The 60948-nt window shown below is 47.9% G+C and overlaps 1 protein-coding gene across 1 annotated transcript; it reads left to right on the plus strand.

Annotated features, from left to right (window-relative positions):
* The first annotated feature begins 47802 nt into the window (after positions 1 to 47802).
* Positions 47803 to 53754, plus strand: LOC149401476 (uncharacterized). Its single transcript, XM_089610737.1, has 5 exons — positions 47803 to 48618; positions 48715 to 51158; positions 51243 to 52491; positions 52621 to 53165; positions 53307 to 53754. Exons 1-5 carry the CDS (start codon positions 47803 to 47805, stop codon positions 53752 to 53754), a joined length of 5502 nt encoding a protein of 1833 aa, XP_089466863.1.
* The last annotated feature ends 7194 nt before the right edge of the window (positions 53755 to 60948 follow it).

Raw genomic sequence — 60948 nt, forward strand, 5'->3', positions numbered from 1 at the left:
CTCGTGCCGACTCTTCACATGTCTCCTCGAGATGAATTCATTCCTCGATTCGAGCTACGAATCCGCGAGTCGACCGATGCTCCTCGCGCCGACTCGTCACGAAACTCCTCGTGCAGGCTCCACGTGAGTCCTCGAGTCGAGTTCGAGTCCACGAGTTGACTGATACTCCTCGTGCCGACTCTTCACATGTCTCCTCGAGATGAATTCATTCCTCGGGCAGGCTCTACGAGAGCCCTCGAGTTGAGTCCCGAGTCCACAAGCCAACCAACCACTCCTCGTGCAGGCACTACGAGAGCCCTCGAGTTGAGTCCCGAGTCCACAAGCCAACCAACCACTCCTCGTGCTGGCTCTACGAGAGCCCTCGAGTCGAGTCACAAGTCCACATGTCAACTAACTACTCCTCGTGCAGGCTCTACATGAGTCCTCGAGTTGAATCTTGAGTTCGCGCTCGCCGCCCAGCTCGTGGGCCGATAGGCAACGAGTTACAAATGGGTTCAAGGTCTGCGTCCGCTGGGCGTATCCGGTCTAGCCAGCGTCCACGGGAAACCTCGCCACACAAATGTGGCATCGCGCTCGCCGCCCAGCTCGTGGGCCGATAGGCAACGAGTTACAAATGGGTTCAAGGTCTGCGTCCGCTGGGCGTATCTAGTCTAGCCAGCGTCCACGGGAAACGTCGCTACACAAATGTGGCATCGTGCTCGCCGCCCAGCTCGTGGGCCGAGAGGCAACGAGTTACAAATGGGTTCAAGGTCTGCGTCCGCTGGGCGTATCTGGTCTAGCCAGCGTCCACGGGAAACCTCGCTACACAAATGTGGCATCGCGCTCGCCGCCCAGCTCGTGAGCCGATAGGCAACGAGTTACGAATGGGTTCAAGGTCTGCGTCCGCTGGGCGTATCTGGTCTAGCCAGCGTCCACGGGAAACCTCGCCACACAAATGTGGCATCGCGCTCGCCGCCCAGCTCGTGGGCCGATAGGCAACGAGTTACAAATGGGTTCAAGGTCTGCGTCCGTTGGGCGTATCTGGTCTAGCCAGCGTCCACGGGAAACCTCGCTACACAAATGTGGCATCGCGCTCGCCGCCCAGCTCGTGGACCGATAGGCAACGAGTTACAAATGGGTTCAAGGTCTGCGTCCGCTGGGCGTATCTGGTCTAGCCAGCGTCCACGGGAAACCTCGCTACACAAATTTGGCATCGCGCTCGCCGCCCAGCTCGTGAGCCGATAGGCAACGAGTTACGAATGGGTTCAAGGTCTGCGTCCGCTGGGCGTATCTGGTCTAGCCAGCGTCCACGGGAAACCTCGCGACACAAATGTGGCATCGCGCTCGCCGCCTAGCTCGTGAGCCGATAGGCAACGAGTTATGAATGCGTTCAAGGTCTGCGTCCGCTGGGCGTAACCGGTCTAGCCAGCGTCCACGGGAAACCTCGCCACACAAATGTGGCATCGCGCTCGCCGCCCAGCTCGTGGGCCGATAGGCAACGAGTTACAAATGGGTTCAAGGTCTGCGTCCGCTGGGCGTATCTAGTCTAGCCAGCGTCCACGGGAAACGTCGCTACACAAATGTGGCATCGCGCTCGCCGCCCAGCTCGTGGGCCGAGAGGCAACGAGTTACAAATGGGTTCAAGGTCTGCGTCCGCTGGGCGTATCTGGTCTAGCCAGCGTCCACGAGAAACCTCGCCACACAAATGTGGCATCGCGCTCGCCGCCCAGCTCGTGGGCCGATAGGCAACGAGTTACAAATGGGTTCAAGGTCTGCGTCCGCTAGGCATATCTGGTCTAGCCAGCGTCCACGGGAAACCTCGCTACACAAATGTGGCATCGCGCTCGCCGCCCAGCTCGTGAGCCGATAGGCAACGAGTTACGAATGGGTTCAAGGTCTGCGTCCGCTGGGCGTATCTGGTCTAGCCAGCGTCCACGGGAAACCTCGCCACACAAATGTGGCATCGCGCTCGCCGCCCAGCTCGTGGGCCGATAGGCAACGAGTTACAAATGGGTTCAAGGTCTGCGTCCGCTGGGCGTATCTGGTCTAGCTAGCGTCCACGGGAAACCTCGCTACACAAATGTGGAATCGCGCTCGCCGCCCAGCTCGGGGACCGATAGGCAACGAGTTACAAATGGGTTCAAGGTCTGCGTCCGCTGGGCGTATCTGGTCTAGCCAGCGTCCACGGGAAACCTCGCTACACAAATTTGGCATCGCGCTCGCCGCCCAGCTCGTGAGCCGATAGGCAACGAGTTACGAATGGGTTCAAGGTCTGCGTCCGCTGGGCGTATCTGGTCTAGCCAGCGTCCACGGGAAACCTCGCCACACAAATGTGGCATCGCGCTCGCCGCCCAGCACGTGGGCTGATAGGCAACGAGTTACAACTGGGTTCAAGGTCTGCGTCCGCTGGGCGTATCTGGTCTAGCCAGCGTCCACGGGAAACCTCGCTACACAAATGTGGCATCGCGCTCGCCGCCCAGCTCGTGAGCCGATAGGCAACGAGTTATGAATGGGTTCAAGGTCTGCGTCCGCTGGGCATATCTGGTCTAACCAGCGTCCACGGGAAACCTCGCCACACAAATGTGGCATCGCGCTCGCCGCCCAGCTCGTGAGCCGATAGGCAACGAGTTACGAATGGGTTCAAGGTCTGCGTCCGCTGGGCATATCTGGTCTAGCCAGCGTCCACGGGAAACCTCGCCACACAAATGTGGCATCGCGCTCGCCGCCCAGCTCGTGAGCAGATAGGCAACGAGTTACGAATGGGTTCAAGGTCTACGTCCGCTGGGCGTATCTGGTCTAGCCAGCGTCCATGGGAAACCTCGCCACACAAATGTGGTATCGCGCTCGCCGCCCAGCTCGTGGGCCGATAGGCAACGAGTTACAAATGGGTTCAAGGTCTGCGTCCGCTGGGCGTATCTGGTCTAGCCAGCGTCCACGGGAAACCTCGCTACACAAATGTGGCATCGCGCTCGCCGCCCAGCTCGTGAGCCGACAGGCAACGAGTTACGAATGGGTTCAAGGTCTGCGTCCGCTAGGCGTATCTGGTCTAGCCAGCGTCCACGGGAAACCTCGCTACACAAATGTCGCATCGCGCTCGCCGCCCAGCTCGTGAGCCGATAGGCAACGAGTTAAGAATGGGTTCAAGGTCTGCGTCCGCTGGGCGTATCCGGTCTAGCCAGCGTCCACAGGAAACCTCGCCTCACAAATGTGGCATCACGCACGCCGCCCAGCTCGTGGGCCGATAGGCAACGAGTTACAAATGGGTTCAAGGTCTGCGTCCGCTGGGCGTATCTAGTCTAGCCAGCGTCCACGGGAAACCTCGCCACACAAATGTGGCATCGCGCTCGCCGGCCAGCTCGTGGGCCGATAGCAGGCAACGAGTTACAAATGGGTTAAAGGTCTACGTCCGTTTGGCGTATCTGGTCTAGCCAGCGTCCAAGGGAAACCTCGCTACACAAATGTGGCATCGCGCTCGCCGCCCAGCTCGTGAGCCGATGGGCAACGAGTTATGAATGGGTTCAAGGTCTGCGTCCGCTGGGCGTATCTGGTCTAGCCAGCATCCACGGGAAACCTCGCCACACAAATGTGGCATCACGCTCGCCGCCCAGCTCGTGGGCCGATAGGCAACGAGTTACAAATAGGTTCAAGGTCTGCGTCCGCTGGGCATATCTGGTCTAGCCAGCGTCCACGGGAAACCTCGCCAAACAAATGTGGCATCGCGCTCGCCGCCCAGTTCGAGAGCCGATAGGCAACGAGTTATGAATGGGTTCAAGGTCTGCGTCAGCTGGGCGTATCTGGTCTAGCCAGCGTCCACGGGAAACCTCGCCACACAAATGTGGCATCAGCGCTCGCCGCCCAGCTCGTGGGCCGATAGGCAACGAGTTACAAATGGGTTCAAGGTCTGCGTCCGCTAGGCGTATCTGGTCTAGCCAGCGTCCACGGGAAACCTCGCCACACAAGTGTGGCATCGCGCTCGCTGCCCAGCTCGTGGGCCGATAGGCAACGAGTTACAAATGGGTTCAAGGTCTGCGTCCGCTGGGCGTATCTGGTCTAGCCAGCGTCCACGGGAAACCTGGCCACACAAATGTGGCATCACGCTCGCCGCCCAGCTCGTGACCCGATAGGCAACGAGTTTTAAATGGGTTCAAAGGCTTGCGTCCGCCAGGGCGTATCTGGTCTAGCCAGCGTCCACGGAAAACCCGGTCACGCAATGTGACACCGAGGCCCCCCGAGGCCCAAGCCGTGCTAATCGATCATGTCTTCATTGGTAGGTCGAGAAAACAAGCCGCACACAACAAAGACGTGCAAATCGATTACGCCTTCGTTGGTAAGTCGAGGAAATGAGCCACACGGAACAAAAGCCGTCCCTCGTGATGCATAAAGGCCGTCCCTCGTGACGCACAAAGCCATCCCTCGTGACGCACCGATGCCATCCCTCGCGATGCATTGAAAGCCCTTCTACAATGCGACCACAAACTCGAGAGTGTTTGTCCTGGGTCCGCACATCAACGCAAGCACTGAGTTTCCGCTCGACCTACGCTCGACCAGAAACTCGGGGGGCTAATGTTGTCGGCCCGTCTCAGACCGACGAGGAAAAAGACATCACTTCGACCCGCGCGACCGGCGCGAGGCCTTTGACGGCGGAGCCTTGCCTCAGCCATTGGCCGGCCCAAACCAATGGCCGGCCCAAGTTCCAGTCGGCCAATGGCCGGCCATTTTCTCAGCCGGCCCAAGGGTCTCACTCGGCCATTGGCCGAGGCAAAGTTTCAATCGGCCAATGGCCGACCCAAGGGTCTCACTCGGCCATTGGCCGAGGCAAAGCTTCAGCCGGCCAATGGCCAGCCTAGTTCACTCGGCCATTGGCCGAGGCAAAGCTTCAGTCGGCCAATGGCCGACCCAACATGCTCACTCGGCCATTGGCCGGTCCAACCCTTCAGCCGGCCAATGGCCGACCCAACCTTGCTCACTCGGCCAAGGGGTCTTCAAACCACCCCTTGGCTGCCTATAAATACAAGGGTCCCTCCCTTGACCCAGGTTATCCATTCTTGAGTACTGAAACACTGTCGAACTCATACCTCGCTCGTTTCTCTCAAGTCTCGGCCTCTAAACACCCCTAAAACCTCTATACTCCACCTCAATCCCACTAATGTTGAGTGTCGGAGAGGTAAACAGGGGCACCCCCCCTGTTTCCCCTTTGTAGTTCACAATCTCTTGTTTGCTTTTCAGGTATCAAGACAAGGTGAGCTTCACCCACAGCTAAGGGACGACTTGGGATACCAAGTCCGACACGCTCGAGCCGGAGTGAGACCACTTGGTCCGGCCTTGGGTCTAACCACTCTGGGCTCCTAAATAGTTGTCCGAAAACGAGCGACAACACTTTTAGAAGCCTTTTTTGGACAATATGGGCGCCTACCCTATAGAGAAATAGGAGAGATTATTTTGTGCATAAATGTATCAAGATACTTGCCAAAAGAAAAAGAGGAAACAAATTTGCATATGGGATGCATAGGGGAATCGACGAAGTGAGAAAAAGGCAAGCCAAGGAACATAAAAGGAAACAAATCCAAGCCTCTAGGAGGCAGCCTTGGGCGCCCAAATGGAATGGGAAATAAGGGATTTTTGCTCATGAATATGTGATATTCTATAGAAGAGGAAACTACCTTACTGAAGGTAAAACCTCTCCTATAAATAGGAGCCCCATTCTTCACTTTTCATTCATCCAAGTTTAAGAGATTTGAGAGACTCTCTCTCTAGAACTTTGGCCGAACTCCTCTCTCTCTCTCTCTAGTTTATTTTCGATTTTTGTCTTGGCACCTAGGTCCTCATTTGACCTAGAGTTTAGCTCTGCGACTTCAAGACTCGTTCTTAAGTCGTAGTGTTTAAAAGTGCCCACTCACTAATTCCTTTTCTCTCGAGTGATTTAGTGATAGAAACTTTCGTGGTTGCTCGAGGTGCCGAGGAAAGAAAGAGAGACGTGCTGCGAGGGGAGACGAGCGTTGCAACTTTCTAAGAGCTTCTCAAAGATCAAGCTTCAAGAAAGGTTAGTAAACTTCTTAGCTTATAATAGTTTTTAATTACGTGTACTTGCTCTTTTGTCTAGGTTAGTAAAAACCGTTTTTACTTGTAAAAGAAAATTTTAAAATTCCGCCGCTTACCGAAGCGTTAATTATTTTCTTAAACCCTAGATCGATTCCAACACCTTGGTGGAGAAGCGTACTCAACGAAGTAGACGGGGCACGAGGGGTCCTCGGCGGCGTCTTAGAACCTCGGAGATCGCGTGCGCGCCTAGCGTGTTAGACGCGCGAGGGGAACTCTAGTCGAGAACCCTAAGGGCGTGCTTGAGCGCCGGGGGGCGTTCGGTCAGAGGGAGCGACGTCCGGGAAGTTCCCGTGAGTGCTTCGGGACCTCTGAGAACGAGGGAGATTAGAGAGAATGTTTCAGGCCAAATATGGCATCAAGAGAAGCAGAGAAGAGTGAGAAATCGAGCGTATCGATAGGAGATAAAGATATGGCTTCCCCCTCAGTGAGAGGGGGTTTATATAGGTGTTTGGGGACCCTAAGGGGGTCCTTTGGCGTCCATGTGGGACTAGGAACGCGCCCCTTTTCAAGAGGAGGCGCACAAAGGAGCAGCGGCGCACCATACGCGGGGCGCGGCGCACAACCCGCGGCGTGCGGTCTGCGCCGCTCAGCGCGCGGCGCGGCCTTGGTTGGGCGCTGCGCGCGACCCGCGGCGCACGGGCAGCGCTGCTCAATGCGCGGCGCGCGCTGGGCTTCGTATTTGCGGGCTTTTAACGATCGTCTCACTTCCGGGCCCGTTGAGCTATTGTGGGCTTGGTATTTCGGGTTTATGACACAAATGTTTGTTCGACGGATAGGACTCGAGTCGATGCTCGACTCGAGGAGCGAAGCTCGACTCGAGGAGACCGACTCGAGGCTCGACTCGAGGAGCGAGGCTCGACTCGAGGAGACCGACTCGAGGCTCGACCCAAGGAGCGAAGCTCGACTCGAGGAGACCGACTCAAGGCTCAACTCGAGGAGCGAGGCTCGACTCGAGGAACCGACTCAAGTCTTAACTCGAGGGGCTAAGCTCGACTCAAGGAGTCAGGAGTTTGGACGAGGGTTTGGAGGCTTGCCGCTTTTCAGGACCTCCGGCCTGACCATCGGCCCTTTGAGCGACGTGCCTCCCCGGTGTCTCGGGTTTTCCGAAAACGACCGACAACAGAGATTTCAGCAACTTATTTCGACAAAACAATACGCACAACTCGCAAGCAACACGAAAGGCCCGCAACTTCGGAGGAGCTAAAGAATGAAGAAGGTCAGGAGAACTGAACAAGTTCAAGACCTTAAAAGTAACTCAAGGTGAAGACATGACGAGGCGTACCACGGCACGCGAGCCCGGCTGGTCCCATGACCCGGGCAACCATGCCTCGACCAGCCATGCACCTAGCCGGTCCCCGTGCATCACCGGTCATGGCTCGCGACTGGCCCTCAAGCCGCCAGCCATGCCTCTAGCACATGTTGTCAATGGTGCCCACAAGAAGAGTTGTAATCTTTATATTATACATTTGATGTAATAAAGTCTCATGAAGACTCTTGCTTGTAATTGCTTATTCTTTAATAAAAGTTGAAACGTTCATTCATTCTCCCGTATCTGTTTGAAGCTTTATGATAAAACATTAGTCTTTAGTCCATAAACAAACCAAACAACTTATGAAGAGACAAATGTAGATTTGCATGAACAAACTCTTCGTAGTTTGCTTAAAACGATATATTCGCAATATTAGGGTCAAAGGACTATTGACCTCAGTATGATTGTTAGAAGAATCTACGATGTCTGGTTATGAGGCATTGAGAGTTGGAGACTCTATAGTTCTTCTATGTATCTTCATAAGGTACTGAATTGACCAGTGCACTTCTAGACACAAGATAAGAACAAACCATTTAACCTCTTATGTCTCGAAGTCACTACGTATGAATTGAATCGTGCTTACCTTAATCCTGAAATGAGACATGCCATTTCACACCTTAGTATTCTCATTTGAGAAAGTCAGAGCTCGGACTCACTATGTGATACCGAACAAGGCCTATTGGTGAAATACTAAGTTGTGAGAATGTCATGAGTAACATTGTGAAGTTCTCATAGATATGGAATTCACGTACAAGATTGCTGAAATGCAATGTATATCACCTCATGCTTTGTTCCATGGAGTGTGAATAAATGAACTGGCCAGTGTCCAAATTGAGTCTTGACTCTTTTGGATGAAACAATGTGACTTGTTAGCTCCTCGTCAATACATTGTTTCTAACTTATTCACAAGCGACAAAGGAGTTGAGGAAATAACAGCTAGAAGGGTAAAATGGTAATTTTGTAAATCCCGACTAGCTGATGATATTCATGAAGGGTAAATACTGATAATATTCCGTGGATCCGCTCATTACAATTAGGTTGAATTCTTGAGTAGAAAATAAATTCATTTGAACCGAGAGATTTTCAGTGTCAACTCTTTAGTGGAGTCAGTTGACATTAAGCTAAACTTGGAAAAGGTTTGTGAACTTTTGAGTCCAAGTGTTTAGCTCAAGCTTTGTTCATTTGGATCCATGAGATCACTGTCACGAATCACATCGAGTAGGAATAGTTAAACTAGAAGCTAAGCCAAAACAAAAACGAGACGAGTTTTTTCGAAAATTGTCAAAAGGGTATTTTTGTCCTTTTGGACATAGGACGAAATGAATGTCAATAAATTTTTTTGACAAGGTCATTTGATGACAAATGAAACTTAAAACACTCAGCCATTAATAGTTTATTGGGCCTTGAGGATTAATTTCATTTCATAGAATTTTACTTGAAAATTCTTAATGGGCTTTTCTTATGTTGTCATGAACAAATGAAGAAACATCTAGAAGCTCCTTCTAGAAGCTCAAATTTCGTCCAAGCCAAGGAAAATAAGGCTGAATTTCGTTCATGCCATAGTGGGAAAGAGAGTTTATTTTGTGCATTGATGTATGAAGATACTTGCCAAAAGAAAAAGAGGAAACAAATTTCCTTAAGAAGGAAAGTGCATTTTTGGCCAACTAAGAGGAAATCAAATGAGGAAACAAATCCTAAGTCTTCATGAGGCATGTTGGACGTGCAAGGCAATAAGAAAAGAGGAAACTACCTTTTGAAGGTAATCCTCCTCCTATAAATAGGAGCCTCATTCCTCACATTTCATTCATCCAAGTTTAAGAGATTTGAGAGACTCTCTCTCTAGAACTTTGGCCGAACTCCTCTCTCTCTCTAGTTTATTTTCGATTTTGTTTTGGCACCTAGGTCCTCATTTGACCTAGAGTTTAGCTCTGCGATTTCAAGACTCATTCTTAAGTCGTAGTGTTTAAAAGTGCCCACTCACTAATTCCTTTTCTCTCGAGTGATTTAGTGATAGAAACTTTCGTGGTTGCTCGAGGTGCCGAGGAAAGAAAGAGGGACGTGCTGCGAGGGGAGACGAGCGTTGCAACTTTCTAAGAACTTCTCAAAGATCAAGCTTCAAGAAAGGTTAGTAAACTTCGTAGCTCATAATAGTTTTTAATTACGTGTACTTGCTCTTTTGTCTAGGTTAGTAAAAAACCGTTTTTACTTGTAAAAGAAAATTTTTAAAATTTTGCCGCTTACCGAAGCGTTAATTATTTTCTTAAACCCTAGATCGATTCCAACAAATGGTATCAGAGCTATGGTCAAAGATTAGCATGTACATGTATTTAAAAATACGAGCTTGAAAATCGTTTTCGAAAGTTTACTAATTTTGTGACAAGTTAGAATTGTTTTCTTAGATTTTTTTTAATTTATTGCTCTTGCCTTTAAATTAAATTTCATGTTGAGTTTGGGATGTTTTTAAAACACATTAGAATCAGTTCTAAAAGTTTTTAATTTTTTATATTGAAAAACGTGTTTTAAAGGTTTGAGAAATTTCGAGTAAAATTTTGTGACTAGTTATCTTGTCTTACTAGTTTCTTATTTTTACTTGAATCGTTTTATGCTTGTTGTTATTTCTTTTATGCCTTGTTATTACCTTGCTAATAAAAGACAAATAAAAGCTTTAACAACCTTCATAAAACATTCCGTTACACTCGATTCTTTTTCGCACCTAAAAAGGACCAAGCTTTAATTATTTCTTTTTCTTCGAGCAGGAGTAAACTCGCATTAAAAGTGGCATAACTCTCTGCTCAGAAATCAAAATTTAATGATTCTTGAATCAAATTAAATCTCTGTCTGTCCTCTGTTCAATGCCACCGGTTTCAGGTCAAAAGGACATTGGAGCCGGCAGTTATGGCGATTTTACTCCGAGGTGCGCGGCTGTTCCGAAACTCCAGTTTTTTATAATTCCGGATTTTCAGCCCCACTACCATGAGTTATAGAACTCTAATGAGAAAATTTTCCTGAGCAAAATTGTTTTTTTATAAGATTATAAACATGATGTGTAAGATTAAAAAGTTTTGATTTTTGAAAGATTAATTGAAATTGAGTTTTTACAAAACTAGTTTGAATTTTGAAAAACCGTTTTCACTTTCAAACTTGAAAAATATTTTGTCATCCAAATCAAATAAATTTTCAAAATGTTTTCAAAACTATATCTATATCACATATGTTCAAAATCTATATGCTCTTGAAAATTTGAGTGGGAGGTCTCCTTGTAGACAAGCCGAAAAATAAAAAGATGTGTAATCTCAAACTTTCAAGTGTTCGAGTGAGATGAAGTTCACACTTCCCTCATGCACTTTCCCGAAATATAAAATAGGAAAAGATCGAGTATGTACCTTGTGCCTTTATGCACTAATACTGCTCTGAACATGATGATCTAGGATTCTCTTCTAGTTGTCAGCTCTGTCGCTCTCTAACTAGGAAATCTGTTTCCGAACTTATAAGAGTCGATAAACCAACTCCAAAAACTAAGTGGGAGGGTTATACTTGTTGTTTGTAACCCACGATCTCCAACACTAATGAAAAGTGCAAGTGTCGCCAGACTAAGAGTCACCCTCGTGGCCCTCTCGTAAATGAGAGTACTCAAGGGCGCTTTGCAGTGATCATTGCTCAATGAGCTAAATCCGAAAGTGAGACAATGAGACAAGGCCTCCCCTCGGCGGATTGTTTTTCAAAGTCAATCTTTTGGACTAAGTGGTTGGTTACACACTTAGACTCAATCCCTAGTAATCCTCCCTCGAGGCCCTGCGAAAGGATGTGAGTAATCAAACCAATTTACAAGGTGGCTAGTCAAAATTTGGTGTATTGACATCTTGGCTAAGCATTAATGATGTGTCATTTACTTATAAATGGAGATTTTTTGCGGCCTTCCCTCGAAGGAGTAAATTATCGTTTGGTTTATAACACCTTTGGATTTTATAAAGTCTTAAACAAACTTAAATCCTAAACCAAAGACTAATCATAAACTTTTATAGGGAATATGTCTCCCAACTCTCTCTATTTCATCCTTTCCTCGAACAAACTCGAAAATGAAAACTACATAGACTCGAAACTTAACCTCGACACATCCTTGCCATTAACAAGCACAAATGGGTACTCACACCCCGTGTCCTCCTCTGACGAATGATGATTCGACTCAAGAGGACAATGACGCCTTAGCGGCCTGGCTTCGATCCGATGAGATTGTGAGGTGCTATATCTTGGCATCTATGAACAATATGCTGAAAGAGCAACATCGTAACATCGAGACTACCGCCGAAATGCTCTACAATCTCCTTGAGATGTTTGGAGGGCAAGGGCGTCAAACAAGGCAACAAGCAGTCCGACAGTTTATGAACTGTCACATGAAGGCTAGGACTCCTGTTGGAGACTTCATGATACTGATCATTAGTTTTCTAAATAAAATGGAAATCCTAGGATCTGAGATTGATGAGAAGAGTGTCATAGATATGATCTTAGAAACTCTCCCCGCATCTCTTGATTCCTCCAAGATGAACTACTCCATAAACAAGCTAGAGTACACTGTTACCAAGCTTATGAAGGAACTTCACACTGCTGTAGGTCTCACTAAGAGAAAGAGGAATCAAGGAGAGGCACATGCTACTGAGCAAAAAGCCTCCGCCTCCGGAACTAAGAACAGACCTTACAAAGCCGATAAAAAGAACTGTCCTGCCTATCTCAAAGCAAAGGAACATCGTATTGTACTAGTTACCGAAGCATGCTTAGTAGCTGATAATGTATCAACGTGGATTCTTGACTCCGCTGCTACTAACCATATTTGTTGTTCCTTGAATGGTTTCAAGAAAACCAAAAGCTTAGAGGAAGGCGAGTTCTGTTTCAAATGGGGTGATGGGAGCCTGGGGTCTGCGAAGGCTGTGGGATCTGTGACGCTGTCTTTTGAAGACCGTACTTTAAACTTGAATAATGTTTATTTCGTTCCTTCCTTTGGAAAGAACTTAATATATGTTGCTCGTCTTCGTGAGCAAGATTATTGTTTAAAGTTCATTAAGAATGGAATTCGTATTTCGTTTCCTGATAATTCTTTTGTCACTGATGCATGTATGAAGAATGCTCTTTTCTACATCTATCCCACTCAACCTTCTCTTTTAGACACCGAAATGGATAATGATCTAATTAGGGAGCCAAAGAGGATCAAACTTTCTGAATCCTCCGATCTAACAAAATCAACACACCTATGGCACTTAAGACTTGGTCATATCAGTCTAGATAGGAGTAAGAGACTTGTGAGGGATGGTCCACTCCAAGCCTCTGCAATAGGTTCACTACCTACTTGTGAATCCTGCATAGAAAGAAAAATGACTAAGCGACCTTTCTCCGATAAGGGTCGAAGAGCCACTGAGTTGCTGGAACTGATACATTCTGATGTATGTGGTCCGCTCAGCCAACAGGCACGTGGGGGATATGAATACTTCGTTACCTTCACCGATGATTACTCGCGATATGGTTTTGTCTATTTGCTCAAACACAAATCCGAGACCTTTAACGTATTTAAGGTCTTTAGGGCTTTAGTGGAAAAGCAAACTGGCAAAGTGATCAAAACCCTTCGATCTGATCGAGGTGGTGAGTATATGTCTGGAGAGTCTGATGACTTTCTTAAAGAAGAAGGTATCGCTTCTCAGCTTACCGCATGTTGTCGGCCCGTCTAGGGCCAACGGGAACAAAGGCATCTCTTCGACCCACATGGCTGGTACGAGGTCTTGGGCGGCGAAACCCTGACTCAGCCAGGGGCCGGCCCAAACCAATGGCCAAGTCAAATGCCTTGCCCAGCCATGGGCCGAGTGAATGGCTCAATGGCTCACTCGGCCATTGGGCAGTTCACTCGGCCAATGGCCGAGTGAACCCTCCAGCCACCAAGGCAGTTCACTCGGCCATTGGCCGAGTGAACCCTCCAGCAGTTCACTCGGCCAATGGCCGAGTGAACCTTCAAGCCGCCCAAGCAGTTCACTCGGCCATTGGCCGAGTGAACCTTCCAGCAGTTCACTCGGCCAATGGCCGAGTGAACCCTTCACCCGGCCATGCAGTTCACTCGGCCAATGGCCGAGTGAACCTTCCAGGAGTTCACTTGGCCAATGGCCGAGTGAACCCTTCAGTCGGCCATGCAGTTCACTCGGCCAAGGCCGAGTGAACCTTCCAGCAGTTCACTCGGCCAATGGCCGAGTGAACCCTTCAACCGGCCATGCAGTTCACTCGGCCATTGGCCGAGTGAACCTTCATCCGGCCAAGACTCCTCACTCGGCCATTGGCCGACCCAACCCTTCAGCCGGCCAATGGCCGACCCAAGCTTGCTCACTCGGCCAAGGGGTCTTCAAACCACCCCTTGGCTGCCTATAAATACAGGGGCCGCTCCCCTAGTCCAGGTAATCCAATTTTGAGTCCCGAAACGCTGTCGAACTCGTACTTCACTCGTTTCGCTCATCTTTGGCCTCTCACCACCCCTAAAACCTCTATACTCCACCTCAATCCCACTAATGTTGAGCGTCGGAGAGGTAAACAGGGGCACCCCCCCTGTTTCCCCTTTGTGGTTCACAATCTCTTTCTTGCTTTTCAGGTATCGAGACAAGGTGAGCTTCACCCACAGCTAAGGGACGACTTGGGATACCAAGTCCGACACGCTCGAGCCGGAGTGAGACCACTTGGTCCGGCCTTGGGTCTGACCACTCTGGGCTCCTAAATAGTTGTCCGAAAATCAGCGACAACATTTTGGCTCTAGAAGGAGGGGATCTCTAGACCTTGGCGACACATCCCCTCTGCCAGTCTTCTTCTCACTTCTTCGACTCTCGAGAGATGAGTCATGGCCCCGCCACCGCCGTGGGCGCCCGAGCAACGAGCTCGAGGTGCGGCCTCCGAAGCCTCGTGCGTCGTCTTGGAGGGCAACCTCGTGATAACGAGAGCTAGCCCCGAGACCCGACGAATGACCCCGAGGCCGCAGTTCGAGAGGACATGGCTCGAAGGCTCGCCGAACTCCTAGACCGCCCCGGCGTCACCGGCGCGCTCATCGCCGACCTCCTCGACTCCAACAATGTCGACGACATCAACCACGAGACCAACCTCGACCACGCTATTCACGAAAGTGGACATACGCGCACGCCTCCAAGGGGACACCCTCGGGCGGCCGCGTCGAAACGTCAACTTTCTGATGAGCACGCGCACGCGCCCTCGAGGGGACACCCTCAGGCGACCACGTCAAGGCGTCAAAGCTCGCGCAATACCCGAGGACGCTCAGTCTCGAGGTCCCGAATGGGACGCTCCAAGCTCACCATCCGCGTCCAAAACCCTTGTGAAGGTGACGACATCGATGGTCGCGGCCTCCGCCAAAGGCGTCGCCTGAGTGACACGCCCTCAACAAGGGTGATAGGGACGGCCTCCGGAGACTTAAGAGACCGCCTCAGCTCTCAAAGAGAAGATCACGAGTTCGACTTGAGAGAAAAACTCGACGCTCAACGCGAAACCGCGATTGTCTTGGGGCAGCGACCACCCAACATTGATCGAGCACCCAGCCAGAAGCGCGCAGCCGCGCTTACGCTACCGGCCGTTGGTCCCGAGTCACGAAGGAAAAGGCGCCGGAAGGGTCAACTCCCTAATGACCACCCTTCTCCAGCCCCGAAGCGATCCTTCGTCCCGCTCAACACAACGCCCGACCGGATCCTGAGCTTACGTCGCGATGAGCTGGGAAGCCCCGCTCCACTCACAAAGGACCCCGCAAAGCGAGATCGAAGTAGGTTCTGCGAATACCACAAAGATCACGGGCACGTGACGATCGAATGCAACCAGCTTAAGAAGCGAATTGATTCCCTAATTCGAGGTGGGGACTTCAAGGAATTCGTCGCGTCTGCTAGCAAACCATGATTGTCGCGACTTCGACCTTTAAATTCACGCCCGAACTCGATCGGCTTCGTGATCACTTTTATTTCGAAAATGTAATTTCATTTTGTCAAAGAAGGCCAAGTGCCATGACAAACTGTAACGACCCCCTTATTGCAATAAAGAGTTATTTCACACATGAAAAAATGTAACGCACACTATTGTATACCTCTAACACGAGACTTTCTTGGCCTTTGTCTCACAAACGCAAGAAACTCGGGGGGCTAACAGGGATCAATGCTCAATCAAAAACAACTCAACAACAACTCAAAAACAAAAATAATAATAAAGTCTCAAGGGGCCGATGGTTAGGCCGGGGGTCCCAAAGAAAGACTCCACATGTCTCCTCGAGATGAGTTCATTCCTCGAGTCGAGCTCCGAGTCCGCGAGTCGACCGATACTCCTCGCGCCGACTCTCCACGAAACTCCTCGTGCAGGCTCTACGTGAGTCCTCGAGTCGAGTTCAAGTTCACGAGTCGATGAGCTACTCCTCGTGCCGACTCCACATGTCTCCTCGAGATGAGTTCATTCCTCGAGTCGAGCTCCGAGCCCGCGAGTCGACCGATACTCCTCGCGTCGACTCTTCACGAAACTCCTCGTGCAGGCTCTACGTGAGTCCTCGAGTCGAGTTCGAGTCCACGAGTCGACAAGCTACTCCTCGAGACGAGTTCACTCCCCGAGTCGAGTTCGAGTCCACGACTCGACAAGCTACTCCTCGTGCCAACTCCACATGTCTCCTCGAGATGAGTTCATTCCTCGAGTCGAGTTTGAGTCCACGAGTCGACAAGCTACTCCTCGTGCCAACTCCACATGTCTCCTTGACATGAGTTCATTCCTCGAGTCGAGTTCGAGTCCACGAGTCGACAAGCTACTCCTCGTGCCGACTCCACATGTCTACTCGAGATGAGTTCGTTCCTCGAGTCGAGTTCGAATCCACGAGTCGACCGATACTCCTCGCGCCGACTCTCCACGAAACTCCTCGTGCAGGCTCTACGTGAGTCCTCGAGTCGAGTTCAAGTCCACGAGTCGACGAGCTACTCCTCGTGTCGACTCCACATGTCTCCTCGAGATGAGTTCGTTCCTCGAGTCGAGTTCGAATCCACGAGTCGACCGATACTCCTCGCTCCGACTCTCCACGAAACTCCTCGTGCAGGCTCTACGTGAGTCCTCGAGTCGAGTTCAAGTCCACGAGTCGACGAGCTACTCCTCGTGCCGACTCCACATGTCTCCTCGAGATGAGTTCATTCCTCGAGTCGAGCTCCGAGCCCGCGAGTCGACCGATACTCCTCGCGCTGACTCTTCACGAAACTCCTCGTGCAGGCTCTACGTGAGTCCTCGAGTCGAGTTCGAGTCCACGAGTCGACAAGCTACTCCTCGAGACGAGTTCACTCCTCGAGTCGAGTTCGAGTCGACGAGTCGACAAGCTACTCCTCGTGCCAACTCCACATGTCTCCTCGAGATGAATTCATTCCTCGAGTCGAGTTCGAGTCCACGAGTCGACAAGCTACTCCTCGTGCCAACTCCACATGTCTCCTCGAGAATAGTTCATTCCTCGAGTCGAGTTCGAGTCCACGAGTCGACAAGCTACTCCTCGTGCCGACTCCACATGTCTCCTCGAGATGAGTTCGTTCCTCGAGTCGAGTTCGAATCCACGAGTCGACCGATACTCCTCGCGCCGACTCTCCACGAAACTCCTCGTGCAGGCTCTACATAAGCCATCAAGCCGAGTTCGAGTCCACGAGTCGACTGATACTCCTCGTGCTGACTCTTCACACATCTCCTCGAGACGAGCTCATTCCCCGAGTCGAGCTCCGAGTCTGCTAGTCGACCGATACTCCTCGCACCGACTCTTCACGAAACTCCTCGTGCAGGCTCTACGTGAGTCCTCAAGTCGAGTTCGAGTCCGTAAGCCAACAACCCACTCCTCGTGCAGGCTCTACATGAGCCCTCGAATTATGTCCCGAGTCCACAAGTCAACTAACTACTCCTCGTGCAGGCTCTACATGAGCCCTCGAAATGTGTCCCGAGTCCACAAGTCAACTAACTACTCCTCGTGCAGGTTCTACGTGAGTCCTCGAGTTGAGTCCCGAGTCCGCGCTCGCCGCCCGGCTCGTGGGCCGATAGGCAACGAGTTACAAATGGGTTCAAGGCTTGCGTCCGCTGGGCGTATCTTGTCTAGCCAGCGTCCACGGAACACAAATGTGGCATCGCGCTCGCCGCCCAGCTCGTGGGCCGATAGGCAACGAGTTACAAATGGGTTCAAGGCTTGCGTCCGCTGGGCGTATCTGGTCTAGCCAGCGTCCATGGAAAACCTCGCCACACAAATGTGGCATCGCGCTCGCCGCCCAGCTCGTGAGCCGATAGGCAACGAGTTACAAACGGGTTCAAGGCTTGCGTCCGCTGGGCGTATCTGGTCTAGCCAGCACCCACGGGAAACCTCGCCACACAAATGTGGCATCGCGCTCGCCGCCCAGCTCGTGAGCCGATAGGCAATGAGTTACAAATGGGTTCAAGGCTTGCGTCCGCTGGGCGTATCTGGTCTAGCCAGCATCCGCGGAAAAGCTCGCCACACAAATGTGGCATCGCGCTCGTCGCCCAGCTCGTGGGCCGATAGGCAACGAGTTACAAATGGGTTCAAGGCTTGCGTCTGATGGGCGTATCTGGTATAGCCAGCGTCCACGGGAAACCTCGCCACACAAATGTGGCATCGCGCTCGCCGCCTAGCTCGTGAGCCGATAGGCAACGAGTTACAAATGGGTTCAAGGCTCGCGTCCGCTTGGCGTATCTGGTCTAGCCAGCGTCCACGGAAAACCTGGCCACACAAATGTGGCATCGCGGTCACCGCCCAGCTCGTGGGCCGATAGGCAACGAGTTACAAATGGGTTCAAGGCTTGCGTCCGCTGGGCGTATCTGGTCTAGCCAGCGTCCACGGGAAACCTAGCCACACAAATGTGGCATCGCGTTCGCCGCCCAGCTCGTGAGCCGATAGGCAACGAGTTACAAATGGGTTCAAGGCTTGCGTCCGCCAGGACGTATCTGGTCAGGCGAGCGTCCGCGGAAAACCCGGTCACGCAAACGTGACACCGAGGCCCACCGCGCACAACGAAGACATGCAAGTCGATTATGCCTTCGTCGGTAAGTCGAGAAAATAAGCCACGCGCAACAAAAGCCGTCCCTCGCGACGCACAAGAGCCGTCCCTCGCGACGCACGAAAGCCGTCCCTCGTGACGCACAAAAGCCGCCCCTCGTGGCGCATAAAAGCCATCCCTCGTGACGCGCAAAGGCCGTCCCTCGCGACGTGCAAGGGCCGTTCCTCGTGACGCAGACCCGAGAGCATTCATCCCGCATCCGCATAAAAGCGTAGATTTTGAGCTTCCACTCGACCTACGCTCGACCGAAAACTCGGGGGGCTAATGTTGTCGGCCCGTCTAGGGCCAACGGGAACAAAGGCATCTCTTCGACCCACGTGGCTGGTACGAGGTCTTGGGCGGCGAAACCCTGACTCAGCCAGGGGCCGGCCCAAACCAATGGGCAAGTCAAATGCCTTGCCCAGCCATGGGCCGAGTCAATGGCTCACCCGGCCGTTGGCTGGGTCAATGGCTCACTCGGCCATTTGGCAGTTCACTCGGCCAATGGCCGAGTGAACCCTCCAGCCACCAAGGCAGTTCACTCGGCCATTGGCCGAGTGAACCCTCCAGCAGTTCACTCGGCCAATGGCCGAGTGAACCTTCCAGCCGCCCAAGCAGTTCACTCGGCCATTGGCCGAGTGAACCTTCCAGTAGTCCACTCGGCCAATGGCTGAGTGAACCCTTCACCCGGCCATGCAGTTCACTCGGCCAATGGCCGAGTGAACCCTCCAGCAGTTCACTCGGCCAATGGCCGAGTGAACCTTCCAGCCGCCCAAGCAGTTCACTCGGCCATTGGCCGAGTGAACCTTCCAGTAGTCCACTCGGCCAATGGCTGAGTGAACCCTTCACCCGGCCATGCAGTTCACTCGGCCAATGGCCGAGTGAACCTTCCAGCAGTTCACTCGGCCAATGGCCGAGTGAACCCTACAGTCGGCCATGCAGTTCACTCGGCCAATGGCCGAGTGAACCTTCCAGCAGTTCACTCGGCCAATGGCCGAGTGAACCCTTCAGCCGGCCATGCAGTTCACTCGACCATTGGCCGAGTGAACCTTCCAGCAGTTCACTCGGCCATTAGCCGAGTGAACCTTCATCCGGCCAAGACTCCTCACTCGGCCATTGGCTGACCCAACCCTTCAGCCGGCCAGTGGCCGACCCAAGCTTGCTCACTCGGCCAAGGGGTCTTCAAACCACCCATTGGCTACCTATAAATACAGGGGCCGCTCCCCTAGTCTAGGTAATCCAATTTTGAGTCCCGAAACGCTGTCGAACTCGTACTTCACTCGTTTCACTCATCTTTGGCCTCTCACCACCCCTAAAACCTCTATACTCCACCTCAATCCCACTAATGTTGAGCGTCGGAGAGGTAAACAGGCGCACCCCCTGTTTCCCCTTTGTAGTTCACAATCTCTTTCTTGCTTTTCAGGTATCGAGACAAGGTGAGCTTCACCCACAGCTAAGGGACGACTTGGGATACCAAGTCCGACACGCTCGAGCCGGAGTGAGACCACTTGGTCCGACCTTGGGTCTAACCACTCTGGGCTCCTAAATAGTTGTCCGAAAATCAGCGACAACACCGCACCTGGCACACCTCAACAAAACAGAGTGTCAGAGAAAAGGAACCGAACTCTTATGGAGATGGTTAGATTAATGATGAGTTTCTCATCACTCCCTCCTTCTTTTGGGGATATGCCCTCGAAACAGCCGCTTATATTCTAAACCATGTTCCGTCCAAGACGGTTCCTGGTACTCCCTATGAACGATGGACTGGTCGTAAAGTAAGTTTGGGCCACATCCGAATTTGGGGTTGCCCTGCACACGTGCTAAGGTAAAAAACTAGCAAATTGGCTAGTAGGTCAGAATTGTGCTTGTTTGTGGGATATCCAAAGGAAACCAAGGGTTTCATCTTCTATAGTCCCGAGGACGATAAGACTTTCGTTAGCACGAATGCTCGTTTCCTTGAGGAGGACTTTATGAAAGATGCAAAACCTAGAAGCAAAATTGTGCTTGAAGAAAAGTTGGGTGAGGAAGCTTCTACCTCATCTGTAAGAACTGTTCTTACCCCAACTAAAACACAACCTAACTCATCAGAATCTCGTCAAGTAGTACTTCGACATAGTGGGAGGGCTACTCAAAAGCCTGACAGGTACATGTCTTATGGAGACTCTCTTGTAGCCGTCTCTGACATGGATGATCCTGTTTCCTATAGCCAAGCGATGGCTTGTTCTGAATCAAACCTTTGGCTTGACGCCATGAAAGTTGAAATGCACTCGATGTATATCAACAAAGTCTCGAAACTTGTAGACCTTCCTGAAGGGATTAAACCCGTAGGGTGTAAGTGGATATACAAGAAGAAAAGGGGTCCTGATGGGAACGTCGAGATGTTCAAAGCACGACTAGTGGCAAAGGGTTATACCCAACAAGAAGGTATTGACTATGAAGAAACCTTCTTGCCAGTCGCGATGCTTAAATCCATCCGCATACTCCTATCCATAGCTGCAGCTCTCGACTATGAGATCTGGCAAATGGATGTCAAGACAGCCTTCCTGAATGGCAATCTTGACGAGCGCATTTACATGGCTCAACCAGACGGTTTCGTGGAAGAAGGTCAAGAGACCAAGGTTTGTGAGTTACTTAAGCCCATTTATGGACTAAAGCAAGCATCTAGGTCATGGAATATTAGATTCGATGAAACTGTAAAGAGCTTCGGCTTTGAACAATCAATAGATGAGCCTTGTGTTTACAAGTTAATACACGAAGGCAAAGTTGTGTTTCTGGTGCTATATGTCGATGATATACTACTCATTGGTAATGACGTGGGTAAGTTATCTGAGGTTAAGGTCTGGCTGGCAAAGCAATTCGATATGAAGAATCTAGGAGAAGCCGCGTACATTCTAGGGATCCAAATCTTTCGAGATAGGAAAAACCGGACCCTGTCGCTCTCTCAAGCATCTTATATTGATAAGGTGATGGATCGCTTCTCGATGCAAGACTCCAAGAAGGGTCAAACACCCTTTAGGCATGGAGTTTCACTCTCTAAGGACCAGTCTCCCAAGACTGCAGAAGAGATTGAAGACATGAGGAAAATTCCTTACGCCTCTGCCGTAGGAAACCTTATGTATGCTATGCTTTGCACTAGACCTGACATCTGTTTCGTCGTTGGCGTAGTTAGCCGTTTCCAATCCAACCCTGGACCCGAGCACTGGATTGCTGTTAAGCATGTTCTTAAGTATCTTCGAAGAACTAGGAACTTGATGCTTACATACTCAGGTACTAACCTGACTATGACGGGATATACCGACTCCGATTTTCAAGCGGATAAGGATTCCAGGAAATCCACTTCAGGATCTGTGTTCATCTTTAATGGTGGAGATATTGTGTGGAGAAGTATTAAGCAATCTTGCATTGCTAACTCCACAATGGAAGCATAATATGTGGCTGCTTGTGAAGCATCCAAAGAGGCTGTATGGCTTAGAAAATTCCTTAAGTATTTGGAAGTTGTTCCAAACGTCGACGAGCCCATGACTCTTTATTGTGATAATAGTGGGGCTGTCGCTAACTCGAAGGAACCTCGAAGCCATAAGCGCTCTAAGCATATTGAGAGGAAATACCATTTGATTCGAGAGATCGTGCAGCGCGGAGACGTGGAAGTCAAGAAGATCTCAACGGTGGACAACCTAGCAGATCCATTCACAAAGGCCCTAGCGAACAAGGTCTTCGACCAACATCGAGATGGATTAGGCATGAAAGACTACACACATCTTCTTTGAGTCAAGTGGGAGTTTGTTGTCAATGGTGCCCACAAGAAGAATTGTAATCTTTATATTATACATTTGATGTAATAAAGTCTCATGAAGACTCTTGCTTGTAATTGCTTATTCTTTAATAAAAGTTGAAACGTTCATTCATTCTCCAGTGTCTGTTTGAAGCTTTATGATAAAACATTAGTCTTTAGTCGATAAACAAACCAAACAACTTATGAAGAGACAAATGTAGATTTGCATGAACAAACTCTTCGTAGTTTGCTTAAAACGATATATTCGCAATCTTAGGGTCAAAGGACTATTGACCTCAGTATCATTGTTAGAAGAATCTATGATGTCTGGTTATGAGGCATTGAGAGTTGGAGGCTCTATAGTTCTTCTAGGTATCTTCAGAAGGTACTGAATTGACCAGTGCACTTCTAGAGACAAGATAAGAACAAACCATTTAACCTCTTATGTCTCGATGTCATTACGTATGAATTGCATCGTGCTTACCTTAATCCTGAAATGAGACATGCCATTTCAGACCTTAGTATTCTCATTTGAGAAAGTCAGAGCTCGGACTCACTATGTGATTCCGAACAAGGCCTATTGGTGAAATACTAAGTTGTGAGAATGTCATGACTAACTTTGTGAAGTTCTCATAGATATGGAATTCATGTACAAGATTGCTGAAATGCAATGTATATCACCTCATGCTTTGTTCCTTGGAGTGTGAATAAATGGACTGGCCAGTGTCCAAATTGAGTCTTGACTCTTTTGGATAAAACAATGTGACTTGTTAGCTCCTCGTCAATACATTGTTTCTAACTTATTCACAAGCGACAAAGGAGTTGAGGAAATAACAGCTAGAAGGGTAAAATGGCAATTTTGTAAATCCCGACTAGCTGATGATATTCATGAAGGGTAAACACTGATAATATTATGTGGATCTGCTCATTACAATTAAGTTGAATTCTTGAGTAGAAAATAAATTCATTTGAACCGAGAGATTTTCAGTGTCAACTCTTTAGTGGATTCAGTTGACATTAAGCTAAACTTGGAAAAGGTTTGTGAACTTTTGAGTCCAAGTATTTAGCTCAAGCTTTGTTCATTTGGATCCATGAGGTCACTGTCACGAATCACACCGAGTAGGAATAGTTAAACTAGAAGTTAAGCCAAAACAAAAACGAGACGAGTTTTTTCGAAAATTGTCAAAAGGGTATTTTTGTCCTTTCGGACATAGGACGAAATGAATGTCAATAAATTTTTTTGACAAGGTCATTTGATGACAAATGAAACTTAAAACACTCAGCCATTAATAGTTTATTGGGCCTTGAGGATTAATTTCATTTCATAGAATTTTACTTGAAAATTCTTAATGGGCTTTTCTTATGTTGTCATGAACAAATGAAGAAACATCTAGAAGCTCCTTCTAGAAGCTCAAATTTCATCCAACCCAAGGAAAATAAGGCTGAATTTCGTTCATGCCGTAGAGGGAAAGAGAGTTTATTTTGTGCATTGATGTATGAAGATACTTGCCAAAAGAAAAAGAGGAAACAAATTTCCTTAAGAAGGAAAGTGCATTTTCGGCTAACTAAGAGGAAATCAAATGAGGAAACAAATCCTAAGCCTTCATGAGGCATGTTGGACGTGCAAGGCAATAGGAAAAGAGGAAACTACCTTTTGAAGGTAATCCTCCTCCTATAAATAGGAGCCTCATTCCTCACATTTCATTCATCCAAGTTTAAGAGATTTGAGAGACTCTCTCTCTAGAACTTTGGCCGATCTCCTCTCTCTCTCTCTAGTTTATTTTCGATTTTGTTTTGGCACCTAGGTCCTCATTTGACCTAGAGTTTAGCTCTGCGACTTCAAGACTCGTTCTTAAGTCGTAGTGTTTAAAAGTGCCCACTCACTAATTCCTTTTCTCTCGAGTGATTTACTGATAGAAACTTTCGCGGTTGCTCGAGGTGCCGAAGAAAGAAAGAGGGACGTGCTGCGAGGGGAGACGAGCGTTACAAATTTCTAAGAGCTTTTCAAAGATCAAGCTTCAAGAAAGGTTAGTAAACTTCTTAGCTCATAATAGTTTTTAATTACGTGTACTTGCTCTTTTGTCTAGGTTAGTAAAAACTGGTTTTACTTGTAAAAGAAAATTTTTAATTTTCCGCCGCTTACCGAAGCGTTAATTATTTTCTTAAACCCTAGATCGATTCCAACAGCACACTGGTCGGCCCACCTGCCTTGGCCGACCATCTCTCGGCCGGTCCTCCCGCCTTGGACAGCCACCCACCTTGGCCAACCATCTCTCAGCTGGTCCACCTGCCTTGGCCGGCCACCTCCCGACCGATCCTCCTATCTTGGCCGGCCACCTCCGTCTATGCCTCATGCACGCTGGCCATGCCTCTCTTTGCCGAAAATACCTCAGGCAGCCAGCCATGACACCTATACTCTAGCCACACCTTGGGAGGCTCTATTGCCTTGACCGGCCACCTGCACCACCGGTCATGCCTTGACTGGTCACTTGCCATGATCGGTCATTCGTCTGGCCTATCCTCAAGACTCACTGGCCATGTACACGGTCGGTCCTCGTGCCTCGCCGGCCTCTTCAACGGTGTTACAGAATATTGCTTTTATTAGAGGATATCACGTAGTGATTATACATAATATTATGTAGTTAATGTAGAATGTTAGGTAGTTATAGCTTTACTTGTACGTTACACAATTGTACGTCTATATATAGTCATACCATGAATAAAGAAAACACAACCTTTTCCTCTCCAAAATCTCTCTTATTACATGGTATCAGATCTTCTAAAAAAATTAGCCTTCCACAAATCCGAAATCAGCCATTACAAATTCCAGTTTATCAATCCCAGTTTTGGATTCAAAATTCATCATTACTCATCAGAATATTTATTCAAAAATATCTTATTTTCTTTCAATTATAGGGTTATAAAATCTCGTCTCAAATTCCATGAATTTTGTCAATATCTTAACCTCACCACTCATCTAAAATGATCAAGCATCGAATTCTGACCGAGTCTATGCCAATCGCCATCCATCACTCCTCCGCACCGGATCTCCCAAAGCGCGTGAAGCCCACGCGCAACCGTGCTCCACGCGTGTGAAGTCCACGCGCCGTCTTCCGCTGCCCATTTTCCTGTTTTTTCGCCTCCATCCACCTCATCCTCCTTTGCTTGGTTGTTCCAGACTGTTTCGGGCATCATTGGTAGAAGTTTTGCCGTGTTTTCCTCACTCTATTCTATCGATGACTCACTGTCTATGTCCCAATCTAATGGTTGATTCAAAAGCCGTCACTATACCGGAGGTGGTGCCGGTACTCTCGAAGATTACAGACCACAAGTTGAGTGGTTCGTACTATCTCGATTGGAGTAAAACCATCTGTTTGCTCCTCCAGAGTATTGACAAGGATGATTATTTGACCGAGATGGCTCCGATTGGTGTGTCAAAGCAGGCTTTGCGAGGATGCTCGTCTTTTCCTCCAAATTCGGAACTCCATTAATAGTGAGGTAATTGGTCTTGTTAATCACTGCGAGTTCGTCACAGAATTAATGGATTATTTTGAATTCCTTTATTCTGGGAAAGAAAATCTCTCTCACAAGTTCGATGTGTGCGAAGCCTTCTATAGGACTGAGAAACAAGACCAATCGATCACGTCTTACTTTATGGAGTTTAAGAAGACTTATGAAGAACTCAACATGTTGTTTCCCTTCAGCACTAATGTTGCACTCAACATGTTGAAACTGCAAGGTCTCAGATCATCTCCGGCTCTGACATTTCCTCTCTCCAAGAGGTCTTTAGCCGCATTCTTCACACGGAGGAAAATCCACCTCCTGTGAGCGGAGCATTACTCTCTCTTAACTCGTATGGCTCAAACCATACTACTAATTACAAACTTGGAGGTCCTAGGAGTTCTGATTCTCGTCCTAAAGATACTGCCATGATCACTTGTAACTATTGCAAGAAGCTGGGTCACACCATACAAGAGTGAAGAAAGCTTCAGTACAAAAATCAAAAGAACTAATCGGCTCATGTCGCATCCTCCTCCAATGACTCAGTTCGTGTACTTGCTGATGAGTATGCCAAATTTTTCGAGTACCAGGAATCACTAAGGATTTCAAAACTCTCTATCACTGCCATTGTTGAATCAGCTAACCCAAATGCGTGTCTTCTCTCCTCATCTTCCAAATGTGTCATTGATTCTGGTGCCACAGATCATATGACAGGTAATTCAAAACTCTTCTCCACCCTTACACCCCATACTTTCGCATCCACAATTACTTTAGCTGATGGATCCCCTTCAATTAGCTCTGGCACTATCACAATTCCTTCTCTGTCATTATTCCATGTCTTGCATTTATCCAACTTATCATTTAACCACTTTTCCGTTAGCCAACTCACAAAATCATTAAATTGCTCAAGCTCATTTTTCTCTGACACTTGTGTTTTTCAGGATCTCATGACGAAACAGACTGCAGGTAAAGGACATGAATCTAGGGGCCTCTACATTCTCAATACATCTAAATCCATTGCTTGTCCGAGCATCACATCTGCCCTTGAAGAACATTGCCGTTTAGGTCACCCATCCTTTCCTCTTCTCAAGTTACTTTGTCCTCAGTTTCACTCAGTTTCTTCATTAGACTGTGAGTCATGTCAGTTTGCTAAACTTCATCACCTTAGTTCCAGTCCTAGGATCAATAAGTGATCCAGCGCTCCATTTGAGTTAGTTCATACAGATGTTTGGGGTCCTTGTCTTATTGCGTCTAAACCAGGTTTTCGATATTTTGTCACTTTTGTGGATGATTTTTCTCGTGTAACCTAGTTATTTTTAATGAAAACTTGTTCAGAATTATTCTCATTGTTTTGCTCATTTTGTGCTGAGATCTGTACTCAAATCAATATCTATATCTGCACCCTTCTTAGTGATAATGCCAAAGAATACATGTCTAGTCAATTTCAAAATTTTATTAGCCAAATTGGCATTCTCCATGAAACATCATGTGTTGATACTCCATCTCAAAATGGAGTTGTTGACCGTAAAAACCGACTCCTTCTCAAAACTGCAAGAGCCTTGCTATTTCAAACAGGTGTTCCAAAGTGTTTTTGGGCTGATGTTGTTTCTACTGCATGTTTACTTATCAATCGTATGCCATCATCTTTTCTTCAAGGTGCGATTCCATACCAAACACTCTTTCCTAAAACGCCTTTGTTTCCGGTTAATCCCAAAATCTTTGGTAGTATGTGTTTTGTTCAGGATGTTTGAGGTCTTACAAAATTAGATCCAAAATCTTTAAAATGTGTGTTCTTAGGATACTCTCGTCTTCAAAAGGGGTATCGATATTATTGTCCTAGTCTCCAAAGGTATCTTGTGTCTATTGATGTCACCTTTCTGGAACACTTACCATATTTTACATCTGAGAAACCAGCCTTGCCACCAACTGAAGATGATGATCTTCTAGTCTATTCAATTACTTCATCAGACGTTCCATCACCATCACAAGTCTCCCCTCCTTTAGCACCTGACTCCGTAGACATCATTGAACCTTCTCCCAGAGTTGCACCACCTTTTCTTCCTCAACCACCAATTGTCTACACTCGTCATGTCCACCCTGTACCACACACACTAATTGATCCTCCAGAGACATGTCCTGCACCGGGTCCTTCTCCATCAGATCCACCTTCAACTGGTGATCTTCCCATCGCATTGCGCAAAGGTAAAAGATAGTGTACTTATCCCATCTCTTCATCTACTCATATAATTTTCTGTCATCCTCTTCATATACCTTCGTTTCATCACTTGACTCCATCACAATTCCCAACTCCTTTAGCACCTGACACCGTAGACATCATTGAACCTTCTCCCAGAGTTGCACCACCTTTTCTTCCTCAACCACCAATTGTCTACACTCGTCATGTCCACCCTGTACCACACACGCTAATTGATCCTCCAGAGACATGTCCTGCACCGGGTCCTTCTCCATCAGATCCACCTTCAACTGGTGATCTTCCCATCGCATTGCGCAAAGGTAAAAGATAGTGTACTTATCCCATCTCTTCATCTACTCATATAATTTTCTGTCATCCTCTTCATATACCTAGTTTCATCACTTGACTCTATCACAATTCCCAAAACTGTTCGTGAAGCCTTAGACCATCCAAGTTGACAGAAAGCAATGACAGAGGAATGAATACCTTAGATGACGATGGTACTTGGGAACTGGCTACTTTTCTTTAAGGGAAACAGGCAATTAGATGTAAATGGGTCTTCACGGTCAAAATGAACTGGATGGCAAGCTTGCTCGGTTGAAGGCCCGATTAGCTGCCAAAGGTTTTGCCTATACCTATGGTGTTGACTATTATGATACCTTCTCTTCGTTTGCCAAGTTGACATATGTCCGATTTTTCATCTCCTTGGCAGCAACTCATGACTGGCATCTTCACCAACACGACATTAAGAATGCATTTTTTCACAGAGATCTACATGAAGAAGTGTATATAGAGCAACCTCCTGGTTTTGTTGCTCAAGGGGAGTGTGGCCATGTGTGTCGCCTTCAAAAAGCATTGTATGGGCTGAAGATAAGTCCTCGTGCTTGGTTTGGAAGGTTTAGTCAGGCTCTTGAACAGTTTGGGCTTCAAAAGAGCAAATCTGACCACTCTGTATTTTTCAAAAATACGAAAAAATGGTGTCATTCTCCTAGTTGTTTACGTTGATGACATAGTAATTGCAGGAAGTGATACTACTCATATCGTCCCTTAAAATCTTCCTCCATACGCAGTTCCAAACGAAGGACTTGGGAATGCTAAAATACTTCTTGGGTGTTGAAGTATCGAGAACCAAAAAAGGTATATACTTATCACAAAGGAAGTATATACTTGATTTCCTTTTCGAGACAGGAAAATTAGGGGCCAGACCATGCAGTGCCCCAATGACTCCCAATATACAGCTTATAAAGGAGGGAGAGTTGATGGATGATCCTGAAAGATAAAGAAGATTGGTCGGCAAGTTGAACTACCTAACCGTTACTCGTCCATACATTCATGGCGTCTCCGATAGTTGACCATTAGGCAGCATTAGAGCATATCTTGTATTGTTTGAAATGAGCACCAGGACGTGGGATCTTATACTCAAATCATGCTCATATTCAGATTGAATGCTTTACATATGCAGACTATGATGGGTCCAAGATGGATAAAAGATCGACTACTGGTTATTGCGTATTTGTTGGAGGAAACTTGGTCTCATGGAAGAGCAAGAAGCAACATGTCGTATCAAGATCCAGTGCCGAGTCAGAGTACAGAGCCATGGCACAAGGACCATGTGAGATAATGTGGATACATCAACTATTAACAGAGTTAAGCTTCGACATCACTTTGCCAGCAAAATTATGGTGCGACAATCAAGCTGCCATCCAAATTGCATCTAATCCAGTCTTTCACGAGAGAACGAAACACATTGAGATCAATTGTTACTTTGTTCGAGAGAAGGTTCAGCAAGGCTTGATTTCTACATCATATGTAAAGACATGCGATCAAATAGGAGAAGAAGGCACTTAATGGGGTTTGGGTTGAATATCTTTGTAACAAGCTGGGCATGATAATCAAATATGCTCTAGCTTGAGGGGTAGTGTTATATAATATTTTTTTTATTAAAGGATATCATGTAGTGATTATATATAATATTATGTGGTTAATGTAGAATATTAGGTAGTTATTTCTTTTCGTGTACGTTACACAATTATATGTGTATATATAGCCATACCATGAATAAAGAAAACACAACATTTTCTTCTCCAAAATCTCTCGGATTAGAAACTCCAACTGAACGTGAGACTCTCGGCAAAGCTATGCCTCCAATCCGGTCACGTATGCCGGTCTCTTGACCTGGTGACCGGACCACGGACACAAGGGTGTTCCAGTCACATCATTCGGTCCTTTGACTCGATGATCGACCCCTTAGCTCCCTCTGGCTATCTCATTGACGCTCCAGGCTGGTCTTCACAAAACGACCGGTCCGCCACCACCTGGCCGGCCTCTTGACATGGCCAGCCAGCCTCCACCTGGCCGATTTCCTAACATGGCCGGCGTCCAAGCATGATCGGCCATCCCCTAGCCGGCCCTTCCATATATAGTCGGCCAGGCCAAGTCCTTGCTGCCTAAGGCAAGGAAAAAGGGTCACATTGGCCCTCTTAACACCTATAGAAATCCCCTCTCAGCGAGGGGTGAGAAAACGAATTTCTACACACCTCTAAACTCTACTAAAATTGTGTCTCACTGAGCCCACTCTTGACATTTCATAAGCACCCAACAAAATCACACTAATGTTGAGCATTGAAGAGATAAATATAGGAAACCCCTCTGTTTCCTTTGTAGTGTCTTTTCTTTCTAAAGAACAGACCACCACAGCTGAATCAAAGACTTGGATACTAAACCCAAACCTCTAATACGAAGCTTAAAGTTGAAGAGATTCGTACCAATTTGGACCTTAGTACGGTCACAGGGTCTGCCATGGATCGAGTCACTTTGATTTTTAGTTTTGATCCATTTTTTAGCATTAACAAAAAGAAAGTATGCCGGAGTGTCGCATGCGGTAAGCGCGTCCATCCTCTTCGTCTTCGTCCTTCTTCTCCAAATTTCTTCAAGGAAACTCTAGGGTTTGAACCATTTTGAATCTAATTTGTTCTTATTTCAAGGGTTTGTCATGATTTTTGCGGGAAAGAATGAGGTTTTGGATCAGTGTTCGTCGATTATCACAGCAAGGTAACAAAGCCTCAATTTTTTTGTCATAAATTAGGGTTTAATTTCAAATAATTGGGGCTTCTTTGAATTCCGAGTTCGGTTCATGAAATTGTTATGGGTTTGTGTTGATTCTGTTACGAAAGTGTGATAAGTGCGCTTATTCTCATAATTTTGTTTTGGTCCGAGGTTTGCGTGTTTGGCCAAAAATTGAAATTCGAAATTGGGGGGTTTTGGTTCAATGAGGTTTGTAGCTCCGAATTGATGTTTGGGTAATGATTATTGAGTATGTAATTGCTTGGGTTTCTGTTTAATCACGTATTGCTTCTTGAATTGGTGTTAATTTGATGTTGTCATAAAATATAGGGACTTTTCTTAATCTAGGACTTCTGAGAATTTGGAGAAAGTTTCAGATTGGTATATGACTTGAAATTGTTGATTTTAAAGTCTAGAAATCTCTTTTGGTCCTTTACGAGCTCGTATTTGTGGATTTATGGTTTGTGAAGTTAGAATGGTGTTTTTGACCATGTCAATTGTTGATGTGACATTGGAATTGTATTAGTGATCTTAATTATGGTCTTAGTTTATAAGTTCTATGCTAATGTGTTTGTGTGGCGATTAAAAGTCCCAAATTTAATGTCTCACAGTGTGGCTGAGTGGTCGAAATTTCGTATGCGAGACCGTGTATGTGAATCCGAGATTGATATTATGTCTTTTTTTTTTTTTGCAGCAAGTTTACAGGGAGGATCGAAGGTTTAAGGACGAGCCTTGCACGCTCATATTCGGTGGAAATCATTCGGGAAAAGAACGAAGAGTCAACACTCAAACTCTTGAGTCATTTTTGATCTTCGTGCATCTAGATCATCTCCAAAGACTTTAAATTTTAGCATTTATATATGTACAACTATTGATTGTGAAATTTTGGATTACGGGTTACGTATGTCCTAGAATCTCGATAGTAATTAGGTTGTTGAACCGAAAAATCGTGGATTTTAGGATTTCCACATATTCTGTTGTGTCTGTGCTTTTCGAAACTGGGTAACCTTATAAAGTCGTCAATCTCGCTGTTTAATAGTTCCAATTGATTTAATAAAAATTTGTACAGTTATAATGTTTTATGGTACAAGACCTTTCGAGTTCTCGACCGAGAACTCAAACTCTAGAACTTGAGTAAAGGATGAGTTAAGACTTCAATCGTAATTCATAACCCAAACCCAATATATCTATCAACGGGCCCAAGTATCTTCTAGTCCTGCCCTTTCAATTATGCCGATTAGCATAATCACGAAAGAGAATCTTAACTCACTTGATGTGCCACAGATTCTTTGTCAATAGTCTTGTCACATAAGGGAAAGCGTAAGACATACGTCAACCACTTACCAAGGGAATAACATGCTTTACGTGCATCGTATGTGTTAGTAAACAATAGTAGGTGAAAACCTTAATCTTGACACACTAATATGTTGTCAATGGTGCCCACAAGAAGAGTTGTAGTCTTTATTTTGTACATTTGATGTAATAAAGTCTCATGAAGACTCTTGCTTGTAATTGCCTATCTATTCATTAATAAAGTTGAAACGTTCATTCATTCTTTCTTTGTTTGAAGCTTTATGATAAAACCTTAGTCTTTTAGTCCATAAACAAACTTAACAACTTACGAAGAGACAAATGTAGATTTGCATGAACAAACTCTTCGTAGTTTGCTTAAAACGATATATTCGCAATCTTAGGGTCAAAGGACTATTGACCTCAGTATGATTGTTAGAAGAATCTATGATGTCTGGTTATGAGGCATTGAGAGTTGGGGACTCTATAGTTCTTCTAGGTATCTTCCGAAGGTACTGAATTGACCAGTGCACTTCTAGAGACAATATAAGAACAAACCATTTAACCTCTTATGTCTCGAAGTCACTATGTATGAATTGCATCATGCTTACCTTAATCCTGAAATGAGACATGCCATTTCACACCTTAGTATTCTCATTTGAGAAAGTCAAAGTTCGGACTCACTATGTGATTCCGAACAAGGCCTATTGGTGAAGTACTAAGTTGTGAGTCTGTCATGAGTAACTTTGTGAAGTTCTCATAGATATGGAATTCATGTACAAGATTGCTGAAATGCAATGTATGTCACCTCATGCTTTGTTCCTTGGAGTGTGAATAAATGAACTGGCCAGTGTCCAAATTGAGTCCTGACTCTTTTGGATGAAACAATGTGACTTGTTAGCTCCTCGTCATATACGTTGTTTCTAACTTATTCACAAGCGACAAAGGAGTTGAGGAAATAACAGCTAGAAGGGTAAAATGGTAATTTAGTAAATCCCGACTAGCTGATGACATTCATGAAGGGTAAACATAGATAATATTCAGTGGATCCGCTCATCATAATTTGGTTGAATTCTTGAGTAGAAAATAAATTCATTTGAACCGAGAGATTTTCAGTGTCAACTCTTTAGTGGAGTCAGTTGGCATTAAGCTAAACTTGGAAAAGGTTTGTGAACTTTTGAGTCCAAGTGTTTAGCTCAAGCTTTGTTCATTTGGATCCATGAGGTCACTGTCACGAATCACATCGAGTAGGAATAGTTAAACTAGAAGCTAAGTCAAAACAAAAACGAGACAATTTTTACGAAAATTGTCAAAAGGGTATTTTAGTCTTTTTGGACATAGGACGAAATGAATGTCAATATATTATTTTTGACATTGTCATATGATGACAAATGAAATAAATATTACTCACCCATATTAGTGTAATTGGGCCTTGAGGATTAATTTCATTTCATAGAATTTTACTTGAAAATTCTTAATGGGCTTTTCTTATGTTGTCATGAACAATTGAAGAAACATCTAGAAGCTCCTTCTAGAAGCTCAAATTTCGTCCAACCCAAGGAAAATAAGGCTGAATTTCGTTCATGCCATAGTGGGAAAGAGAGTTTATTTTGTGCATTGATGTATGAAGATACTTGCCAAAAGAAAAAGAGGAAACAAATTTCCCTTAGAAGGAAAGTGCATTTTCGGCCAACTAAGAGAGAACAAATGAGGAAACAAATCCAAGGACTTGCATGACATGTCATGAACGTCCAACATGGGTAGAAAAGAGGAAATAAGATTTGCTCAAGCCTCCCCTATAAATAGAGGCCTCATTCCTCTCATTCTAGTCATCCCACATAAGTTAGAGATTGAGAGCTTCTCTCTCTAGACCTTGTGGCCGATCCTCTCTCTCTCCCTCCAGTTATTTTCGGTTTTTGTTTTGGCACCTAGGTCCTCATTTGACCTAGTGGTTTTAGCTCTTCGACTCTGAGACTTGTTCTCGAGTCGTCGTGTTTAAAAGTGCCCACTCACTAATTCCTTTATTTCGAGTGATTTAGTGATAGAAACTTTCGTGGTTGCTCGAGGTGCCGAGGAAAGAAAGAGAGACGTGCTGCGAGGGGAGACGAGCGTTGCAACTTTCCAAACGCTTCTACAAGGTTCAAGCTTCAAGAAAGGTTAGTAAACTTCTTAGCTTATAATAGTTTTTAATTACATGTACTTGCTCTCTTGTCTAGGTTAGTAAAAACTGTTTTACTTGTAAAAGAAAATTTTTAAAATTCCGCCGCTTACCGAAGCGTTAATTATTTTCTTAAACCTTAGATCGATTCCAACAAATGGTATCAGAGCTATGGTCAAAGATTAGCATGTACATGTTTTTAAAATTATGAGCTTGAAAATCGTTTTCGAAAGTTTACTAATTTTGTGACAAGTTAGAATTGTTATCTTAGTTTTTTTTTAATTTATTGCTCTTGCCTTTAAATTAAAAAGCATGTTGATTTTCTATGAGTTTGGGATGGTTTTAAAACACATTAGAATCAGTTCTAAAAGTTTTTGATTTTTTATATTGAAAAACGTGTTTTAAAGGTTAGAGAAATTTCGGTAAATTTTGTGACTAGTTACTTTGTCTTTCTAGTTTCTTCTATTTACCGTATTCGTTTTATGCTTGTTGTTATTTCTTTTATTCTATGTTATTACCCTGCTAATAAAACACAAATAAAAGCTTTAAACAACATCTTAAAACGTTCCGTTACACTTGATTCTTTTTCGCACCTAAGTAGGACCAAGCTTTAATTTATTTCTTTTTCTTAGAGCTGGAGTAAACCCGCATTAAAAGTGGCATAACTCTCTGCGCAGAAATCTAAATTTAATGATTCTTGAATCATATTAAAGCTCTGTCTGTCCTCTGTCCAATGCCACCGGTTTCAGCTGAAAAGGACATCGGAGCCGCCAGATATGGCGATTTTACTCCGAGGTGCGCGGCTGTCTGAAACTCCAGTTTTTTAGAAATCCGGATTTTCAAACCCCACTACCATGAGTTATAGAACTCTAATGAGAAAATTTTCTTGAGCAAAAATGTTTTTCATATGATTATAAACATGATGTGTAAGATTAAAATGTTTTGATTTTTGGAAGTTTAATTGAAATTGAATTTTTACAAAACTAGTTTGAATTTTGAAAAACCGTTTTCACTTTCAAACTTGAAAATATTTTGTCATCCAAATCAAATAAATTTTCAAAATGTTTTCAAAACTATATCTATATCACATATGTTCAAAATCTATATGCTCTTGAAAATTTGAGTGGGAGGTCTCCTTGTAGACAAGCCGAAAAATAAAAAGATGTGTAATCTCAAACTTTCAAGTGTTCGAGTGAGTTGAAGTTCACACTTCCCTCATGCACTTTCCCGAAATAGAAAATAGGAAAAGATCGAGTATGTACCTTGTGCCTTTATGCACTAATACTACTCTGAACATGTCGATCTAGGATTCTCTTCTAGTTGTCCGCTCTGTCGCTCTCTAACTAGTAAATCTGTTTCCGAACTTATAAGAGTCGATGAACCAACTCCAAAAACTAAGTGGGAGGGTTATACTTGTTGTTTGTAACCCACGATCCCCAACACTAATGAAAAGTGCAAGTGTCGCCGGACTAAGAGTCACCCTCGTGGCCCTCTCTTAAATGAGAGTACTCAAGGGCGCTTTGCTCTGATCATTGCCCAATGAGCTACGTCCGAGAGTGAGACGATGATGACAAGGCCTCCCCTTGGGGGATTGTTTTTCAAAGTTGATCTTTTGGACTAAGTGGTTGGTTGCACACTTAGGCTCAATCCCTAGTAATCCTCCCTCGAGGCCCTGCGAAAGGATGTGAGTGATCAAACCAATTTACAAGGTGGCTAGTCAAAATAGATGTATTGACATCTTGGCTTAGCATTAATGATGTGTCATTTACTTATAAAAGGAGATTTTTTGCGGCCTTCTCTTGAGGGAGTAAATTATCGTTTGGTTTATAACACCTTTGGATTTTATAAAAGTCTTAATAAAACTTAAATCCTAAACCAAAGACTAATCATAAACTTGTTTCAACTTATATAGGCAATATGTCTCTCAACCATCTCTCAATCTTTCTTTCCTCGAACAAACTCGAAAACGAAAACTACGTAGATTCGAAACGTAACCTCGACATAATCCTTACCAAGCACAAATGGGTACTCACCACCCCGTGTCCTCCTCTGACGAATAATGATTCAACTCAAGAGGACAAAGACGCCTTGGCGGCCTGGCTCTGCTCCGATGAGATTGTGAGGTGCTATATCTTAGCATCAATGAACAATGTGTTGCAACAATAACATCGTGACATCGAGACTGCCACCGACATGCTCGCCAATCTCCATGAGATGTTTGGAGGGCAAACGCGTCAAGCAAGGCAAAAAGCAGTCCGACAATTTATGAACTGTCGCATGAAGGCTAGGACTCATGTTGGAGACTTTATGATATTGATCATTAGTCATCTGAGTAAAATGGAAATCCTAGGATCTGAGATTGATGGGAAGAATGTCATAGATGTGATCTTAGAAACTCTCCCCGCATCTCTTGATACCTTCAAAATGAACTACTCCATTAACAAGCTAGAGTACACTGTTACCAAGCTTATGGAGGAACTTCACACTGCTGTAGGTTTCACTAAGAGAAAGAGGAATCAAGGAGAGGCACATGCTACTGAGCAAAAACCCTCCGCCTCTGGAACTGTGAAGAGACCTTACAAGGCCGATAAAAAGAACTGTCCCGCCTATCTCAAAGCAAAGGAACATAGTATTGTACTAGTTACCGAAGCATGCTTAGTAGCTGATAATGTATCAACGTGGATTCTTGACTCCGCTGCTACTAACCATATTTGTTGTTCCTTGAATGGTTTCAAGAAAACCAAAAGCTTAGAGGGAGGCGAGTTCTGTTTCAAATAGGGTGATGGGAGCCTGGTGTCTGCAAAGGCTGTGGGATCCGTGACGCTGTCTTTTGAAGACCGCACTTTAAACTTGAATAATGTATATTTTGTTCCTACCTTTGGGAAGAACTTAATATCCGTTGCTCGTCTTCGTGAGCAAGATTATTGTTTAAAGTTCATTAAGAATGGAATTCGTATTTCGTTTCCTTATAATTCTTTTGTCACTGATGCATGTATGAAGAATGCTCTTTTCTACATCTATCCCACTCAACCTTCTCTTTTAGACACCGAAATAGATAACGATCTAATTAGGGAGCCAAAGAGGATCAAACTTTCTGAATCCTCCGATCTAACAAAATCAACACACCTATGGCACTTAAGACTTGGTCATATCAGTCTAGAAAGGATTAACAGACTTGTGAGGGATGGTCCACTCCAAGCCTCTGCAATAGGTTCACTACCTACTTGTGAATCCTGCATAGAAGGAAAAATGACTAAGCGACCTTTCTCTGATAAAGGTCGAAGAGCCACTGAGTTGCTGGAACTAATACATTCTGATGTATGTGGTCCGCTCAGCCAACAGGCACGTGGAGGATACGAATACTTCGTTACCTTCACTGATGATTACTCACGATATGGGTTTGTCTATTTGCTCAAACACAAATCCGAGACCTTTAACGTATTTAAGGTCTTTAGGGCTTTAGTGGAAAATCAAACTGACAAAGTGATCAAAACCCTTCGATCTGATCGAGGTGGTGAGTATATGTCTGGAGAGTTCGATGACTTTCTTAAAGAAGAAGGTATCGCTTCTCAGCTTACCGCACCTGGCACACCTCAACAAAACGGAGTGTCAGAGAGAAGAAACCGAACTCTTATGGAGATGGTTAGATCGATGATGAGTTACTCATCACTCCCGCTTTCCTTTTGGGGATATGCCCTCGAAACAGCCGCTTACATTCTGAACCAAGTTCCGTCTAAAACGGTTCCTGGTACTCCTTATGAAAGATGGACTGGCCGTAAAGTAAGTTTGGGCCACATCCGAATTTGGGGTTGCCCTGCACATGTGCTAAGGCAAAAGACTAGCAAGTTGGCTAGTAGGTCAGAATTGTGCCTGTTTGTGGGATATCCAAAGGAAACTAAAGGTTTCATTTTCTATAGTCCCGAGGACGATAAGACTTTCGTTAGCACGAATGCTCGTTTCCTCGAGGAGGACTTTATGAAGGATGCGAAACCTAGAAGCAAAATTGTGCTTGAAGAAAAGTTGGGTGAGGAAGCTTCTACCTCATCTGTAAGAACTGTTCTTACCCCAACTAAAACACAACCTAACTCATCAGAATCTCGTCAAGTAGTACTTAGACGTAGTGGGAGGGCTGTTCAAAAGCCTGACAGGTACATGTCTTATGGAGACTCTCTTGTAGCCGTCTCCGACATGGATGACCCTGTTTCCTATAGCCAAGCGATGGCTTGTTCTGAATCAAACCTTTGGCTTGACGCCATGAAAGTTGAAATGCACTCGATGTATGTCAACAATGTCTGGAAACTTGTAGACCTTCCTGAAGGGATTAAACCCGTAGGGTGTAAGTGGATGTACAATAAGAAAAGGGGTCCTGATGGGAACGTCGAGACGTTCAAAGCACGACTTGTGGCGAAGGGTTATACCCAACAAGAAGGGATTGACTATGAAGAAACCTTATCGCCAGTCACGATGCTTAAATCCATCCGCATACTCCTATCCATAGCAACAGCTTTCGACTATGAGATCTGGCAAATGGATGTCAAGACAGCCTTTCTGAATGGAAATCTTGACGAGCGCATTTACATGGCTCAACCAGACGGTTTCGTGGATAAAGGTCAAGAGACCAAGGTTTGTGAGTTGCTTAAATCCATTTATGGACTAAAGCAAGCATCTAGGTCATGGAATATTAGATTCGATGAAACTGTAAAGAGCTTCGGCTTTGAATAGTCAATAGATGAGCCTTGTGTTTACAAGTTAATACACGAAGGAAAAGTTGTGTTTCTGGTACTATATGTCGATGATATACTACTCATTGGTAATGACGTGGGTAAGTTATCTGAGGTTAAGGTCTGGCTGGTAAAGCAATTCGATATGAAGGATCTAGGAGAAGCCGCGTACATTCTGGGGATCCAAATCTTTCGAGATAGGAAAAACCGGACCCTGTCGCTCTCTCAAGCATCTTATATTGATAAGATAATGGATCGCTACTCGATGCAAGACTCCAAGAAGGGCCAAACACCCTTTAGGCATGGAGTTTCACTCTCTAAGGACCAGTCTCCCAAGACTGCACAAGAGATTGAAGACATGAGGAAAATTCCTTACGCCTTTGCCGTAGGAAGCCTCATGTATGCTATGCTTTGCACTAGACCTGACATCTGTTTCGCCGTTGGCGTAGTTAGCCGTTTCCAATCCAACCCTGGACCCGAGCACTGGATTGCTGTTAAGTATGTTCTTAAGTATCTTCGAAGAACTAGGAACTTGATGCTTACATACTCAGGTACTGACCTGACTATGACGGGATATACCGACTCCGATTTTCAAGCGGATAAGGATTCCAGGAAATCCACTTCGGGATCTGTGTTCATCCTTAATGGTGGAGCTGTTCTGTGGAGAAGTATTAAGCAATCTTGCATTGCTGACTCCACAATGGAAGCAGAATATGTGGCTGCTTGTGAAGCATCCAAAGAGGCTGTATGGCTTAAAAAGTTCCTTAAGTATTTGGAAGTTGTTCCAAACGTCGACGAGCCCATGACCCTTTATTGTGATAATAGTGGGGCTGTCGCTAACTCAAAGGAACCTAGAAGCCATAAGCGCTCTAAGCATATTGAGAGGAAATACCATTGGATTCGAGAGATCGTGCAGCGCGGAGACATGGAAGTGAAGAAGATCTCAACGGTGGACAACCTCGCAGATCCATTCACCAAGGCCCTAGCGAACAAGGTCTTCGACCAACATCGTGAGGGATTAGGCATGAAGGACTACACACACCTTCTTTGAGTCAAGTGGGAGTTTGTTGTCAATGGTGCCCACAAGAAGAGTTGTAGTCTTTATTTTGTACATTTGATGTAATAAAGTCTCATGAAGACTCTTGCTTGTAATTGCCTATCTATTCATTAATAAAGTTGAAACGTTCATTCATTCTTTCTTTGTTTGAAGCTTTATGATAAAACCTTAGTCTTTTAGTCCATAAACAAACTTAACAACTTACGAAGAGACAAATGTAGATTTGCATGAACAAACTCTTCGTAGTTTGCTTAAAACGATATATTCGCAATCTTAGGGTCAAAGGACTATTGACCTCAGTATGATTGTTAGAAGAATCTATGATGTCTGGTTATGAGGCATTGAGAGTTGGGGACTCTATAGTTCTTCTAGGTATCTTCCGAAGGTACTGAATTGACCAGTGCACTTCTAGAGACAATATAAGAACAAACCATTTAACCTCTTATGTCTCGAAGTCACTATGTATGAATTGCATCATGCTTACCTTAATCCTGAAATGAGACATGCCATTTCACACCTTAGTATTCTCATTTGAGAAAGTCAAAGTTCGGACTCACTATGTGATTCCGAACAAGGCCTATTGGTGAAGTACTAAGTTGTGAGTCTGTCATGAGTAACTTTGTGAAGTTCTCATAGATATGGAATTCATGTACAAGATTGCTGAAATGCAATGTATGTCACCTCATGCTTTGTTCCTTGGAGTGTGAATAAATGAACTGGCCAGTGTCCAAATTGAGTCCTGACTCTTTTGGATGAAACAATGTGACTTGTTAGCTCCTCGTCATATACGTTGTTTCTAACTTATTCACAAGCGACAAAGGAGTTGAGGAAATAACAGCTAGAAGGGTAAAATGGTAATTTAGTAAATCCCGACTAGCTGATGACATTCATGAAGGGTAAACATAGATAATATTCAGTGGATCCGCTCATCATAATTTGGTTGAATTCTTGAGTAGAAAATAAATTCATTTGAACCGAGAGATTTTCAGTGTCAACTCTTTAGTGGAGTCAGTTGGCATTAAGCTAAACTTGGAAAAGGTTTGTGAACTTTTGAGTCCAAGTGTTTAGCTCAAGCTTTGTTCATTTGGATCCATGAGGTCACTGTCACGAATCACATCGAGTAGGAATAGTTAAACTAGAAGCTAAGTCAAAACAAAAACGAGACAATTTTTACGAAAATTGTCAAAAGGGTATTTTAGTCTTTTTGGACATAGGACGAAATGAATGTCAATAAATTATTTTTGACATTGTCATATGATGACAAATGAAATAAATATTACTCACCCATATTAGTGTAATTGGGCCTTGAGGATTAATTTCATTTCATAGAATTTTACTTGAAAATTCTTAATGGGCTTTTCTTATGTTGTCATGAACAATTGAAGAAACATCTAGAAGCTCCTTCTAGAAGCTCAAATTTCGTCCAACCCAAGGAAAATAAGGCTGAATTTCGTTCATGCCATAGTGGGAAAGAGAGTTTATTTTGTGCATTGATGTATGAAGATACTTGCCAAAAGAAAAAGAGGAAACAAATTTCCCTTAGAAGGAAAGTGCATTTTCGGCCAACTAAGAGAGAACAAATGAGGAAACAAATCCAAGGACTTGCATGACATGTCATGAACGTCCAACATGGGTAGAAAAGAGGAAATAAGATTTGCTCAAGCCTCCCCTATAAATAGAGGCCTCATTCCTCTCATTCTAGTCATCCCACATAAGTTAGAGATTGAGAGCTTCTCTCTCTAGACCTTGTGGCCGATCCTCTCTCTCTCCCTCTAGTTATTTTCGGTTTTTGTTTTGGCACCTAGGTCCTCATTTGACCTAGTGGTTTTAGCTCTTCGACTCTGAGACTTGTTCTCGAGTCGTCGTGTTTAAAAGTGCCCACTCACTAATTCCTTTATTTCGAGTGATTTAGTGATAGAAACTTTCGTGGTTGCTCGAGGTGCCGAGGAAAGAAAGAGAGACGTGCTGCGAGGGGAGACGAGCGTTGCAACTTTCCAAACGCTTCTACAAGGTTCAAGCTTCAAGAAAGGTTAGTAAACTTCTTAGCTTATAATAGTTTTTAATTACATGTACTTGCTCTCTTGTCTAGGTTAGTAAAAACTGTTTTACTTGTAAAAGAAAATTTTTAAAATTCCGCCGCTTACCGAAGCGTTAATTATTTTCTTAAACCCTAGATCGATTCCAACATAATAAGATTAAGGCTTCCACCATTGTTCTTTGATTTGTAGTTTTGAGTTTTTCCGATAGGTTCAAACATAGATTTGTTAGAATCCTGCACATGTGCTACGTGATATAATTATCCCTTTTCTTTTTCTTTAGATCAACCCGTTAGAACAAAGTTACGGGAGAGCATATATTGACTCTTAGATGCGAACTAAGAGTAGAAGTATCGGGAGTCATGTCCCGAGTCTTCTTCCTAAAACACTTATCGAGCACAAAAGGGAAATATTAATTCTTTTGGGTTTATCTCGATGTGCTCTCATGTGATAGTCTAGGTGTATACTTTGAGTGCTGCAGAGTATTCGAACCTTAACTAAAATATTGTCGGTTGTGCCCACGAGTGAATGAAATGTGTTTGGTATGCTACGAGGGCCTGTATGGAGTTGAGTACTTAGAATAGGGAAGCCGCCCAGAGCAAAGCCAACAGAAATGGGAAACCGTCCAAAGCGAACCCAGCAGAATTGGGAAGCCGCCCAGAGCGAAACCAACACAAATGGGAAGCCTCCCAGAGCGAAGCCAGCAGTAATAGGAAGCCGCCCAGTGCGAACCCATTTGACGTGCTATGAGGGTACGTCTGCGCCGACGTCCAGATCACTAGAGCCTGAATTGAGCATCTTCACGTTCTTCTTTAGTTGTTTCAACTCTGAGTGAGCCTTTTGTTTTCCTTTCACCTCTTATTTCAAGTCAATGAAAACACTGTTCAATGTCCCATTCTCAGTAGAGAGCTCAAGAATCCTCTTCTCCAGATCACCCTTCTCAAGCTTCAAACTAGTGATGTTCTGATTCAGCATCTTGTTATGATCAATCACAGCAAGCCACTTCTCATTCAGCAGATTGTAGTTCTTGATGATATCTTCCTTAGCGACTTTAGCATCGTCGTCACTGCTCCACTCATCAGGCTGATGTTCAAATAACTGCTTGCTCAAGCTATTCTCAACCTTCTCATCAGTCATAACATTAAAGGCCATGAGATTAACTTCTTCATCTGCTTTGCCTGATTCGGAATCTTTGTTGCTCTAGTTAGCAACATAAGACTTGTTGTTCTTCTTCAAGGTGTTGGCGCACTCAGCAGCAATATGATCAAACCCTTCACACTCTCAGCATTGAATTCTTTTAGGCTTGTCACCTCTATTGTTGTTGTTGTTGCTTCCTTCACCAAATCGGTTCTTCTTCTGGAAGTTCCCTTCTCTGCTGTTCTAAAGGTTTGATGAAGAATATTGCCCTTGATCATCTTTCTGTCGGTTCACTTTTCTCATAAACCTTCCAAAGTTCTTGGCAAGGTATACAATCTTTTCATCTCATAGGTTCTGAGAGATCCTAAGAGTTCATCGAACTTCATCTTCTTCAAGTCATGAGTTTCTTCCACAGCCAGAACCTTCATAGAAAATCTCTCAAGAAGTGTTCTAAGCACCTTTATCACAAGCTTGGCATTGTCTATTTGCTCACCCATAGAAAAAGACTCATTGGAGATATTATAGATTCTGGCACTGTACTCAGAGATTGTCTCCTCATCTTTCATGACAATTTTCTCAAAAAGTGTAGTGAGTTAACGAAGGCACTGTTCTCTAATCTTTTTGAGTACCTTCAAAAGCAATAATCAGAATATCACATGCCTCTTTTGCAACCTCGCAGTTTGATATCAACTTGAAGATGTTCTCATCAACAGCAGAGAATACATGGTTTATGGCTTTAGTGTTGTCATTGGCAGCTTTGTGATGGATATCTGACCATTTGTCGACAAGAAGATCCACAGTTGTTCCTTCAACTTCAACAGTAGGAGCTTTCCACCCGTTTTCAACAACCTCACAATCACTCTCATAAATAGCTTTAAGGAACGCTTTCATCCGAGCTTTCCAGTAGGCATGATTGGATCCTTCCAACAATGTTGGTCGATCAATGTTATATCCTTCTTTCGTGTACATCTTAACACAATACACACACACGTTAGTAATTATTCAGGATAGCACTCAGCAAGATAGAGTGACCCGCTCTAATACCAGTTGAAATCACCTAACGTGGTTACGATGGTTGTTCAAGATTTATGTTGACCAACTTATTGAACAACGGATTAGTTAAGCAGATTAATCAAGGTGATAAACATGCAAACAATCAAACAGAATGCAATAAAGAACACAAGGCAATTGGTAATCATGTTCGGTATAAACAACCTACTTAGGGGGACTGATACGTCCTGGTAAAAGTAATACACTATCATCAATCAATCAAAACTATATGAATATTAAGTTTTGCAAAGCTCCCCTTCGCAAACACCTCTCTCATTTGGTTCTCTCCAATGGATATGGATTCAAGCTCCACTCGGATCTAGAGACTCCCTCTCTAAGCTTTACATGATCTTCTCCCGAAGATCAATAGCATATCAATGCAACACACGATCTAACACTTGGTACGACGGTACAAAAGCTATGAGTTGTTCTAAGCTTTTTGTCGATGAAGATCTCTAAACAATTAGACAGACAAGCAAAGAACTACAGTGTCGTGTCTATGCCAAACAATCGAAGAACCAAAAAATCAACATGCAATACAAACTTTAGGTGGGATATATATATATATATATATATATATATATATATATATATATATATATATACGGTTTGGTTCTGAATCCTGCGCGGAAAGTCAAATCAATCGGATCCACCAAATCCGATATTATGATTCCAAGTAAATCGGGTAACTAATCAAAACAGTTAGTTACTTGATTCCGCGTGAGGAAAATACGCAGCTACCCTAACCTTGAATTCCTTGAATAATTTGTTTATGCTCCGGTTTGAACAACTTGATTACGATTTGTTTTGCCAAATAAACTATGCCACAAATATTCAACACAAATTATCAGCTAATCTGTGCCTCATATAATATAAAAAAATAATAATAAAATAAAAAATAAAAAAACAATCCGTATAATTATTCGAGGAAAAAGTTCACAATATAAGAATGTATGTGATGAAATATATATTTTCGCAATAAAATACGCACGTACCCTATAACTACTGCCTATATACATATCCTGCAATATATGCCACAGATTCATAGTTGCAAGTAACTGAGTAATGTCATTCCAAGATACTTACACATACGTCATGTGTTACGTGATTAATTACACATATACATATATAATATATAGTTAACAACCTCGTTATTCTTGATATATATATACTTATATAGCTTTATGTGGTAACGGATAAATGAATTCAAGGAATTCTGTCTCCACTTTAAAGGCTTCTAATTGGATCACGTCCATGTCTAAATTAGGGTTTTCCCTGTCAACCACACAAGAAACAAGTAATTGAAATTTAAAAAAAGCTACAAAAAATGAAGTGTGACCTCCATGTGCTGCTCAGTAAAATACTAAATTATCGAATATTTATTTAGACACGCATGCATATATTGAAAAGTTGAAAGAATATATATATATATATATATATATATATATATATATATATATATATATATATATATATATATATATACACGGTTTGCACACTAGAGAAAAATAAATAAATAAAGAGGCATTACCAAAGAAAGGCATATACCACATATTGTCTCTACAAACTATATGCCAACATAGATAAGATCAAAATAGAAGCCTCGAGAGATTTCCATGACAACTATAAATATATATAGAGTACGTCAGTTTAATTAGATATTTAAATAAAGGAGCATGTAAAAAGAGTTTGAATATCATAAGAAGCGACGTGAGGTCTCTCTCTCTCTCTCTCTCTCTCTCTCTCTCTCTCTCTCTCTCTCTCTCTCTATATATATATATATATATATATATATATATATAGACACGAAGCCACATGCAGGGGTGAGAGGGGCTATACCTCAATTTTTTTTTTTTGCATTTTTTGTTCATTTTTATTTTATTTTTACATTTTTTACCCTCAAAATTTACAAATCAGCCCCCCTCAATTTTTTCTTGCAAATTATCCTCCCCTAACCTAGAATTCTTGCTTCGTCCTGTATGTATATATTAAATTACTAAAACGATTTGATTATATGTTCCCTATAAGTAGAGATGTCTCCAAGTCCAGTGTTTCAAAAAGATCTAGACGTTTTATTAATATTGCTATCATATTATCACTCGATCGACCCTATATATTTGGGAAGATTTTCAACGATACTTGACGCTCCGAAGGGTTAGGGACATGGAAAATAAAATAAATAAAAAAAGCCTAATTTGGATCTCGGGAAAACATAACTGTCTTACTCGGAGATCACATAATAGCCTGTGACCAGCAGTGATATAAGTATTGTTTATGTTATGTGGGATTTTTCCCATACTAAGAAATATCAAGGCCCAACCCAAACAAGAAGCAGGGCGAGCCCGGTCCAAAGGATAGAGCCCGGAATCGAGACGAGTCGGGCTCACCCCTAAGGGGACTTCCAGGCAGGGTCGATCTCCAGCCAGGCCCGACCTCCAGCCAGGCTCAACTCCAGGCAGGGTCGACCTCCAGCCAGGCCCGACCTCCAGCCAGGCTCAACTCCAGGCAGGGTCGACCTCCAGCCAGGCTCAACTCCAGGCAGGGTCAACCTCCAGGCCAGGCCCGATCTCCAGCCAGGCTCAACTCCAGGCAGGGTCGACCTCCAGCCAGGCTCGACCTCCAGCCAGGCTCAACTCCAGGCAGGGTCGACCTCCAGCCAGGCCCGACCTCCAGCCAGGCTCAACTCCAGGCAGGGTCGACCTCCAGCCAGGCCCGACCTCCAGCCAGGCTCCACTCCAGGCAGGGTCGACCTCCAGCCAGGCTCGACCTCCAGCCAGGCTCAACTCCAGGCAGGGTCGACCTCCAGGCCAGGCCCGACCCGCAGCCAAGCTCGACCTCCAGCCAGGCTCATATCTGGGGAGGGGGGGGAGCCCGAGTAGATGACGATTTTACTCCGACCCATCATCACATCTCTATAAAAACCTCCACTTTTCCCATTTGGAGGTAAGTTTGCTCACACTTACAAAACCTCTGCTTCTCTCTCATCAGAGCTTCTCTCTCTAGAACTCGAAGCACGACACCTAGACTAATGTTGAGCGTCGGAGTGCCCGCCGGAGGAAACCCCTCCGTGGTCCTTTAGTTCACGTTTCTCTCTTTTCTCAGGTGACGAGTCGTCGGAAATCCTTTTCCGGCACGGCAGAGGTACAGGTGTTGGGACAACTTCTCCGTTCGACCACCGCGCAGTCATAGGGTCCGGCCCTAGACCGAACCGCGGACCGGTTTTCGTGTTGATCCATTTTCAGGCATTAACATTTTGGCGCTAGAAGGAGGGGATCTCGAGCAACAACCACGAGATTCCACCGGCAAATCTTTCCTCCACGACTTTGAAGGTCCACCACCTTAGGTACCGAAGAACGTGATTAGGAACTCTTCTCACGAGATGGCCAACCGCGTGACCGTCTCCGAAAACGCAGCCCCCCGCCCCGCGGGGAGCGTCGCGATGAACACTCGGGCTCAAGTCCACGCCCGCCAAACCCAGGCTCACAACGCCCCCCAGGCGAGCGTGACCTCCGACCCCGTCCAAGATGAGAGGGACGCGCGGATGACGCGCCTGGAAGATAATCTTTTCAGGTTGACTGGCGCGCTGGCCAGAATCGGGGGATACGAGCCTGCCCTGGAAGGAATCTTCGGGGGAGGGGAACAGTTGGAGACCCCGCCTGAGCGTGAGGGGCGCGACCCCAGGCCAGACGAAAGCGAAGACGCCCCGGATCCGAGCCTCCATGGCGCCGACCGCGGACACGCCCAGCGCGCGCCCCGCCGCCCCGACGTACCGGCAAGGCGCCCTCACGAAAACCCGTTCCCCCAAGACTCTCGCGCGCACTCTATTGCACACACCGACGCGTCCCGACGCTCGGCCTTCGCTCGTCTCGGTGGCAGGGAAGAAGTGGCGGACAGCGGAGACTCGCGCAGGTTCCACCCGCCCCGCCGCGTCAATACTGCAGGGCAGGCAGGTAGGAATGAGGACCTCAGGCACCACCTCAACCGCCAATGGGAGATCCCACGACGCCAATCTCCTCCGAGGGCAGAATCTGCCAACGCCGTAGGGGCCGCCCCGGAAAACCCGCTCCCTCGCCAGGGCGTGCAAACTAACCAGGTAGCCAGGGACGCTGGGCAGGTGGCCATGCCACCCCCCGCGGCGGCACTACCGACCCCCGACACAGAGCTAATGAATATTGTACAAGGGCTACAAAGAGAGGTACGGGAGCTCCGAGCGACGCAGAATTCGAACCCCGCAATACGCAACATGGTCGAAGGCACAGCCTCACCCCTCGCCCCTCACTTACTCACATAGGAGGTCGTCGGCGATCTCCGGTTCCCTCCGACCCTCATTTACGACGGAAGCAGTGACCCCGTCTTTCACCTGGTGCAGTACCAGACGACCATGCAGATCCGGAGGCAAACCCCGGCTGCCATGTGCCAGGCGTTCTGCCTCACCCTCACAGGTCCAGCGTTCGAATGGTACCAGAAGCTGACCAAAGGAGCAATAGGGTCGTTCGAGGAGTTGAAGGAACGTTTCATCACCCGTTTCGCGAGCTCACTGGTACAGAAGAAGGAGAAGTCATACTTGTGGTCGATCAAGCAGAGGAACGGCGAGTCCCTCCAAAGATACTTAAGCAGGTTCACGGAGGAGGCGAACAAGGTGAGCGACTACACCGACAATGATGCAATCATCGCCCTAATCGACGGGCTCAAGATGGGCAAATTCCTGAAGTCGCTCGTTGGCAAGAGACCGATAACCATGACCGAACTCATGACGCGGGCGGCCGAGCACATCTCGATCGAGGAATATCTCGAAGGCCGGAAGGCGTCGGAACGAAGCACCCGGAGAAGGGACGAGGAAGACCGCGAGGGTGAAGACGCGAGGAGGAAAAGGAATCGGGGACACCCGATCGCGACTACTGGCGTCCGTCCGCCCCGCGACACGAGACCCAGGCTAGTCGACCGCTTCCGGAAAGACGCGGGCTTCACCCCGCTCTCGACCACGCCAGAAATAATCCTAAGTCTCCATGGAGACAAGTTCACCGAACCGGCTCCAATGAAGGTTCACCCCGCCCAACGCGACAGGAACAAGTATTGTGATTTTCACAAGGATCACGGACACGTCACGTCCGAGTGCATTCAATTGAGGAAGCAGATCGAAGACCTCATCCAGGGAGGTCAGCTTAAAGAATTTGTCCTACAGATGGTGGCCGCCAAGGGAGCTTCGTCCAGCCGACGACCCCAGGCCGCTGAACAGCGACAACTCGAAGGCACGAGGGTCACCACCACTCGCAACAATGATCGGGGAAAGGCGGCAGCCACCCCACTCAACATCGTAACGACCATCATGGGCGGACCAGCGACGGGCGACTCCGTAAAAGGACGCAAGCTATACGCGCGAGCGCTGGAGGGGGACAGGCTGTTGCACCAGGTCAACCTGGCGGGCCATTTCGCCCCACCGCCGACTGTGTCTTGCGAAGCCATAAACTTCACCGACGAGGAGGCAAGGAGAGTGGCTCACCCCCACAACGACGCGATCGTTGTCAAAGCCCAGATAGCCAACAACATAGTGAAGAGAGTTCTCATCGACAATGGGAGCTCGGCAGACATAATATACAAGGCGGCTCTCGATCGCATGAATCTGGGAAAAATTTCTCCCGTCCACGTAAAAACACCTCTCTTCAGTTTCACAGGAGAACGCGTGTTCACCGAGGGGTCTATTGAACTTCCAACGACATTCGGGATAGAAGGGGGAACGCAGGTCACCCGGATGGTCAACTACATGATAGTCGACCAACCCTCGGCGTACAACGTCATCATCGGGAGACCGGCCCTTAACCAGCTCTGTGCCGTCACCTCCACGTTCCACCTACTCGTGAAGTTCCCTACCCCCGACGGGGTTGGCATAATGCAGGGGAGCCAGGCTGACTCTAGGGCATGTTACGTCCAAGGCACCCGTAAAGACACGATTGATATGACGGTCGGGACTATATACCAAATTGAGAATGACTACCCATGCGAGGTCGGAGACGCGCAGATGTTCAGCGAACTCGACCCGCGGGAAGAGCCGCGCAGGAAGGCGGTGGAGGCCTCCTCGGACATGACCCCGGTCGTGCTAGACGAACAGAAACCTGAGCAGACGGTCTTGATCGGCGCCCACCTGCCCGTGATGATAAAAACTCAACTGGCTTCTTTCCTACAGGAACACAAGGACGTCTTCGCATGGACCCATGCAGACATGCCCGGCATAGACCCCGAGATCATAGTCCACCGCCTCAACATCCTCAAGGGAAAAGCGGCTAAGGTTCAAAGAAGGAGGACGTTCAACGCCGAGCGATACCTCGCCATCAACGAGGAGGTCGACAAACTAATCACCGCCGAGTTCATCCGCGAAGTCGAGTACCCTGATTGGGTCTCCAACGTGGTCATGGTCAGGAAAGCGAACGGCAAGTGGCGGATATGCATCGACTACTCCGATCTCAACGCCGCTTGTCCAAAAGACTGCTTCCCTCTCCCGAGGATCGATCAGCTGGTTGACGCCACGGCTGGACATGAGCTCATGAGCTTCATGGACGCCTACTCGGGATACAATCAGATTCGCATGCATGAACCTGACCAAATCAACACGGCATTCACGACCGATCGGGGACTATACTGCTACAAAGTCATGCCTTTCGGGCTCAAAAACGCCGGCGCCACGTACCAACGCCTGGTGAATCGCATGTTCGCAAAACAAATAGGGAAAACCATGGAAGTGTACGTTGACGACATGCTCGTCAAAAGCCTCAAGGCATCCGACCATGTGCAAGACTTAAAGGAGATGTTCACGCTCCTTCGCAGGTACAAGATGAAGCTCAATCCCACGAAGTGCGCATTCGGGGTTGAGTCTGGAAAGTTTTTAGGTTTCATGGTCAATCAGCGAGGGATCGAAGCAAACCCCGAGAAGATTCGAGCACTGCTTGAAATGAAAAGCCCACGGAGAGTCAAGGAAGTTCAGAGCCTGACCGGGCGCGTCGCCGCCCTGAGTCGCTTCGTGTCCAAGGCAACGGACCGGTGCCAACATTTCTTCCAGGCTTTGAAGGGTGGAAAAAACTTTGTGTGGGATGAAAGGTGCGAGGCAGCGTTCCAAGAGCTCAAGGCCTACTTCGGCTCCCCACCACTCCTCGCAAAGCCGAAAGACGGCGAGCCACTCTACCTCTACCTATCTGTGTCAACCAGGGCAGTCAGCGCCGTCCTGGTCCGAGAAGATGACAAAGTCCAGCAACCCATCTACTATGTCAGCAAGGCGCTCTTGGACGCCGAGACCAGGTACCCCGAGATAGAGAAACTCGCCCTCGCCTTGGCCACCGCCGCCAGGAAGCTTCGCCCGTACTTCCAGGCGCACCAGGTCATGGTACGAACGGAGCACCCGATCAGGAAAGCCTTACAGAAAGGGACATCCTCTAGAGTGGCAATCTGGTCCCAGGAGTTAGGCGAGTACGGCGTGGAGTTCCAACCCAGGGTCGCCATCAAGGGTCAGGCAGTGGCCGACTTCATCGCGGAATTTACATATGACGTGGAGACGCAACAGGCAGAGGAAGAACCAAAAGAGAAGCCACCAACTCCGAAGAGAAAGGCCGCCCCTTGCGGCCCGGTGTGGGATATGCACGTTGATGGGGCGTCTAACTCCCACGGCTCGGGGGCAGGCGTGGTACTCACCAACCCGCAAAATGAAAAGCTCAAGTACGCACTCCGCTTCGGCTTCAAAGCGTCAAACAATGAGGCTGAATATGAAGCCCTTCTCACAGGACTCGAGATCGCCAGGAAGCTTGGCGCATGCAACCTGAGAATACATTGTGACTCGCAGCTCATCACGAAACAAGTCGAAGGAGAATATCAAGCCAAGGAGGAGAACATGATCGCATATCTAGCCGAGGCCCGTCGCCGTCTAGAGGCATTCACCTGGTACGAGATCAAACAGGTACCGAGGAGCTCCAATGCCGAGGCCGATGCGCTCGCTAGGATGGCCTCTGGGGCGGACGACGAGGAGCTGGGGAAGGTCCCCGTCGAGGCGCTCGCATGTCCATCAATCGAGAAGGCAGAGATCCTCGTCATCGACATGGGAGGCGAGCCGACCTAGACGACCCCTCTGACGAAATACTTGCGCCACGGCGAACTACCCGCCAACCATGAGGAGGCAAAACGACTCAAGTACCAAGCATCCAGGTATACCTTGCAGGGCGACACGCTCTACAAGCGGGGGTTCTCGCAACCACTCCTCCGATGCCTGGAAAACGACGAGGCCAACCGCGTCCTTAGAGAGATCCACGAGGGAATCTGCGGAAATCACTCGGCGGGACAGTCGCTAGCTCTCAAAGCCCTCAAGCAGGGATACTTCTGGCCCACGCTCAAGAAGGACGCACACGACCTGGCTCGAAGATGCGACAAGTGCCAACGATTCGCCCATGTCCCACGTCAGCCCCCGGCCCCGTTATGTCCGGTCCTAGTCCCACGACCCTTCGCAAAGTGGGGGATCGACCTGATCGGAAAGCTTCCGAAGGCACCTGGGGGGCGGGAGTACGCGATCGTCGCCATCGACTACTTCACGAAGTGGGTCGAAGCAGAACCCTTGGGTCCCATCACGGAGAGTAACACCACGAAATTCATCTGGAGAAACATAATATGTCGCCATGGGATACCCGCGTCCATAGTCACAGACAATGGGAGGCAGTTCGACAACGACAAGCTTCGTCACCTATGCGAGGAACTAGGGATCAGCAAGACGTTCTCATCCCCCAGACATCCCCAGGCAAACGGTCAAGTCGAGGCCGTCAACAAAACCATAAAGGAAAACTTGAAGAAGAAGCTGGAAGACAAGAAGGGGAAGTGGGCAGAAGAGCTCCCTTTCGTTCTCTGGGCGTACAGGACGACAACCCGCTCCGCCACCGGCGAAACACCTTTCGCCCTTACCTACGGTGTCGAGGCAGTCATTCCCGCCGAAGTGGCAATCCCATCCCCTCGAGTGGAACACTTCGATGAAGAAAGGAATGACGAAACCCTCCGAGGCGAGCTGGACCTGATCGAGGAAAGAAGAGAAGACGCACTCGCACGCATGGCGGCGCAAAAGAGGATCGTCGAACGCCACTACAATTCCAAGGTGAAGGCTCGTCGCTTCGCCGAAGGCAGCCTCGTCTTGCGGAGAGTTTTCCAGAACACCCAAGAGCTCGGCGCAGGAGTGCTCGGACCCACCTGGGAAGGTCCTTACCGCGTCCGCCAAGTGATCCGTGACGGAACCTATCGCCTCGAGGAGACAAGCGGGAAGGAAATCAAGCACCCATGGAACGCCGAGCATCTGAGACAATATTATCAGTGATGCAAGAGCTCAACCAGCGACCTATTTCTACATTTTTATCTTTTTTATTTCAACGAAGTGTGTAGTGAAACACAAGTGAAAGTGTCTTTGTAATCAGTCCCATGTAAGCGCAAGACAATATTTTAGTTTAATGAAAAGTGTTTACCCATTTCTCGAATCCTTATTTATCACCTGACATGCAAATATCGCTTATGTTAATGTGTCGCAATGAGGAATTAAGGGTGAAGGTAGCCCTCTAAGTCTCTTCCCCAATCTTTACAAGATCACGCAAGAGACTGGGGGGGTTAATGATGAACAGGACTCGAGGCATCAAAGATGCCCAGCCCGACAGCAAGGAAGGCGGCGAGGCGCCCACGAGGCACTCACGCGGACAAGGACTCGAGGCACCGGAGATGCCCAGCCCGACAGCAAGGAAGGCGGCGAGGCGCCCATGAGGCACTCACGCGAACAGGGACTCGAGGCGTCAAAGACGCCCAGCCCGACAGCGAGGAAGGCGGCGAGGCGCCCACGAGGCACTCACGCGAACAGGGACTCGAGGCGTCAAAGACGCCCAACCCGACAGCGAGGAAGGCGGCGAGGCGCCCACGAGGCACTCACGCGAACAGGGACTCGAGGCATCAAAGATGCCCAGCCCGACAGCGAGGAAGGCGGCGAGGCGCCCACGAGGCACTCACGCGAACAGGGACTCGAGGCATCAAAGATGCCCAGCCCGACAGCGAGGAAGGCGGCGAGACGCCCACGAGGCACTCACGCGAACATGGACTCGAGGCATCAAAGATGCCCAGCCCGACAGCAAGGAAGGCGGCGAGGCGCCCACGAGGCACTCACGCGATTAGGGGCTCGAGGCATCAAAGATGCCCAGCCCGACAGCGGGGAAAGCGGCGAGGCGCCCTCCGGGTCACTCACGCAGGTCGGAGACGTTAAGTACGTCCAACCTAACAGCGAGGAAGGCGGCGAGACGCCCTCCGGGGCACTCCCAGGGTCAAAGACATCAAAGAAAGCAAGATATTCAACACAGTATAACATTTAAAGACAGATCGAAGATAACTCTCATTCCACCATTTGAACACCACAAAAGAGAGTCAACAAAATCTAACTAGGTGCGCAACCGACCGCACCATCCCCAAAATCAAAATCTAACTAGGTGCACAACCGACCGCACCATCCCCAAAATCAACATCTAACTAGGTGCACAACCGACCGCACCACCTCAAAACCATCGTCTAACTAGGCGTACAAAAACCGCACTACACAAAAAGAAAAATCTACTCAAACATGATAGACAAGGCACTAATAAAAGGAAAAGCTAGCTAAATAACGGGAGCACCACAGAGGCGTCAATCCTCATCGTCGGAATCACCATCACGACCATCCCCCAGGTCCACGTGCGCCTCACCCTCGGAAGGACCCTCCTGCTGTCCTTGCTGAGTCGTCGCTGCGGGCGGCACGGCCGAACCCTCGAGGACGGCCCGGGGGGAGGCAGGAATGGCGATCGGAACGTCGGGCGCGGCCACGGCAGGCTGGGCAGCACGGAGTCTCGCTGGAGCGCCATCGGTATCGAGAAACCTGTAGGTAGGGGGGAGGTTAGCGTTCTCCTCCTGGTAACCGTCGTGACACATGGTAACCCCCATCCAAAACATCTTGTCAGAAGCATCGTCCCACGTAGCCTTCATAATCTCTAGCTCGACCTCGACCGACCTGTTGAGCCGGGAGACGGTCGCCGTCGCGCTCGCCAGGTCAGCACGGAGAGACTCGATCGTTTTCTCACCCTCGTCAAGCTGGGCGCGCATGGAGACGAGCTTATCGGCGTTGCATCCCGCCTCGCCCTGAAGACACCTCACTCGTTCCTTCAGATCGGAAATCTCATGACGAGCACGAGATACTTCGACGGACCGCTCGTCGGACGATAACACCGCCTCTTTCAGCTCCAGGTCGCGTTCCTCCAATTTCTTCTTCAACTGCGCCACCTCGACGCAAGCGGCCGCCTTGCCTTCGTCGAAGCCGGCGGCTCGCGCGGACTGGGCCTCCAATTTTAGCCGCTCCACCTCCTTGCGAAGGGAGTCCCTCTCTTTACGGACCTCCCCCATCTCCTGCAGCCGATCACGAGAGGCTCGGTACACCTGCTCGTTATGCTCGCATACCATGAAAAGCTGCACGAAAGAAGGACGGTCAAGAAGCTAACACCACCAACGTGAGAATAAGGAAATGGGACTTACTGAGCGAGAAAGCTCGGTCGCATCTCGCATCGATTGGGAACCACCCTTCGACACTACCGATTTGAAGTCTCCGATGCGGACCTTCCCCAAGTCTTGAAGGAAACGCTCGCCAAGGCGATCCGCAAGCTCGGAGACTATCGGACCGCGAGGTTTCTTCGGCAGGGGAGGGTCGGCGTCAGAGGCACGACGCTTCAAACCACCATCGTGCTGGAGAAGAGAGTTAGTCGCTGGGTCGCGAGCGCTCGGTGCGGCGCGGGGCGCGATCGGTAAGGCCGGAGGGGGCACGCACCCCCCCTCCTCACCGACAGCGCGAGGAACGGAAACCACGTCGGAGCCACGAGCGTCCGGCCCGCCCTGAGAGTCGACCGGAAGATCCGGTGAAGAAGTGAACCTCCTCCGCTCGCTCGTCCTCTCACGCGGAGCTCGGGGGGTCGGAGCTTCAGCAGGGTCGCGCACGTCAGACACCCCACGAAATTTGACGGGCGGAACCAACGAAGGCACGAACCTTCTCCTCGCGTCCTGACCTGTAGGAGCCATGCCTAAAAAAAAAAAAAAAAAAAAAAAAATGGCTAAGTATAATGCAAATAAAGATAACATGAAGAATGGCTAAATATGGTGCAAGTAAAGATAGCATGAAAAATGGCTAAGTATGATGCAAGTAAAGATAACATGAAAAATGGCTAAGTATAAAGTTCGGTCTGGAAGGTCCGTCTACCATCCTGCGCCACCGTCGGCGACCTGGGGGGCAGCGGATCCGAGAAGTCTACCAAGGGAGTCAGAGCGCGCGGAGATGACAAGGGAGTCGGATCCGACGGGCCTGGCATAGAGACGCCCCCGGGCGACGCATGGCGCACGGCGGCCCGGGTCGACGACCCCGCGGAGGTCGCCGAAGAATCCGAGAGGGGCGATGTCGAAGCCGATGACGTCGAGGACCCCGAGCATGACCGCGACCCTGATCGCACGGTGGGAGGTGACCTCGGATCGGAAGGAACAATCAGGAGAGATCGCGGCACATCGGCGGGGGAAGACCCGCAAGGTGGGAACCAACCCGAGCTACTCCACCGCTCGGGGGTCATATACGCGGCGCCCTCATCACCATACTCAGAAAGGTTCCCAAAATGCTCAAGAAACTCCTCGGTGTCGCATGAGCTCTCGCCCGGGGGGAAGTCGACCATCACGCCAAACTGCCTGGGAACGGCCCCCAGTAAATGGTCGGGCGCCCACACCCAGTCAGACCTCCATAGCTTGGCCACCCTCAAAGGAAAGCCTTTGAGAAACGATGAGTTAATGCGGCTTCGAGGGGAGTACAGACCCTGCACGTTCGCGTTAGGGTAGTACGTGAACAGACTGCGAAACTCATCGAGGGTCATGGCGCGTTGGCATTTCTCGTACCACGCCACGTGGCACGCCGCGGCATACCGATAGCAAGAGGGACTCAGCTGCGCGGGGTGAAGACCAAGGGCGGTGAGAAGGTGCCGCAGGACGGGTTGCAAGGGAAGGCCCATGCCGTTCTTCAAGCTGTCAATATGGACGGCAGTGAAGCCTTCGGGTGGACAACTCGGGACCTCCGTCCCTTGTGGCACGCGAAGCTCCGCATCGAACAGGGCGCCAAACTCGCCCCGAAGCCTCGTAACCTTGCCGGGAGTGACGGAGCTCGGCACGTCGAGGCCGGAAAAACCGTGTGGCTTCGCCGAGCTCGAGATGACACGAGAACGAGGCCGAGCCCCTTTCTGGGCAGGGGCGACCGTATCCATGGGTAGCCCCGACCTCGCCCGCGTCTCCCCTCTCTCCTGGCAAGGCTCGACCCCGACCACAGGCGACCCCCCCGACCGGCGCCTTCGCCCGCCACGCGACTTCGAGCGTTTCTTTTTCCTCTCATAGGGACAATAGTCAGGATCGGCACGGGGAGCTGACGTTATGGGTGGAGCTCGTAAAGAATCCACGCGCGGCTTAGGAGCGAGACGATCCGGCTCCTTATTTCTCAAGACCAGCCTGACAGGGGGGACGCGGGGCACCTCACTGCTTCCCGACCTGCGAATGTGCAAATCTCCATCCACACAGGGCTCTGAGTCAAAGGACTTACCCCTGTATCCCAGATTCGCGCCCGTCGGGACCACGACAAGATGATCTCCCTCCGTCCCGACGTCGTCGCCCGCGGAGCTCGATATAGGAAGGCAAGGCGGGCCTCGTGTTGCGTGCGCCCCCGTCGCAGGAGCCTCGCTTCGACCTTGCGAGGTAAGCGTCTCCCCGCGGGACGGAACTGGCACGACCTCCAAATGATCCAAGCACGCCATCGAACCTGCGGAAGACTTCTCGCGGAAAGAGGGCCGACCCCCTGCGCTACACACACCAAGGGGCACCACCGAGTGAGAAGGGACCCAGGAAACTCGAGTCGGCACGGAGGGGTTCGCACGGCCACTGCTGGGGGGAACGGGCTCTGACGACGTTTGGATCTGGTCCGAGCGCGGCGGCGTCGCCGACGAAGCCCGAACAACGCGCGCCGAACTTGACGGAGACGGGCCAAGCTCGAGGACACCACCGCCGGGCCCCGGGGCGTCGGGATCTGGGCACGAGAGAAGGGCCGAGCTCGGGGGCAGAGGCGCCTCACCCCGCACGGCCGAGACTAAGACGCCTCTCTCCGGTGACGGAGAGCTCAGGCGAGGAAGAAGCCCACTGAGCGCCGCCGAGTGTCGAAGGCCGACCGGATCTCGAGGACGCTGACCCCCACCACGCAGGTCCGAAGGAGCCCAGGTCGCACGAGCCGTCGTCGAGGGTCGACCTCCGTCGCACGCGATCGGAGACGAAGGATCTGCACGGCCTGCGACGAGGATGGAGGCGGCTTCGCGTCGCCCTAGCGCGCGAACTAGGGGAGAAGAGCGCTGCCGGCCCCGTCGAGCGCGAGTCGGGCTGGTAAGAGGCAGTCGGTAGATCTGAGACGGCCCGGGTGTCGCGCGAGGCACCGGAGCCAAGGGACGGCGCCGGGTCTGGAAGGACTTGAGAAGCTCGCGTCGGCCCCGAGAAGCCCACGCGACCACCACCGAGGAGAGGTGGTCCGACCCAGCTAGGAGCAAGCACCGCCGAGCCCGGGCGATCTCCAATGCACGGCCAAGAGGAGCTCCGACGAAGAGGGGGGTCGGGGGGACCGGGCACGACGCTACCCACCAAGCTCGCCGACACCCAGCCACACGCGAAGGTCGCGACCTCTGAGCACGAGGACGAAGGACGCTCGCCACACGCCGAGAACACGAGACCCGAGGCGGTCGGGATCTGGGCGTCACGCTCCTGGATCGGGGGGATCGACGCCTGGACAGAGGCGCGCGCACGTCCACCGCCGAGGGGAAGAAGCTCCGGCGAGCTCGAAGTAGCGTCCTTCTCCGGGTCCGACGGAGATGATCCTCGGCCGAGCGCAACGCTCCGAGTAAGAGGAGCTTCAGACGGAGGCGATGCCCGAGGAAAAAGGGCCGACGAGCCTGAGAAGACGATCCCCGCCAAGCTTGACGAGCAGCTCCGGGCAGTAGGGACCTGAGCGTCGGGTGGAGAGAGCAGACGAGGGACGAGCAAGGGAGAAGAACCCTCGTCGCGCGTGGGAGAAGACGGGCAAGCCCGAGCGAGCTGGATCTGAGCGCTACGCTCCAGGGAAGGAGAATCCGGGCGAAACACCAGAGGAAGAGATAGTGGATTTTGAAAACCTAATCCCACCTCTTGGTCCAGCGAAGAAGAAGGAATGGAGAGGGTAGGACACGTGGCTACACTCGATTGGCCCAAAGGAATGATTTTTATGTCACTTTGGCCTTTTGAGGAGTCTGTGCAAATTGTTTCCTCAAGCAAATGAGTTTGAGAATTCAAAGACTCTTTAAAAATGAGTTCTTTGTTACTATCACTCTGGAGATTTTTTTGGGCAGCACCAACAACACCTTGGAGGTCATCTTCACTCTCAAAGTCAAAAAAGTCATGACATAGGGGAGAAAATGACATATTCAAGTCCTCAAACCCCACAAAATCATCAATTTCAAGATCGTGGACCCCACCATCGTCACGTAAGTTGGTAGAACTCATCAATGGAGAATAAAAAAAAAAAAAAAACACGTGGAGAAGGTGGCAAATGAATGATTAAAGAAATGGCAAAAGGAGAAAGGATAAAAGACTACCTTTAAAAAAAAAAAAAAAAAAAAAAAAAGGGTGGGCTTTTTCAAAGCAAGAGACCCCTTCTCTCCCTCTCCAAGGCTCCACACAGCACCTGAAAAAAAAAAATAATAAAGGGTGTAACAGAGAAGCAAGGAAGTCAAGCTTAAGGAGCTAGAAAAGAAAAAAAAATAAAAATAAAAATAATAATAATAATAATAGTAACAGAAGACAACGGGGGAAGGCGAGCAGGGAGCGCTCACCATTGACGTACTCAAGCTAGAAAAAGCAAAGGCGGTCGGAACGACGTCCGGACAGGTGACGATCCACCCCGAAGACACAAAGTTTCCTGAACGACTAAGTCCTCCAAGAAACTGGGGGGTTAATGTTATGTGGGATTTTTCCCATACTAAGAAATATCAAGGCCCAACCCAAACAAGAAGCAGGGCGAGCCCGGTCCAAAGGATAGAGCCCGGAATCGAGACGAGTCGGGCTCACCCCTAAGGGGACTTCCAGGCAGGGTCGACCTCCAGCCAGGCCCGACCTCCAGCCAGGCTCAACTCCAGGCAGGGTCGACCTCCAGCCAGGCCCGACCTCCAGCCAGGCTCAACTCCAGGCAGGGTCGACCTCCAGCCAGGCTCAACTCCAGGCAGGGTCGACCTCCAGGCCAGGCCCGATCTCCAGCCAGGCTCAACTCCAGGCAGGGTCGACCTCCAGCCAGGCTCGACCTCCAGCCAGGCTCAACTCCAGGCAGGGTCGACCTCCAGCCAGGCCCGACCTCCAGCCAGGCTCAACTCCAGGCAGGGTCGACCTCCAGCCAGGCCCGACCTCCAGCCAGGCTCCACTCCAGGCAGGG

The sequence above is a fragment of the Urtica dioica genome, chromosome 4, assembly GCF_054948205.1.
Source record: "Urtica dioica subsp. dioica isolate 48M chromosome 4, U.dioica_male_clone48M_v1_H2, whole genome shotgun sequence".
In the NCBI taxonomy this organism is placed as follows: Eukaryota; Viridiplantae; Streptophyta; class Magnoliopsida; order Rosales; family Urticaceae; genus Urtica; species Urtica dioica.

What these genes read in the sequence shown, in the direction of transcription:
- LOC149401476 (XM_089610737.1), top strand. Translation starts at nt 47,803, where the DNA reads ATGGCCAACCGCGTGACCGTCTCCGAAAACGCAGCCCCCCGCCCCGCG. An exon ending in TACAAGGGCTACAAAGAGAG is followed by an intron (nt 48,619 to 48,714) that starts GTACGGGAGCTC and finishes TTACTCACATAG; the next exon opens with GAGGTCGTCGGCGATCTCCG. An exon ending in ATAGGGAAAACCATGGAAGT is followed by an intron (nt 51,159 to 51,242) that starts GTACGTTGACGA and finishes GCTCCTTCGCAG; the next exon opens with GTACAAGATGAAGCTCAATC.